At 46.5% G+C, this 64,679-nt stretch overlaps 1 protein-coding gene across 1 annotated transcript; it reads right to left on the reverse strand.

Annotated features, from left to right (window-relative positions):
* Window positions 1–614: 614 nt before the first annotated feature.
* On the reverse strand, window positions 615–42,741 carry Thbs4 (thrombospondin 4). Its single transcript, NM_017133.1, has 22 exons — window positions 42,480–42,741; window positions 38,501–38,704; window positions 24,880–25,127; window positions 24,122–24,230; window positions 23,514–23,596; window positions 23,206–23,257; window positions 22,792–22,994; window positions 21,351–21,488; window positions 18,474–18,542; window positions 15,665–15,817; window positions 11,960–12,064; window positions 11,613–11,720; window positions 11,199–11,358; window positions 10,208–10,326; window positions 9,288–9,340; window positions 6,646–6,839; window positions 4,821–4,999; window positions 3,734–3,782; window positions 3,453–3,649; window positions 2,698–2,870; window positions 1,365–1,504; window positions 615–837 (listed from the first exon to the last, which is right to left on the reverse strand). Exons 1-22 carry the CDS (start codon window positions 42,565–42,567, stop codon window positions 776–778), a joined length of 2,886 nt encoding a protein of 961 aa, NP_058829.1. The 5' UTR covers window positions 42,568–42,741; the 3' UTR covers window positions 615–775.
* Between the last annotated feature and the right edge of the window lie 21,938 nt (window positions 42,742–64,679).

Consider the following 64,679-nt stretch of genomic DNA (forward strand, 5'->3'; position numbering starts at 1 on the left):
GACTGGAAAGTATCCAGCTAGTACACAGCTGAGGGAAGCCTCTGCCCTGTACACACAGTGACTGGCACTACCTCCATTGTCACCTGACCCATCTACATCCCACTGTTCTTGTTACCTAAGAGGCAGCCACTCTTCCTCTATCGCCCAGCAAATGGTTACTGTATATTCTTCATGCCTGGTACTGTGGGATCTGAATACAATGACAAGATCCCATTTTCCTCCATTTGACTCACAGGACGCTAGAGGGAGCCAAATATGTAAGTTGTCTGTGGATGGTGGGGGGTGGGGGGAGACAGAATTGGTGAGGCGAGAGAAGGAACAAGGCAAATCTCATTCATGGGTCTCAGGTAGTCACATCCTCCCGAAGCCCCTGGGGCTGCCCTGGAGACTCCATTCCAAGAATGAGGAGGTTTTAGTGAGGCACTAAATTGGGTCAGCCCAGAAATGACCTTTTGTCCAATTGTCTGGTTCACACCTGTGCCTGGTGGCACACGCTACACACTCAGGAGAAAAAGAAGTAACAGAAATAACCCTGAGAGTCTATCAAAGATTCCTCAGGAAACAGCACACGCCATCAAAGCCCGAGCTCCCAGCAGAAACACCTGAGCATCATGGTTATTAGAAATAGTCTCTTCTTTATTTCGTATAAAAAGTTTTGAAGTATTTGGGTTGGTAAAAGAAAAGCCACGGTAATATAAAGAGAATTATAGGAAGTTTTAAACAAAAGATGTTGGTTTGGGCGTTTGAGAAGGCAGTTGTGAGATTGCTTCTTGGTTTAATTATCCAGGCGGTCAAAGGTCTGGATCTGGAACTCCTGGAAGTCCTCTGGTATGGTGTCTGCAACAAGAAGGGTGGTGGTTAGGGAGGCTCCTTCCACACTGGAATCACAGCCCACTGCAGGCCACACAGGCCTCCTGTAGGGGGCGCTGTCTGCTCGCCCAAGACTCTCACAGGCTTGCAGCCATTTTCTATTTCAGGTTGCTTTGTTGTACATTGTTGGCTTAAAGCCCAGCGGGGCTTATTCATAGGCCTAGGGAAAATTAGCAGGCAGAGTGCCTTTTCAGTCTGTGATTATGTTTGAGTCTGATGAAAAGAAAGGCTGCCTGTAAATTAAACTGACGGAATTTCTCGCCGAACCCCTAACTCTAAACCATGCAGTTAAATTCTATGGGTTTCAATTTTCAGATTTGGCATGTTAACAGGAAAGCCCGGCTCTGCCTTTCTCTTATGTTATGCAGGGAACATCAGGTTTTAGTGAGCACGTGGTGTGAGCTTCAGGCTTTGGGGAGGATGTGTGTTACAGAAATGAGATCCCGTCCTCTCCTGGCCATTCCCTGTACTGTCTAAGCGTGAAGGCTACCTACCGTTACAGCGGTACTTGAGGTTGGACCAGATGATGTTTTCCTGAGAGAAGCAGAACACGCCCAGTCGGCCTCCGCGCATGGTGGTGTCTATAGTGACCCCGGAGTCAGCCACCAACTCTGAGCCTTCATAAAACCGCACCCTACAGAGAGCACAGGTATCCACGGTGAGGACGTGAGGACGTGGCCCCACTGCTGACTACGTACTCACCTCTTTATTCAGGCGTATTGTTTTCCACTGACTCTAGCTGGTCCCTCCCCAGTGAGATTAGAAGCTCCCCAGGAGTGTCCTCGCCTCCCTAACTTGGTTTTTAATAGGCCCAGCATGGCGTCCAGTGCATAGTTCCTGGATAGGTACTTGCTGGTTCCAAGGGGGTGTTTTTGCTGTCTTCTGGTGTGGCTGTGCCCAAGCATTTCCTATTTGGTTGTAGAGCAATCGATTCTTAGTTCTCTGCACTTTTAGGTTCAGATTGACTTTTCTAAAATTATATACATAGAGAGGTCATATTTTCTGTGGTTTCATTTTGGGACAGAAAAGGTACATTGAGCTCAATCAGGTAAGAACATGGTCACCCCTGTGGGCAGAGTCAGATGACACAAGACCACGGAGAACAGAACGTGAATTAGCTCTCACCACCTTATTTTCACTAGATGCCTCAGCCCATCTGGTGCCTTCCTGCCCTGACTGGCAAACCGTAATCCATACCCCTGAACACACCACACAAGCGCTGGCAAGTCTAGGACCTGAACACTGACTGCATTTCAACAGGAGCACTTGATCAAACAAACTAACAACAGAAACAGTCCTACAGAGAAACAGAGGCCTTCACTCCAGTCGCAGGATGGACAGCTCATGCTGTACACACACTGGGGAACTCAAGCTGGGCTGTGTGATGAGCACTAGTTGAGGCCCAGACACTGAGGCTGCCCTTTTGGAACTTATGACCCAGGAGAGAAGACAGACTGCGAGGGGCTCTTCAGTCAGTGTGTTCTGCACATAAGGAGGGCTCCATGGGGCCGGGAGGAGTCTCGGGATGTCTGGGTACCATCTCTTCTCTGCTGATCCCCCCACCCCACCCCCGCCATCCCTTCCCCCATCAGCTCCTCTCTCACACTTCCCTAAGAGCACACCCAAGGCATGGCGGACTTGGCTCTGCAGCTTGGTCCTACTGTCTAGGGATCAGTTAAGCCTGGTGCCTTTGCCCCACCTGTCTTCTGGAAGTCCTGCCCCGAGGACTCTCAGAGATTGGAACTGCTCAGGGAAGGGGAGATTCTGGTTTGCAGAGTATACTGAGTGCTTCCCTCCCCACCCACAGCAGAAGGGCCCTCAGCCTACCTGATGTAGCCCACCTGGGGCCTATGCTGCAGGAACCAGCGGTAGGACACCTTGTCCTTCCAGCCCACATTCCTGGAGTCCTTCCACAGCAGCCTGACCTGGTCGCTGGTGTCCCCTGTGTGCCACAGGGAGTTTCGGAGATGTTCCCCTGGGCCAGTTTTAGACTTCACGGCCTGGACAAAGACATGAGGAAAGCGTTAGGTCAGGACATGAAGAGCCTCTGTGCTTCAGATGTCTGAGGTAAACATGGAGGTGAGTTCATGCTTACTGCAAGGCTACATAGTTTTGTGCTGGCAAAAGCATAAACCTTCAGTGTCATTTTTACTGAGCTGGCCCCAGCTCTGTGGAACTTAGCAGTGGTTGGTGGCGTTATGCTATTCACCGTACCTTTTTCCTGATATAAGTCTGTGGCTCTATTTGCCTACTGTGGGCTCCCAATAGATGTCACACAGAAGTGTGCTTTCTGTCTTAGTGGGAGTGACAGAAGTAGCTAGTCGTTCATGTACAGCCCATCTCTTTGATTGAACACGTTGGCTAGCTTTTAACATGGTCTGCCTGAGGTATGCCTTAAACCTTCTCTGCCTCTTTGAGCCCACTCAGCCTGACATTTGAAGGCAGACAGGGTTGTCGCTCTAGTCTCCCCGAGTCAAGCATCACCATGACTGTATCCATTTCAGTGACTTTTAGGAGAACTCTAAAGTTAAAGGGAGGTGAAGGGTCCAGAAGCAAGAAGGCATGGGAATCCAAACCATTACCTTGAGCTGAATACCAGGTTCTGCTACTGCACGGAATGGCGTAGCCTGCCAGTATGTCTGCTCTGTCTGTTTCCACATGACCACATAGAAGCTGGAACTGTCTTGGTAACCAAAAATAAAGCCGGCATAGTCGTCATCTGTCTGGGTGTTTACGTGGAAGGTCCCTTCAAAGTCAACTCCATTAAATGCCGTGTACCCTGCGGAGATGAGGTGCAATTAGAAAAAGCTACTCTAACAGCTGGCAGGATTTCTACACACGCAGTCAGAGGCCCAGGACGTACCGACTGCTAGGCCAGGGTCACTGTTCATGGTCTGCACAATCTCCATGCCCTGTGGAGAGAGGGGAGGGAGTTCAGGACTTGAGGGGGCTGAGAGAACGTGGGGCAGCCCAGAACCTCAGGCTCTGAGGTGACTATGTACAATCCAGTCCAGAACAAGCACTGTTCTGTTTGATATTGACTTAAAGGAGGTGCATGTGTGGCAAGAAGTTTTAAAGGAAGATGAGTGTCGTGAGGAAATACTTTTGCTAATACTGTCATATAAGCTGACTTGATAATCCTCAAACCAGGCAGGATGTGACATACATCCTGATGGACACGGTGATAACTAGCTTGTTTTGTCAGTTTAATGCAATGTAGAATCACCTGGGAAGAGACGCCCAATGACAGACTCTAGATTAGGTTGTCCCGTGTACATACCTGTGGGGTAACTGTCTTGATTATGTTAGTTGATGTGGGAAGACTCTGCCCACTGTGGGTGGCACCCTTTGCTGGGTTTGATCTAGGACTACATGAGAAGAGAAAGCAAGCCGGGTACTTGGCATGCACACATGCATTTCTCTCAGCTCATGGCTATGGGAGTGACATGAGGAGCTACTTCAAGTTCCTGCCTTGACTTCCTCCAAACAATGGACTGTAACTTGGAATTGTGAGTGGAATTAAACCCTTCCTCCTCTAAGTTTCTTTGGTCAGAATATTTTGTCACAGCAACAGCAATGAAACGAGGGCCACTGTGGTGTGCTTTGTGACTCTGGAAACTACTAGCCACTTCTGTGCCTTCTTCTTCAGTGGCTTACTTAGGGGCACGCACGGAGGCAGACTGCGGAAGGATGGGAACCATAGCTCATGGGTCACACTGTCAGAGCTCCTATTCCAGCCATCTCAGCCGCCTCCTGAATTGCCACAGAAGTTTTGGGATGAGTCAATTTCAACATCTATGAAGAGTGTAATACCTCAGGGCCACGAGGTGGAGCATATGCCAAGAGAGTAGAGCCATGTGTGAGTCGATGACCTCCATATGGAGCCCACCATTCCCAGGAGGTCCTAGGCAGAGGGCTGAGTAGAACTGATGCCAACATCGAATGCGTACCTGGTTCAGGACCACCCAGTTGGGGTCGATCTGGGCATCCCCTTCAGGGTCCAGGACCACAGTCTGATAGGCCCTGAAGTCAGTCAGGGTGATCTCCGCATTCTCAGGACACACATCAATGCGATCAATGACCTTGTCCTGGTCGAAGTCAGCTTCACAGATATCTCCTACTCCATCATCTAAGGGTGAAGGGAGGAGGCAGGGGTGCTGAGGCTCAGTCCTCAGTAGGGAAGGGGACTGGGCAGGGACCACACTCCCGCCTTCAGGCCAGGGATTTTACAGTTAGGAGAGGAATGTTGGGTTTGTTGAGTTATCTGGGCCACATTCTGGAGCCCTTGTGACAGTCAATCAGGCCACTCAGAAACCACCTGGAGTTTCTTGCAACATCAGTGGAAAAGTTTGCCCCTTATGCTTAAGTTTGGCCTAATGCTACTTGTATTCTAATGCTAATTTGGGGCGCCTAAGACTGGTTACCCCAGAGAGAGTCTGCAGGACACTGATTGACCTAATCCCCAATTAATTGTGATTGGTAAACAAAGATGCCAACAGCTGATAGCTGGGCAGAAGAGACATAGGTGGGGTTGAGATTTCATGGGCTCGAGAAGAGAGGACCATGAGGAGGAGGCACAGGAGGAGGAGGAGGAAGAGGAGGTGGAGGAGGAGGAGGAGGAGGAGGAAGAGGGAGAGGCACAGGAAGAGGAGGAGGAGGAGGGGGAGGCACAGGAGGAGGAGGAGGAGGGGGAGGCACAGGAGGAGGCACAGGAGGAGGAGGAGGAGGGGGAGGCACAGGAGGAGGCACAGGAGGAGGAGGAGGAGGAAGAAGAGGAGGAGGAAGAGGAGGAAGAGGAGAAGCAGCAGCCACAAACAAATAAAAGAAAAACATGCAGGAGGAGAAGAAAGGAGAGTGGCCATGGGATAAGAGACAGGACAATGTGGTCCTGATGCTGTCCAATTGGAGCTACAAGCAGTCCAGATGAAACGCAGTAAGCAGTAACTCAGGGTGTAATCGTTAGAAAAGTAGATTCTAACAGCATGGAGGGTAGGCAGCTGCACAGCTCTAGTGATGCTTAGCTTATATTGTAATTATAAAGGCTGTGAGTGTGTCTTTCTGCTGGGAACTCAACAACCAAAGACAGGGAGAAGCCCCGGGCTGGGATTTCTAATATTGTTTTTACTACAGCCCCCCACTCTTTCCCAGACAGTTCTTACACACAGTTAGGCTTACCACCTGGTAGACCTTAAGCCTGAAACAAATGTCTAACACGTGCACAAAATCAGAATTATCGTCACCAGAATATCACTACGACTAACTTTGGTGTCCCCTACAGATGCCTCCAGGTACATTCTGCTGGGCTCAGATGACACCTGAGAGACACTGCAGTTGCTTTGCTAGCATGAGCCCTCTCTACCCGTGTCAGTTCGTATCTGACTGGATGCAAGCGTCTTTACCCGCCTAGCCCCCACACAGGTGGGAGAGTTTGTGCATCTCTTTCTGATGGTTCCTTTCCCCATTCCCAGTGGCAGGAGCAAAGAAGACCAGAGCTGTGCTGAGGGCCTCTGGGGATCCAGCTCTAGCATGCGACTGGGTCACATTCTATGTGATCTCATCCCAGGCCAGCTCAGGAAGCAGCCAGGCGAATCAGGTCCAGGGCAGTGGCAGACTGCTGTCTACGGATGTCTACTGTCTATGCAAGCTGGATTTGAAGCAGAGGCAGGCGGGGAGCAGGAAAGTGAAGGTTCCCCTAGGGAAGTATGCATCCCTTCATGTGGCTACAGGGAGTCTAAGGCTGTGTGTCTCAGGCAGCCCTGGGCCAAGCATGCTCACTGTTGCTATCTTCCTGGGCTGGGTTGGGAACAAGCCTGCAGTTGTCTGGGCCAGGGGGAACCAGGTCTGGGATGCCGTCATTATCGTCATCGTCATCGCATTCATCGCCAATCCCGTCCTTGTCGGTGTCCAGCTGGGCGCTGTTAATGACGGTGGGGCAGTTGTCTGTGCTGTCCTGGTGGCCATCCCCATCACTGCAGAGCAAAGATTAGTTTAGTAGGAGACTGAAGCGTCTGCTCCCAGGCAGGAGCCTGGGTGGGCTGTCAGCAGGCTGGGTTTCAGCAAAGCCTATCAGGCCTTTCTCTGATAAAGCAGCTTCAGAAACGACTCCCTCGCTTCCTCTGCGTCCTGAAAGCAGCCAGTCGGTTCCGGGTTGGGAAGATAAGAGTCTATTTCTATAGTCTGTGACTCTCTAAGGACTGCCAGATGACACCTTGCTCCAAGGAAGTGTGAATGTGTAAGGTAAGGGGTGTGGAGATGTGTGGGTCCTGGCTCAGGCACCCGGTGAGCTGTGGCCTCAGGCACGATGCTGGGCCAGGGAGGTACACATTCCTCATCTCTTAGATAGCAACACAAACGCAGCCCACCTCAAAGGGCAGCTTGGAGACTGAGTCAACTCTGACACCCGTAAAAAGCATCTTCTAAGCGCCTGGCTCTAATGGTTAAGTCCTCTGATGCTTCCTGTTACATTGCTTTTCACCGTTGCCATCTCATGACCCCATGAGGACTCTGACCTGAAGAGTCTTTCCCCAAAAATGGGTACCCTAGAGCTAATCCAAGAAACCTCTCAGGAAGCTCTCTGCTCTGCCTCTCGGAGGACCATCTCTGTCTTCAGGGACCTTCTATGGCTACAAGGGATCAGAGGATTCTCTTCTCACTCTGCCTCACTCAAGACCTTGCTGGCCTAGAGACTGTGTATATCCTCTAGGGAGGTCACAGAGGAAATCCCTCCTTTTCATACAGGAGGCAGAAGGGCCCCAGAGACAGTGAGTTCGACATGGACACTGGAATACTGCAGAAGCTGAATTTCTGCACTTCTCCTAACACAAGAGTGAGCTCATTGGATCAGCACCATTTGCAGAACCCTGTCACCTATGTGGAGAAGCAAGCAGTTCCCAGCCCCCCTCCTGGTAAGGCTCAAGTTCATGGGAATTAAAATGTGGCAGAATGAGTCATTTGTTTTAGGCAACTATCTAGAGGCTGGTGGGATAGGCTATTTTAGACATTTCTATAGCTGGTAATCAGAGTACACGCTGGCTGGGGACTGGGGATGTTTCTGATGCACACCACACATTGTTAGGGTAGTTGTGAGAGCACCAGTCCTACCTTATGCTCTGAGGGACAGACAAGCAACATCAGACTGCATCACTGACAGGCTCTCCTGTGCTATGGTACCAACAGCCACCATTTCCCCAAAGTTGCCCAAAGGATGGCCATACTGTGAGTTTTCATGTAACCTAGGAGGTGTGGTAATTGTCTCTGCTGTTCTGATGAAGCAATGAGCTTCGAAGGGATGGAGGAACTATTCGAGTTCCCTTGACGAGGATGCACACAGCAGTAAGGACAGAGCACAGAGAAGATGGGACCTCGAGGGAGCCGCCCTGAGCAATGCTGGGTGAACTGACTCTGCTACGGTTACTAGAAGTTGAACAGTGCTGTCCTGCTTTGCTTTGGGGGATCCTTACCCTTTCAGGCCGGTCCTGACCACCTTTCTGAGAAGCACCCAAGGAGGAATGGGAATGAGTAGAGGGTAAGAGTGCAGACGCCTGGTGCCGAGGGCATGTAGCTACACTTTACTCCTTCAGCGCCAGCTCCACTCTGCATCCTGTTCTGTTTCCTTCCTTATGGTGCTGCCCATTGCACTCCTGACCCAGCAGTGCTCGGTAAAGCATTAATGTCGAGCTGGGTCCCCAGCCCTCCCTGGTCCTCACGGAGGACTCTACATGGGGCTTGGAAGATCTTCGGAATGTTCTCGCATAGAATACCCTCTCACAAGACAGAAAAAGCATCAAGGACAAGGAAAGACCGGTGTCCCCCAGCACGCCCCTCTGTTAGGGGGTGATGGACTTTTCCTGATATGATAGCAAAGGGGTTAACATCTAATGAGAGCTAGCTATGTAACAGAAACCACCAAAGGCACGCTTCCTGGGCTAACTCAGTTTTATAACAGCCCACGAGCTATATATCTACATCCACTCCCATTTTACAGGTAAGGAAACTGAGGTACAGAGAGATTAGGTTATGAATGACACCTGGATGTTTCACTCCAAAGCCCTTCTGCAGGGTTCCATGATCTGATTTCTCTGAAAATGGTGTAAGTGCTGGGTGGGGCTGACATCGCTCCTCCTTTTTTTTTTTTTTTTTTTTTTTTTGGTTCTTTTTTTTCGGAGCTGGGGACCGAACCCAGGGCCTTGCGCTTCCTAGGCAAGCGCTCTACCACTGAGCTAAATTCCCAGCGACATCGCTCCTCCTTATGTAGCACTTTCAGGGAGATACAGGGGCCTGGAGCAAAGGTGGACTGACTACCTCCCTGGAACCCGATCCATCCACAGATCCTGGGCACATTGCCAGCAAAAAGTTCTGATAATTCCCACAGTCCCCAGATTCTACCTGTTTCCCCACAGTTGGGATGCATGCCATACCTGTCTTGGTTGGTGTCACAGGAGTCCCCAACCAGATCGTTATCCACATCCGACTGCAAAGAGAGCAGAACACATTATTTACCACTGGGCCTGCATGTATGGACTGTTCCCAAGAAGGCAAGCCTGCCTTATTGTCACTGGGTTTCAGGAATTGTTTCTCGGGAACTAGGCTGGCATAAAGCTGCAAAAGGACAACACCATATTGGTGTAGGCACAGTGCTGAATTTTCAAAAAAGCCCTTTAAAATATCGAGCTTCACGGAGGGGCTGCCCACACACCAGCTGAGCTGATCGGGAAGGGCTCTGGGTGGCGCACTGGCAGGCAGAGCCTGGGTGCTCTGGCTGGGTCAGGAGGGAGCCAGGCATAGGCATGGCTCAAAGCACATCGACCCTATGTTGCTTCTGCCCTTCGGAGTTGAGACAGGACAGGGAGTAGGCACAGTAGGCAGTGGGGACTCCCATCTGTTTCAGGCATTCAGAAACAGACTGCACACCGCACCCAGGGATCCCAGCAGCAGGTATACGGGAAGAGGAACAACCTACCATTGACTGAACTTAATCTGCAGTGCCCACACGTAGACTGAGGAACTGAAGGGCCATGTGACTAGGCTCATACCCATGTTTCTGTTTTCTTTGACAGCAGAAACTTGTTTGTGGATTATTAAGCTCATGCACCAAATGCCATCAGTGTTGGGTGCACGTGCACTCCCAAGGGTCTTGGGAGTCCCCATCCTGACACATCAGTGTGGTTGTCAATAACTATCTCAACTGGATCAGTTTAGTCCCATCCTTCTAGGCCCTAATGCATGCCGTTTCTCCACCTGAGCCTTGACACAATAGCAAGGAACTGGTCAACAGCAGGGCTGGGTTTCTCTGGATGCTGAGGAGTTCGGTCTGCAGTGTGACCCCTGTCTTACCAACCTGGTTAGGGTTACTGACATCAGGACAGCTGTCACAGGCGTCTCCGACACCATCGCCATCCCGATCCTGTTGGTCGCGGTTGGGAACTCGGGGACAGTTGTCCAAAATGTTTTTTATTCCTGTAAGAATGCTACTTCGGGTCAGGAGACAGTCATAGGACAGGGTGGAAAAGAGAGACTTGAAGAGCTGAGAGGTCAGGCTGTGGCGCCTTACTATGGCTGCACCAGCTGTATCGTGTCTTTAGTAGAGCCTGGAGGGGATTTCAAAACAGGGATTCTGGGAGCCTCAAGCATGTGCAACTCTCTAAGGCACCTATCCGATGAACTCACTCTTAGTTTAGCTTACCCAAGGTAAGCCTGCTTTAGGGGAGATGTGTATATCATGGAGGAGTGATCATGTACATTTGAAGGGATAGCATTTTTAAAAGGAGTTTCTTCTGGTGGTATGGTATGTTTTCAGAAACTCGGATTCTAGGCTGCCTTTTTATTCTATAGTTGTCATATGTTATGGACACGGTATTGAATAAAATGTCCTGCCTCAAGCTCCACGAGACTTTCATAGCTGCTCCTGGCATGGACCTCCCAGAAAGCCCCTGTGGTAGAGTCCCAGAGAAGGGCAGTATATCCACCATGACATCCCAACCCTTCCCAGAGCAGGCAGGGGCTGGCCACATCTTCCTGGCCTGGTGTAGTGTTTGACCCTATGGAAAACTCAGTTCTCTGTTCCCATGATGAGGGGTGGGGGTGCGGGAGGAGCCAGGAAGGCAGACGCCCTATAGAAACAGCTCTGGCAAGACACTAGTGAAAAGCACGCTCACAGTGTTCCTGCTGGTGATCTAAAGCACCAGAGACCTCCAGGGTTACTGGACCACCAGACATAGTCCGAGTGAACGATGGGGTGGGGGGTTCTGAATCGGCGTGTCTATTCCTGCATGTGGGGAGGGCAGAGGACAAAGGAATTCCAAATAAAAGACTGAGCGAAACAATCCTACCGTCTCCATCCATGTCGTCATCACAGGCGTCTCCTTTCCCATCCCCGTCAGTGTCCTTCTGGTCATTATTCAGGACGCCCCGGCAGTTGTCACAGGCATCCCCAAAGATATCTTTATCAGTGTTCCTCTGGTCCACATTGTGAGTCAGGACACAGTTGTCCTAAATGACGAGAAGATGGGATACTTGCTCAGACTTACTGACGCCTGTCCCACTGTTGTGGTTGGCCGGGTCCGCCTGTCTCATATTTTTAAACACTCATGACAGGCGTGTTTAGGAGAGGACAGGACATAGCTGCAATGGTGTGGGGACAGACGGAGGTCTGGGGTGATTAGCATCAGCGACTGGCCTCAAAGGCTTGCTTCCACCGTCCACGGTGTGTTTCAGTGCACGTGCTGTCCTGACAGAGCTGGTACCTGCTCATTCAAGATCCCGTCTCCATCCGCATCCTCATCACAGGCGTCTCCAATGCCATCTCTGTCTGCGTCTTCTTGGCCGGAGTTTGGCACATACTTGCAGTTATCCTGACGGGGGAAACAGTTCGGAGTCATGTCCCATCCATCTGCCTCCTGTCGAAAAGTACTTCTGCCCTCCAGACTGGGTAAGGCTGCCTGGCTTGGCTACTGGCTCTCTCATTTGCTTCACGTGTGAGGCGGCTACTTCAAACATTTTGAATAGAGTAAGAACAACCTTCCCAAAGCCGTCTAAGACATGGCTTTGGAGGTCCACAGGGATCTCTTCCTGGAGATCCTGCCTTCCTTACCTTCTTGCAGTTCCTGGCTGAGCACGGCAGTTCTTCATCGGGGTAACTGTCGATGTCCACATCCTTTCCACAGACATAGCCGTCGCCGGCCCAACCAACACCGCACTGCGAAGGAAGAGCCCGTTAGAGCCCTGAACAAAACACTCCCTAAGGAGGCAGAGACCGATTCCGTCTCTGTTCCCCTGTGAGGGTCCGCAGGGGAGGTCCAGGAGCCTCACATCCTGCTTAGATGGGATTTAACAACTCAGGTGTGCTGAGTATGGTGGACCACGCCTGTAATAACTATCAGGAGATGTAAGAGGTACAGGTACAATCTGCTCAAGGTCATCCTTAGCTACACAGTGAGGTGAAAGCCAGCCTGGGCTCCATGAGGTCCTGTTCTGCCCAGAACAAGGGCTGGAAAAGATGCTTCAGTCTTTTAAAGAAGATTTATTTATTTATTTTATGTATATGAACACACTATCGATGACTCACCAGAAGAGGGCATCAGATATCATTACAGATGGTTGCTGGGATTTGAACTCAGGACCTCTGGAAGAGCAGTCAGTGCTCTAACCACTGAGCCATCTCTCCAGCCCCAGATGCTTCTGTCTTAATAAAGTGCTAGCTTCACAAGCCTGAGGCCCTGCTTCGGTCCCCAGTCCCCACGGAAAAGGATAGGCAGAGCGGCTCATGTCCATATTTCCAATGATGTAGGGCTGGTGACTGAAGCCTCCTCAGGGCCTGCTGGCCAGATAGCAGACAGTCACTGAGCTCCACATTCAGTAGGAACTCTGCGAGCCCCCTACACCTCAAAACAAACTAACAAACAAAGCAAGGAAAACCCAAAACAATACAGAGTTACATGGGAACGGATTAGATTCTGAAGTCCAAAGGCTCGCAGGGAAATGGGCCCTCTGGCTCCTGTTCCATGGCTCAGCCAGGCACTGGATGTGCCTTGATGGACTCGAGGGGCTTTCCACTGGGATGTTGGGCTCCTCATGGCTTTGTTATGGCTGGCAACGTTGCCTCAAGTCATTTCCGTGCATTTGTCCCGAGTGAGTACTCGGTTAGCTCACGGGATACTGGCTTCGTAGGTTGATTTATTGGTTTAACCTGTGTGGATGTGTGCCAAGAGCATGCATGTGGACCATGCATGTGCATGTGCCTTAGAGGCTGAAGGAGACATTAGATCCTATGGAACTGTAACTAGAGGGACCTGTGATCCACACAAGATTGGTGAAATTTTAACTCAGGTCTTCTGCAAGAGCAGCAAGTGCCCTTAATTGCTGGGCCATCTTTCCAGCTCCAACAATATTTTGGGGGGCCGATTTCCTCCCAAAGAGGGAAACTCCAAGGTGTGTTATCTCTATTCTAACCCTTTCGGTTGAACAGAGGTGGCTCCCACTGGTGCTGTCAGTGCCGGGCCTCTGGCCCTCCACCCACCCCGTCACCCCTAATATGTCCCCTGAGCATCCTGCTTCCCAGAAAATCAACAATCACTGCCAACAGGTCAAGTGGGAAGTACGATTTTGTTTCGGTTTTTAAGAAAACATTCACAGTATTACATGAAAGGGCAGAAGGTGAAAAGTGTGTGTGTGTGTGTGTGTGTGTGTGTGTGTGTGTGTGTGTGAAGTTAGTGGTTGGTACTTTTACCTGCTGAGTCATTTTTCTGGTCTATCTGCCAATGGTTTTTCTAAAGTGGATTTTCCTAGTTTTCTTCAGTCCTTAAGAAGACGCTGCAAGGTCACTGCTGTCCCGTTTATGCGAGAGTCACATGACTCTCGCTGTGCGCCTGGGTCAGCACCTTGCTCAGGCTCTCAGAATTGGGAGCACTAACCTCATCTGTCCTCTTCCGACTTTTACCCCTCGCATTCAGCTAATGTGCACTTCTGTGTTCTCCCTTGTGTAAAACTCAGATCCGAAGGTGCCCGTCAGCCAGGACGTCTGATTCACCAAGGAAAGAGGAAGCCCTTCCTAAAAGCTGTTGGGTGTGAGGTGGGTCTTGAGAAGCAACTCAGGTGCAAGGAATGAGGGCCGGGGAATAGGGGTGGGGAGGTGGGAACATGGTTGTGGAGGTTGGGAGGGAAAGACAGAAAGAGAAAGAGAGGAGATGCAGACCACACGGAAAGCCAGGGGGTGCACCGATTGCAGGAGAGGGAAATCAGACTTGATTTTCGACTAGAACTGAAAGGAGAGAAGAGGGAGGAAGCTGAGGAGACCAGCAGCAGAGGACCCCCCTGGTGCTCCCCACCTACCCTTCCCTCCCGGACAGCCTGAGTCCTTCCCACTGTGCCTCAGGCCAGAGGCTCCTCCCCGAGTCCCACTCCGCAGCTTCCACAGCTCGCCTTCGAAAGGCCTGGAAAGTTCAGCTGTGGGTCCGATTCGCTACTCATTTTAATGAGGAGAAAATTTCCTTTAGGAACAAATACATTTTTAATGAGCCATTTTCTGGCAGATTAAATTATTTTAGTAGTCACACCGAGTTTACTAATCCTTTACCATCTGTCGTCGTGCCTTATTACAAATTCAAAAACATATTAAGAGCCCCATCGCCCACCATCCCGGAGGAGCCATAGATTTGTTCACAGAAAATGAGAATTTAAGCATAGATATATACTTGCTTTTCAATGACAATATATATATATATATATATATATATATATATATATATATATATATATATATGTAATAACATGCCCAATCATCAGGTTTGGGGAAAGAGAGGTTTTTTCTTTTCCTCTGTACTGCCGTGGAGAGCTGGCATATATATATATATATATATATATATATATATATATATATATATATATATATTTCAGTCTTATTTTCCAATTTGATAAGGATGATGGGGGAAAAATTTCCAGCCAGAAAGATAAAGAAATATAAGTTTGAGGTGGATGAAATGCGGAAGAAGAGGAGTTGTTTTTTTTTTTTAAAGCAGGGTCTCCCTGTGCTCTGGACGGCCTAGAAGTAACTCTAAACACAACAGGCTGACCTTAAACTCACAGGGATGGGATTACAGATGTGTGCCACCACACCTTGCTCAGAAGAGGGGAGACTTACTTTTATGTTGCTCAGAGGGACGCACCACGGTCATGGGAGCATAGGCTGAGGCTCTCCTACTGTGCACCCGGCGCCCATAACATAACGAAGCAAGCGACTGAAGCCAGCTGAGATGTTAATGCGTAAGAACCCTGAGGACTGGGATCCTGGGGTTTGGGAACGGGTCACGTGGGAAGAAGGCTTCTTTATAAAGGGCTCAGCTAGGAGCCAAGGCACCGGGGATGGGAATGGGTAGGAAGACTGACCATTCATTGAGCTGTGCCTAGGTTAGGGTCAACTTAAAAGTTCCAACTAAGACAGGCACAGAATATGGCTCGGTTAGGTTTCTGAGCGACAATCCGAGGCCCAGCTGACCCTGCTCTCCCCTTTCTCATCTCTTGGCTGAGGAGTAATCAGCCACTTTGGCACCTAAATGATGGAGCCCTTATGGGGCACCAACTCCTTATGACCTTCTGTGGAAATTTTGCCTAAAACGCCAGCAGTGGAGATGTCCTGCTTCTATACTCTCTGGCACAACTATTGTTATTCATAACTGTCCCCACCTTCTAGATGCCCAGTGTTAATCTGACCCGAGGGTAGAGGCGGTCTATACTTTGAAGCTAGAAGAAACTGGGGAGGGTTGTGCTTAGAAAGAAGAGGGAGAGCAAACCAGGCACTTACCACACACGTCACATCCCCTTGCCGTTCCTCAATGCACTGCGCATGCACACTGCACGGGTTCTGCTCTGGGTTCCGGCAGCTCCTTTCGGTCCTGCATCCCCTCGTCTGGTCACCAGTGTACCCTGGCTTGCAAGGCCCACAGCGGTAAGAGCCCTACCGAGACAAAGATAGGATGATAAGGCGGAATCGAGCAAAGATCATTGATCTTCGCTCGGTGGTACGACTGAGCATAATGACCAATAGCTCTCTGCGATCGGGCGTGCCTCTTAACCTCCTTCCTGGGCATGTTGATGAACCTACCACCAGGCCGGAAGGGCCAATTGGCTACACAGACTGAAGGTGGAAGGCTACATAGTAACCAGCAGTGTTCTGACTTACCAGCTCTACCCTGGAGGGGAAGCTGGGAAAAGCCGAAGTTTACACTGGGCATAGAGAAATAGCTTGATTAAAAAGTTAATTTAAAAATAACAGTTCCTCCAATTTTTATACACACAGAGATGTGGTGATGGCTCACGCTGGCCCGTCCTGATGAGGTGCATTACCAGGGAGGAGGCAAAGAGGTTGCTGGCTCCACAGAGCTCTTCACAGGCTGGGGTGGGGGGGGGCTCTAATTGTCTTCAAAGTTAAAATATATCAATACAGATAGTTTTTAGACTTGTTTTTAGTATTCATTTATTTATTTCATCCATACGAATATTCTGCCGGCATCTTTGTGTGTGTAGTGCTCCGACTTACCAGCATGCCTAGTGCCTCCAGAGGCCAGAAGAGGGTGCCAGAAACTCTGAAACTGGAGTTCCAGATTGTTCTGAGGCCCCATGTGGAGGTAGAAACAGAACCCTGGTCCTGTGCAGGAGCAGCAAGTACTCTTAACCTCTGAGCCCTTATCAGCATCTCAGAGAGCTTTTACACATCATTTCTGCTTTATTGGGATTCAATTAGCAAATAAAATCATATATTAAATATAACATATCCAATCATATTATATATGAATGAAGAGCTATAAGGTGGTCACAGGTGCCATGGAGTGTGTGTGGAGGTCCGAGGACAGCTTGTGAGAGTCAGTTCTCTCCTTTCACCAGGCAGGTCCTAGGAACTGAACACAGAATGTTGTTGGCAGCAAGCACCTTTACCTGCTAAGACCTCTCTGTGGCCCAGAAACTCTACACACTTAAACTATTCAGTGTGATGGTCTGATATGTGTCTGCCTTGTGAAGGAGTTTCCACATTTAATTTACATAGCACAGCTATCGCCTGACTGTAATGACTGTAATTGCTTGTTTTGTCTTTAGATAAAGTGTCACTTTATAGTCTAGACTATACAGATTTATGCCTAGGTAGCACAAACTAGTCTTGAACTTAGGGCGATCTTGCTGCCTCCGCCTCCTGGGTGCTGGTGTTATAGATGTGACTTTCCCTCTTTCGGCTCAAATGTTTGTTTTACATATATAGTGCAGCACTGTAAAATATGTCACACTTTCATGACAGAACGTCAGAATGTATTCATCCACAAAGCTTAAGTGATTGAATCATTTACATTGGATAACTGTCACCAGCTACAACTGGATGACTTTGGACCTTTCCACTGGCAAGGCCAAGTTTTGTTTGCCAGTATTTTAGAAATAATCTCTCAGCTCTATCGGAGATGCTGTCAACTCCCAGGGAAGAGGCTAAGAGTGTAAGTACCATCGTGTTCCAAAGCAGGAATAGCATCAGGGGGATGTCTCAGGTTCTGCAGCAAGACTGGAAACCCAAGGAGCTGTGTGGCCTCAGAGTAATTGTACAGCATCCCGGTGCTGTAGTCTTTTAGTGCACAGACTGGGCACCACATACTGCTGGGAATTCAAGGGTATCAGGAGACCTACGAAGACTTTCACTTGTAAGGACATGGGGAAGTTAGGAACTAAACGGCTTTCCCAGAGAACTGTGGTGAGTTAGAAACAAGACTTTTTGTGCAAGTTATAATGATTGAGGCGAATCGGAGCTTCTTTTGTTGGTATTCAGTTCTATTCCATCCCCTATCTTCACAAAGTTAATACAAGTGTCCAGAAAGAAAGCCTAGACCAGAATATTTAAATCACAGAATCCCCTAAGCGCTAAACATTCAAATTTAATGCAAATGTGGTTCGAAAAGTTTTTTCTTTAAAAGCATGAAGACGACTGTTTGATGACCTGTTGTCATCAGTGAAATACGGAGCCGTTTTTCTAACCTGATAGGCTCCTCTGCTGAGGACGATGCTGATCTTCACTGCCAATTTGGAATCCCCTAAGAGAGCCAGCCCTTGGTGTACCATAGTGTGAGGCATTTTCAAAAAATATTTAACTAAGGAAGGAATACCCAGTGTATGCTTCTGTGACTTCATCCACTAGGCTGCAAGAGGGGAGCTTCCTGAGGGCCAGCGTTCATCTGTCCTTGCTTGCTGCCTGTGAGCACCTAGCGACCAGCCTCTCCACATTCACCGCCCCTCTTTACAGGCTGGCTGTGTGACCTCTGAGCCAGAGGGAGCTTTTCCTCCTTAAGCTGGTTTTGACCCGTAACTCTTTTCACAATGATGGGATGGCAACATAATGATCAAAATTCAGACAATTCTGACAAAGGATAAAGAACCTGACTTTTAATATAAAAATTAATTATAAAATAGTGACTGTAATCGGAAACACGCTTTCAGCATAGCTTCTGCCCTCGCCCTTTCTGACAATCAAAAGGTACGCATGCGCGTATCGTCTGTGTGTTTGGAGTTACGATCCGCACGCACCCACCTGCTCCTGAGCCTGACCCCGCTTTGATAAAGAGGCTGTGAGAACTACTTACCAGAGTGTTAATGCAGATGGAGTTCAGAACACACGCTCCGTTCCGACACTCGTCAACATCAGTGCACACCTAGGCATAAAAGTTCAGAGGCGTCTCAGACCCGCCGCTTCAACAGAGGGCAAATGTCCTATCGTGACACTTTTTGGGAAAGACACAGAGTTTCAGGTAGAATGGTGGGTGCATGAGGATTGTCTCAGCTCTCTGGGCATTGGTCCCTTTAATCTAATCGCAGATGCTTACTGTCTTCACACAGGTTAAAGGGGTTCAGAGAAGATGTGTATAACTTACCTGTTAGTAACCTTTAGTCAGGAGAGCCTTTTCCTTACCTTCCCACTTGGTGCCTAATGCACCTCTGAGGATTCCTCTCCCACCTCTGAGTTTTCCTCTCTCACCTCAGGTTTCCTGTCTTTTTTCAGTTCTAGAAAATTCTCAGCTTCTCCCCACTTTTGTTATTTCTAGTCCTTCTTTGGATCCACCGTCAGATAAATCTTGAATATTTTCACAATAGTTTCTTTCGATCCCTGCCCTCTTGCTTGTTTTGTTGTCTTCGCTAAATTCCAAGAGGCGGTCTCCAACTCCCTTCTCAGCTGGTGAATCTGCAGTTAACTGTGTCTAATCTGTTTCACCCATTGACTGTGTTTTAAAAAATGATTTTTTTTACCATATATTACACATAATGATGAGATCCATTGCAACATTCTCATACTGAGTTATTAAATCCAGTGCTCAGACTTGTAATTGACAATACTTTCCCTTTCTTTAAAAGAAGGATTTTATCAAGCTTTTTGTTTACTTTTAAGCATTTTAAATTTAAATAGAACTACACCACTTCACCTCCCCTTCCCACCCTTTAGCCCCTCTAAAGTCTGCTCCCTTGAGCCCTCCCCATGCTCCACTGCTCTCAAGTTATTAGCCTCTTTTTCTTGGATGATATTTGTTACATGCGTGTATATGTATGTATGTGCACAAGTATACATAGATGACCCCTGCATGTATGGCTCAGGGAACATTCGAGAAGAGGGGGTGGAAATATTATAAGAATACTAAGAAGTCTTCTGTGGAAACAGTCACTCCTAGAAATGGCCGCATAAGTAAGGCCAGAACAACAGCAATATCGATGGATATATTAAAGTGGAAGGGGGAAAATTTCCTGGTGTCCCACCCCTGGACAAAGAGCTGTAGGCCTCCGTTGACTCCTAGGAGAAGGGGACTTAGGTTCTCCCAAGTTTGAGTCCATTGTTGGTTTGTCCAGAGCAAAGTGGTCAGCCTTGAAACCATCCACACATAGGGATCACAGTTTTATTTAGATCCTTTTCACACTTGTCCTATTTCCTAACGGTATCCTTTACCTTAAGCACAGCACTGATCCTTTTGTAGGCAGTTGATGTTTATCAAGTTTCCTTATCAGTTTCTTTACAGCAGCCCTGATTTTGCCTGTGGGCACTGAGGGGCCTGGTTGTGGGCATCTGCACACACTGGACTATCTGATTGGCTGTGGCTCTGTGATGTAACTCCGTCTGAAAGGTTTTATGCAAATAGGTGTGTTTTACTGATAACACAGACTTGGAGTTTATAACTAAACCGGGTAAACTTGGTGCTAGGCTGAGCAGTAGATGGTTTTCATGCCTCGTAGCCAGTTAAACTCTCTTGCTCCTTTGAGCTACTAATGTGTTTTCTATCTTTGTGTCATGGAGAAGGAAGTTCTCTGAGGATCCTGGCTTTACACAGGATAAATACATACATCCTAAAAGGTCCCCTAATGCCCATGGCCACTGTTCTCATGTACACATTGAAAGTCCTCGCTCCTGATGCCCAGGAGCTGGCATGGCACTGATGCCCTTCATAGCCCTAGAAACAACTCTTTCTTTGATTCATTAAACTTTATCATAAAGTTTTAGCAAAGTGACTCCTTCATACACACATATGTATGCACAATCAGGATTCAGAATTCATATATATTCATATATATGTGTGTGTATGTAACAGATATGGATTCATATGTCCATTAGGAAGTGTCCCATACAAGCTTATATTAAGCATTTTATGTGGCATTTTGTCTCTTTTCCTTGGTTTAGTCTGAAAGAGTTTGTCCTTACAAGAGAAGAAAAACTTGGCTCATTATCCTAGCAGCTCCTTGTCAGTCCTGCATCCAGTTTGCTTTCTTTTTCTAGCCTGAAAATGATTCCCTCCAGAATCCTTTGATAAGCAGCAAGGAAACTACGACCCCCTTGCCCTTCTTCAAAGCTAATCATCTCCCCAAGGTAGTAAAATATATTTATAGACCAACCATTTTTTAAGGGCCAAAACCATCAAAAAGCATTTCACAGCCAGTCAGTTCAATAATGACCAGATACCGTCCAGCATTTGGAGATAAATGGAGACCATCATGCTGTACCGAGATGCTTTCTGGCAATTTATTGCTTATCTAAGGGAAAAGGTCGGCTTCCTCGGGGGATCATCTCGCCTCCTCAAACCCTCTCTTCTTGAAGCGGATTCTGATTGGCAATGATGGCACCATAAAGTGATCTAATTTCCCCAAGCTTTTATTTGCCTCTCAGATTCTCAATTTATTCTGCAGGACAAGATGTCCAAAGGCTATCAACCAAGCAGGCCTGAAATCATTCTGCCACCCTCTATTCTGCATTTACTGCTTTCCCAGGAATACTCCATCACCCCAACTTCAACAACTTCTTCTTTCTAGACTTTATGGACATATGCCCTCAGAAAAGAGTCACAAAACAAAACAAAACAACCCTTTAGTATTCCACAAGGCACCAGCAGCTCACTGTGGTGGAGGGTTATGCTGAGAAGCTGGGGAATTATCTGATAATGAAAAAGGAATAAAAAAAAAAAAAACCAACTACCATTTCTGCTCACCTGCTTGTTTGTTTTGGCAAAGTTGATCCCCACGCCCTGCACCATGGGCCCCGTGAAGCCTACTGGACAGGCATCACATCTGAAACCCGGAGCCAAATTTGTGCAGCGCACACCAGGGTAGCAGGGATGGTATTTACACTGGGGAGAGAAAGTGTTCCATCGTTAGCTCTTTGGGGAAAGTAAGTTGGAGCTTTCCATAGTCTACTTGTACACCTTACTTATTCCTTTATATACGTGGTAAAACTGACAAAAGGAAATTAAAATGTCCCATTTCATCATTGCCTGTTGAGCCCCTTAGCCAACCACTCTGGTTAGTTGTTCACTATGTTACAGATGATGCCGTGTCAACATTAAATTCATCTTTCACATAAACCCGTCTCCATCCGGGTATGGCAAGCTCCCCAGCATTCCAACTTTCCCCGGGAAAGGCCTGTGTCACTGCAACCGTTCTCCTGAGGACACCCAGAGCATCTGTGAGCCGTCATGGAAATGGAGGCAGGGCAGGAGTTTCTACAGTTAGACAGGTCCTTCATGGAGAACCTGCCTCTCCGCCAGACAGTCCATGACTATTCCAAGGCCTCCTAAAAAAAAAAAGCCTACAAGATGGTTCTGTTATCTATTAAAAAAAAAACAACTTTAACTAATGTAAAAAACATGAGCATTTCCTGCCATTTCAAAAAGGAAGAAAATTCCAGCCCACAGATAAAAACCAGAGACAGTTCTGTGGAACGTGTGCAGGATCTGTTCTCTGACCGAGAGATTCCTAGAGACCAGCCTAACTTCGCATTAGCAGGAGTTGGGGCCTGTGGGGGTGTTGAGGGATCAGCTGAGCAGACATTAGCCTTCAGGGCCCTGTGAGAGGCATGATGTCTCTTCTCCTTCCAGCTGCCTTCTTGCCGGGATAGGAAAAGGCACATTTTGGGGGCAGCTTTGCTACCAGCCATGGGCACCGTTGCATGACCAGGCTTGGACCAGACGATGGCCCTGCTGGTTTCCTTCTGAAGTTCTGCCTGCTGGCTGTATATGGTCACGGGCTCTATCCTTGGGTGCTTCAGCTGCCCTCAGGCCTCCCTAACAGACCTGCTTGGTGTAAGATTCCCTCTGCTCCTTACTTTCCACATGTGTAGGTTTCTAATATATGTTGCTTCAGGGAAATAATCAACACGGATGTTGGAGTGGAAAGCAGAAACTATAACAACGTAGCGACATAGTCAGGTAAAAAGCTGGGAGCACAGAAAAGTGACAGTCCTGGCTGCGGCCGTGTGCTCGGCCCTCCTGCTGCCACTCGGGATGTCTCAGCGACTCTACACATCATGAAGGAAGCAGTTCTCTGGAGCCTGGAGGACAGCTCAGGGGGCCCCTGATACACAGTAGGGCTTCTTGGTCCACAGTGGCATGGAAGAGACCTGGAGAGCTCCCATTCTGTGCAGCTGAGCGTTACCTCATCCACGTCAGAACAGGTGATCCCGTTCCCCGTGTAGCCATCTGGGCAGGGTCCACATTGGAAGCCGTCCCTGGTGTCCGTGCATCGGACACCTCGGAAACAAGGGCTGGAGTCACAGCGACGTGTTGGTCGGGTTGGGGGTGCTGGAGGAGCTATGGGCACCAGCGTGTTTGGGGTTGGGGACTGGAAGCTGAGAGGGCCTAGGAAACAAGACCAGTTAATCCATGGGTTTACTGACTCATGTGGAATACGTAGGATGCAAAGTGAAATGTGGCTTCCCCATGAATCTCCCCCACTTCCCATCAACTATTGTACAGAACTGCCAGATGCAGTCACGTGGCCTCACTTCAGACCCTCAGTTAGCCTGCACCGCCCCGATCAGGAGGAGCCGGTCACCACAGAAGCACTTACCACAAGCCTGGCACTCAGCAATAGTGTTTCGCAAAAATGATGTTTCCTTGACCTTTAGAAACAGAAGGAAGACACTGCAAAGGAATACTTGGTACAGCCCAGAAGGAAAGTATCCCTGTGAGGCCGCCCAAGAAAGGTTTCTGCAGTATTAAAAAAGCCTGTGATGGCTCCTACTACCTCAGCCATGGAGGCTCAGGGCTAAGTCCTACTTCCTTGCCTGTGTGGGTCAGCCACTCCACCCACCAGCACAGAAAGCTGCTATCACAATGCTCTGGTTTGCCTCAGGATAGATAGCCTCTGTTCCTCACCTGCTGCCTCAGAAGATCTTTCACCTCTCCAAGGAGCTGGTTTAATTGTGTCATTTGACCCAAAAACTGTCGATTAAAGTCTCCTGTAGGAATAACCAAAGGTAAGGAATGGTCAGCCAGTGTCACTTGGCAGGATTGGGATGGAGGGCCTTGTGCAAAATTCTCTTCCATTAAGTCACATCCCTAGCCTGTGGGCTTTTCTGAGACAGGGTCTTAGTATATAGTCCAAGCTGGTATCAAACTGGCACTCCTCCTGCCTCAGCCTCCTGCGTCGTAGGAATAGCAGCATGCATGTTCTTGTCTGGTTGATGACAGTCAATTATAAGTGATTATCTGAATTCAATTTAGGTAATTTATTTAATTCATCTAACAAATAATGCCACTGATGCTGTTGGTCAATTGATCCATATTTGTGAGCTACAAGAATAAAAGGGCAGTGAAAAGATTATGTGGCTGGACTTTGTCCAAGAGCCTGATTTGTACAGACGCATTCTCAGGGGCTGCTGTGCTCCCAGGACATGTCTGGGTTAGAGGACCCAGCCCTTTAGGAGCCTTGACAAGTGTCCATGTCGATGAGAGGTACACACTGTACTCCCAGGAGCACACACCTGTGCCTGTGGCAGCCAGCGGCTCACTCTGCTGCAGGAAACAGTCTTGTAGGCTGGCCACCTGGAACAGAGAGCCCCTCACCACCAGCTTCAGCTCTTCCAAGAAGTCCTGAAAGGAAAAAAAATGCATGCATAGATTGCTGATAGGACAATTAAAATTCTCACTAACATGGCGTGAAACAGAAGACAAGAGTTGATGGGATTTTTTTTCCCCTTTTTTTGAGGCTGCATTGAACAGAGCTATTATTAAGCTCATCTTTGCTAATGAATGGTTTGCCAATATCTGTGAAGAAAGATATTGTTACTTGTGCTTCTCCGCCAATGGCAGTTCTCTATTCTTTGACATTCTTGTTATTTGCATGGAAAGAATAACTAAATAACACGATTAAAGGAGAGAGCGTACATGATCCTGTCAGAGATAATTTTCCTAACTTTAGCTACGCCTTTTAAATGGAGCAACTATTGGAAAAGTCACCTCCAAAGAGTTTACTTATTTCATCTGAAACAGAAGTCCTTGATTTTGACTTCATATTAAGTGTGAATTTTTAAAAAAGATGCCAAGGCATCAGACCCCAAGACTCCGATTCAATTTGTCTTGAGGGGAGCTGTGCAGCACATATTGTGCGATTCTCCAAGTGACTCTAACACGCAGCCCAGGACCAACAGGGACGAGCTGACACTTTCCTCAGCACAGACCTTTGTACTTTGGACCAGCACAGCCCATTTTCCACCCTGCAGAATTGTTCATGGGTTCCTACCTGGGGCTTCCTCTGGAATGTTCTCAATTCAATGGCCTGTGGGTTCTGGGTGAGACCAGAGAAGGCTCTGGGGAGGTTGTTCACTGAATCAACCTGGACACAGTCCAAGTAGAGTTCTACGGAGCCGGCCCCTCTCTGCAAATTGCTGAGTCTCAGGAGAATCCGGTGGCGCCTCCCATCCGCCAGCTGCAGGTTGTTGAAAACCACCAGATGAATCTTCCCATCATCCTTTAGGTAACGGAGGATGGCTGTGGCCAAATGCAGAGCAAAGACATGGTGAGAGGAAGGTGGTCCTGGGCTAAGTGACTGTCTACTCACAGGGCTGGGACGCTGGATCTCAAACATTGATTTACCAATTTTTGTGTGCCAGGTCCTTGGCACGGTGCAGCGCTATCGGGTGACCTACCTTTCTCCTGAGGACATTTTGTGAGCATGAAAAAAACACAGAAAGCTAGCGAATCCAAAAATAAACACTAAACTTTAACGAATAAAGAGAGTCTTCCCCCGTCGGAGAGTAGGATAAAGTTCATGCACATGCTAACGGCATATATTCATTAACTCACCAAGCACAAGTACCCCCAGGACTTCAGGGCAGTGAGTGCTGTTCTCAGTTGCTTTAGTTTTATGGAACTAGAGTAAGCAAGTGAGGCTTAGGCAGGAGCTTGCTCAGGTCACCATGAGGCTGGGACTAAAATCAGAGCCCCAGTGTGCTGTGTTCCAGGGCACGGCCTGGTCTTTGTAAGCGTATTTCACATCATGTTTTAAGATGTAGTGTTGTTCTTCAGCAATCCACCCCCAACAGTCTAGCAAACAGACTCTGAGCAGGACCTTATCGTCTGTTCCCAAATGCAAAGCACTCTTTCTTATTCTGTGCACTAACTAGAGACTCATGGGACAGCCTTGCTTTTTCACCCCATCACTGCCTTAAACGTATCAGGACCTGAGTTGGAACCTGGTCCCGAAAGACTACATTTTGTAGGTGGAACCCTTTGGCTGAGTTTTGCCAGAAAGACTAAAATGATTTGTTTCCAAGGTTTTGATGAACCTGCCAAGACACTTCATGAAGAGAGGGGGTGGGGAGAAGACAGGGAGACAGAGACAGACAGAGAGACAGAGTGGATGGTTTCTATATGCTTGGCCTGGGGAGTGGTACTACATGAGGAGGTGTGGCCTTGTTGGGGTAAGTGTGTCACTGTGGATGTGGGCGTTAAGACTCTCATGCTAGCTCCCTTGGAGGCCAGTCTTCTCCTGGCTGCCTTCAGAACAAGAGGTGGAACTCTCAGCTCCTCCAGCCCCACATCTGCCTGGATGCTGCCATGCTCCCACCTTGATGATAAGGGACTGAACCTCTGAACCTGTAAGCCAGCCCCAATTAAATGTTGTCCTTAAAAGAGTTGCCCTTGGTCATGGCGTCTTTTCACAGCAGTAACCACCTAAGACAGAGAGACAGAAAGACAGACAGACAGCAAGACAGACAGACAGCAAGACAGACAGACAGCAAGACAGACAGACAGAGACAAAGACACAGAGAGACACAGAGAGAGCTGAAATTAAAGTAAAACTTTTTTAAAAGCTAAGAATGCTCATTTCAGGGCCATAGAGTGGTTCACTGGATATACATTCTTTTTTTATTAATTTTTATTATTTATTTATTATTTATTTTTTATTATTAATGTATTCTCTCATGTATTGTATCTCTTCCAGTCCTTCCCCCCTCACCTCCCCACCCCCAACTACCCCTCTTCCATTTCCCTTCAGAAAAGAGCAGGCCTCCCGATGATTTCAACCAAGCATGGCACATCAAGTTGCAACAAGACTGGTCACATCCCTTCACATTAAGGCTGGCTGAGGCCACCCAGTAGGAGAAAAAGGGTCTCCAAAACAGACGAAAGCATCAGAAACAGCTCCTGCCCCCACTGTTAGGGCTCCCACAAACCCACCAAGCTACACAACCATAACACAGGCTGTTATTCCTATACTAATGACCCACGTGGTCAAAGACGGGAACCAACTGTTGAGATGACTTTCTAGTTCAGATAAGACAGCTGATCTGCGTGCAATGGCAAATCATGGAGTGTAGTAAAAATGGTTTGAAAATGTTCATTTAAAGATGTTCTTTGTTAGTAAACACTCTGCACAGCGCGTATGTCTAGAAAAAGTTGGGCTCTTTAAATAAAAGTACAATCATAAAGCAAGTCCTCGTGGAATAGATCCGGGGATAGACAGGTGGCCCCGCAGTTAGGAGCATCCAGATTTGGTTCCCCTCACCCACAGGACAACTCACAACTCTCTGTAACTCTGGTTCAGGCAATCGATGCCCTTTTCTTGACTTTGTGGTCACCAGGCATGAATAATGCACTCATACATGCAGGTAAACACTCGCCCACACAAAATAAATCTTTTAAAAAATACAATATTTCATATAAAAAGAATAGAAAAAAAATTCTTGGCATTCAATGAAAACTGAAAGGTGTAACCATTTCTTCATTCAGAAAACTTGTACATGTATATGTGTGCATGCATATATGCACGTGTATGTGTGTAAATACATATACGCACACACGCGCACACACACATACACACACATATGCATGGTAGAGAAAATTGTCAAAGCTAGTTGGGTAATTTCTGAGTGTTTGTTGAGTGTATTTTCCCTTTTGCTCATCTTGAGTGCCTAAGCTTCCTCCATGAAACGTCCATTACTTACACATAAGAAAATAGAATGGAGCCACCAGGACAGTTCAGCTGGTAACAGCACACATTGTCGAGCCTGACAACCTGAGTTCAGTTCACAGAGGCACATGCACACGCATAAGCACACACACACACACACACACCCATGCATACACACAAACTCACACACACGCACACGCACGTACGCACACACACAGATCCAACACATTTATATTAGAAACTAGGAAGTGGAAGCTAGAATACGTATTTAAGTCTCCAGTGCCGTTGATCTGTGCAATTTGTAGCAAGCCACTCGAAGTGCCTTCCCTTCGGCCTCTTCAGCCAACTGCAAGCGCCAAACCAGAGCTGCCACAGAGGGCAGCTAGGCAACAAACTAGTATGTGGCAGTGTGGCCAAAGAAAATGATACATTTTAAAGCTTTGCCCAAATCACACTTTCTAGGTTCGTTTTCCTACCTCCTCTCACATGTTCTAGCTTTGCTTTTCTATTTGGCAATCGTGAGTGGAGATGGACAGAACCGGCACTGTGTTCTGTGACATACGCATGCCAGGAGGGGGTCTGACAGAACTTTCCTTATGTCTATGAGGTCACTACTCTGTGCTTCTTGCCCAAAGAGAACTTGTAAGATGTGGATCTTCTATGGGAGCTCAGTGCTTCCGTAGACGTAATACTAAACACGGCAGGAAAAGACAGAAGATGGCCGCAGAATACGCACAAGGAGAAACTCCCTCTGTGCTCTCTACCTCTGCTCTCTTTCCTCCTGAGTTTGGGGGATTAGAGATGTTGAGTCACTTCCTCTGAGAAGAAAATGAAGATTTATTTCTAGTCTCGGATGCAGCAGGATCTTTATCCTTTTATTTACTACTGACTGAATCGGGAATTAATTTAAAATAGTGGCTTCAGGGCTTGGAAGCGGAGACATACAGTAACTAAGAGAAGGAGAAATTAAAAGCAAACCCAAGTGCCACTTCACTTTCTGAAATGTCAACTGCTTCACTACTCAGAGCAGTTCCCAAATACCTGGTGTTTTACGAGCCAATAAAAACACCACTTGTCTATTAAACTTGAATTGGGTCATGCACGCTTTTCGCCAATACGCCATCATTCTAGTGAGGGCCATGATTTCCCCTTCCTGGATCAACAGTTGAAGAAAATAGACGTGCATTTAAGACACGTAATTAAAACACATACTCTAGATTTTCCTCCCCCAAACTAAGTTTTCCGTGGACTTTAAAGGAAACATCCTTTAGGCGCAATGCCACTTTTAACAGATCTTTGCAGAACCCGTGGGTCATGGTTTATTTTCATGACTGAAGAGCTGAGATGAGTTTTATAAACAGTACGCAGTGAAGCAGACGCTGCGAGTACGAACTCTCAAAGTACTAAATGAGCGCATTTAAAACTTTCCACATGAATCAAAGCCGACAGAGCAGCGTGTCTCCGTCCGAGGCCAGCAACAGACCCTGCCCGTGTGCCGGAACTCCGGAAGGACAGCTGTATTTCTGCCTTGTGTCTTTTGTGCAGATGCAGCAAAGTCTCCCAAAAGACATATTCCCGCAAGTGCCTAGGACTTGTGACAAGGGGGGGATCAGGGAGGATCATGGAAACTTTCACGGTGTCTGTTAGAAAAATTACCAAGTGCTCTGACATTTACCGTTCTTCACTCTTGATCAGTGGTTTTCCTTTTTCATTTTTCCTCTTTTATGGCAAATCCCACACTCCACTGTCTCCATACTTCTATATTACATCCTCCAAGCCCTAAGGCCACCCCAGAAGGCAGCCTCGGAAGCCAACTTGTCCTCATCAGTCACAGAGACCCTCGAGCAGCCATGAATACTGTCGCTGGAGACCATGTAGCCTGCTGAGTGGGTGCCTCCTGACCTCCCAGAAGCAGGGAACACACAAGCTCTCTTCTCAGAGCTCCTGGGATCTGGAACCCAGCCCCTGACCCCGGAACACCACGCCTCTGCCAGATCAGCACTCTGGGGGAAGTTCCCTGGGTACCGTTCTGTTTCTCCAGCTGCAGCATTCTCAGTTCCCAAGTCAGTTGGCGGTCCACTAATCCTGCCGGCTCATGCCTACAGATGCCTCTGCTTCCGTCTGCTGCCTCTCTGGGTTCCTCTGACTGACCCCTGGCTCCCCCTCCCATGGTTGATCCTTTTTGTACAGTTTTGAGACTGGAGGTTTTGAGACTGGAGGACTGAGTGTCCTAGAGGATTGTTCTGATCCAAATCTTGCCTGTTTATTTACTTGTACTTGAGTTTACTTATAGTTGTGTAAGTGTTTTGTACCGATATATGCTACGTGTGATACATTTGCACTTGGTGCAGGCGGAGGTCTGAGGAGGGCATCCTCCAACTTGAGGTAAAGACAGTCGCCAGTTGGGAATTGTTTCTAGGACCTCTGTAAACCGAGTGCTCTTAACCTCTGAGCCATCTCTCCAGCCCAGTTCTTGCCTTTTTAAAGCAAGCACATTAATAAGCACATGGATTTGTCCACTAGATCCCTAGTGGCTTCTGACTAATTCTAAACTCCTTATGCCAGCACAGGCCCAACCCCAGTGTCACCTCAGTTTCTTTCCATACTGCTAAGTCTACTTCCTCTGCCTTTTCTGGTGTCTGAAAGGGACTGAACAGCTGTTTGATGTTGTCACATGCAATCACACCGTTTAAAAAAAATGTGGAGGATTTTTCTCTCTAAGCTTAGCCTGTTTGTGTCCTTAACAGTCTTTGGCCCAATCTGAATGGCCCAGAGCTACGTCTGCTCACCTGAGTACCAGGTGACACAGGACCCAAACTGCTGAACCCATTAGATGCCATCTTTGTGGTTAATAAGAAAACAAAGCCACTGAACCAAACCCTAGCCAGGAGGATTTGAAGTTCTGCTATATTGGGAAGGAATTTTCAAAAAAAGTGCTTTCGAAGAAATGGACCTTGGAGTAAGAATGTTATAGAATGCTGACTTTTAAAGCAATGAGGCAGGGTGCCAGCTTTCAAAACCTGGAAATGACAGCACTTTGTCTGCTCGGGAAGTGGAGTCGAGAGTGCTGGCCTGCAGGCAAGCGACTTTACTTTAGTCTTGGTACTTAAAAGTCTCTGATGAAAACCATCACTGTGGACTTGGGTCATCCTTTTAAGGTCATTATACATTTGTAAAATGGCTTCTTGCTATCAGCGTCCTCTGTGGCAGACTCTGGTTTGTCTTCACTGATTCATTTTTATGGGCTATGTACCGGGTCATGGTAACTTCTATACTGTGGAGCACCACACAAAAGTAAATCACCAAATAGCTTTTCACTAATAATCCTCTGGGTGACCGTGGTAAGCCTAGCCTGTTTCAAAATGTCCTTCTAACAGTTTTCACATAAGTAAGGTTTTCAGAGGCTGGGTGGAGGGAGAAGACAGAGAAAGTTAGTAGAAGGGAGGCATGTTGGCTATACACAGCATCTGAGGAGGGGGTTATTTTAAATGATTCTGAGAGTCGTCATAGTACAAAACGTGTTGTCAGTGACAAAGCTGTGAGGGGTGCAAAATCCAAAGGTCGTGTTCTAAGGACAGTCACAAAGCCATTTCCGCAGCACCCTGGCCATTCCTAGCTTTTACACAATCTCAGAATATTAGCAGGACAAATCATTAGCTTAATATCGCTCTTCACAAATCCCTTCAATAAAAGGCAGCTGCCACCAGCTCGGTCTGGCCACAGGGAACTCATTAACTCCCGGAGAAATGTGTGCAGCTCTGTGATGCCTTGCCCGGTTTTCCTAGTACAGGGTGAGTATCTGTGTCCTCTGAGTCCCACCGATCGGTTCCAATCTTACTTCTCAGAGCTGAACAGATCTAGCCCAATCCTGATGTCAAACAATTCCCTTCAAACACTCTCACATCCTTTCTTACATCGCTCCTGTCTTTTGCCTGGCTCCTTCACTGCAGTAGTGTGGATGTGGCTTGGACACTGAGGAGGACAGTGGGACTGTGAATTCAAGTAGCCCTACCACAAATGTCTCTTCATGGTCCTAAAGATGCAAAGACCTTTTAAAAAGAGTTAGAGGGCTCAGAGCAATGGCCCCTTCCAGAGACCTGGTTCGAGTCCCGGCACCCATGTGGCAGGTCACAAACATCTGTAAGTCTAGTTTCGAAAAATGCATCTCCTTCTCCTGGCCTCCATGGGTACCAGGTATGCACGTTGTACATAAACCATACATGATGCATAAAGATGCATGCAAGCAAAACACCCATATGCATAAAATAATGAAGAAAATTAAAAGCAGATCTTTCATTCAGCAAATAATTTTGTATCTCTACTACACATCTAGCATGGTGCTCAACACTGATTGGCTCTCGGTGCTATTAACAAGGGCTCCTTGATTAGCTCTCCCATATCCTACACTGGCAATCCACTTTTCTCTCCGGAGAACAGATTTACATTTGTACTTATTCGTTTTAATGATCGACTGTGCGCTGTGCCGCCTTGCAAACGCTGACGACATTTCCCTTCCACATGCTCCATTCCGCTCTCTTGCTTTGTGCTACCTGTAAACACAACAGTACCGTCCCCTACGGCACCACATTGATTTCTGGCTTATTTAACCCTAGTTGTCTTCTGGCATATTCATGTTTATATCATTTAGAAAGGCAAATGAGATACTTTATGAAATTTTTCTGAAGTCAAGGTATGTTATTCTTACAGCACCGACTTGAGCTTCCGCCTTGGAAATTATTGTAAACAGAGAAAGCACGCCGTGCCTTATTCCTATTGGCCCTGTTTTTGTGTTCAGAAATCCCAGATTTCTTTTCCAGGCGATCCTAAAATATGTTAATAATGATAATGATAATAACTTTATGGGTTTGATCCAAAGTCATCACTCCGAGGCTTTCGGGATCTACTTCTCTCCTCTGTAGAAAGACCATGTACACTCTGTTCCCTGTGACTTCCAAATGTTGCCAACAGTGGCTATGCTCTCACTTTCTCTACCGAATCCCTGTCTATCATCTACCTGGGCAGGGACAACTAGGTCCATTCAGGGAAGCGTTGCTCTGGTTTGGACTAAGCACACACATATTTGTGCCCCCTCTTCTCATCTCTATCCGCACCCCTCACACTCCAGTCTCTATTTCAGAGTCATGAATGTTGGTTCTGGTTTTTGACTCATTTAGTTTAAGCAGGGCTAATCTGTGTGACCATCAGATTAGAACTATGTATTGGATACTGGTGGGGTCCTCGGGGGTAGATAACTAAAGCAATGCCCCCGCCATTTCCTTGACACTTTTGTTGATTGGTTGGTGGTGCTGGGGACTGAGCCCAGGCTGTTGAAGAACAGTCTGGGAAAGCATCCCACCTCTGAGCTCCATCTCCAGCCCTCTTTTCACTTTTTTATTTTGAGACAGAGTTTCACTAAGGTGCCCAGACTAGCCTTGGGCTCACTCTGTCTCAGCTTACAGAACATCTGGTATTGCTGGTATGAACCAGCATGTCCAGTTTGATGTTACTGTTGTGTATTTTTTGTTTGCTTTTAAGCCTCCTTGACAGTTTGAAGAACATTTGGGGGTTTGGGGGTACTGGGTAAGACAGAAGCACGAGTCAACTTCAGCTAACCTTAGACCTCTGGTAATCTCGCATTACGTGTTCCTGACAGTGGGCTTATTTATTCCTTCTCCTTCTTTATTCCAAACACAGTCCAAATATTCTCTTTATTATCGAGTGTGCAAATCAATAACATCAACTCAATTTGACCTTAGCCTTTTCTATTTTAATTTTTATAGTTTTAGAAAGGTTTTTTTTTTTAAATCTTTCGCCTTTTGCATGTGACCATGCTAAAACTGAGCTCAGGCATGTTTTGAAATATGAAAGGGAAAGTGAGTGTTAGGCCTTTCCCACTCGGCATACTGTGACGAACCTTCTGCATTAGAGTCTGAGTCTTCCCACTTCCCCCTACTCACTCTAGACCCCTACTGGGTCTAGAACTCACTTAAAGCTCCTCCTCTGTGATGGTTTGTGTATGCTCGGCCCAGGGAGTAACACTATTAGAAGCTAGGGTCTTGTTGGGAGTACATGTGTCCCTGTGGATGTGGGCTTAGCACCGTCATCCTAGCTGCCTGGAAGCCAGCATTCTGCTAGCAGCCTTCAGACGAAGATGTAGACCTCTCAGCTCCTCCTGCACCATGCCTGCCTGGATGCTGCCATGGTCCTGCCCTGATGATAATAGACTGAACCTCTGAAACTGTAAGCCAGATCCAATTAAATGTCGTTCTTATAAGAGTTGCCTTGATCATGGTGTCTGTTGACAGCAGTAAAACCCTAACCAAGACATCCTCCCTCAAGCTATACTGGTCTTTAGCCTGTCAGATTCAGAACTGCTACCCCAATCCACTGTACACTTCTGATCCTTAGACTGAAGAGTATTTCTGACTCTAGTCATGGTAGCAATTTCCTGGGGTGTCCTTCCTTTCAACACCACTAAGTTGGACTTGGTCACAACCAAATGAAGACTAAGGGGACAATTCTTTCTCACAGGCAAAACTGCCATCAAAACAGTTGGGTGAATAACAGGCATCTGTCCTGTCCACCCATCCATCCTATACTATTTAAAAACCTGAGGTTTTTGTTTGAACACCATAGGCTAATGGGGTTCAGTATACACTTTCGTTCTTGGGGTCACTCTGAGATGACTATAATCACCTTCACTGTAACTGGGAACTGTGCTGTCAGAGTCACAGATGTACTCATGGTGACTAGTCCTCAGGACTTTTAACTGGGACTCAAATCTGGGATGCTAACAGGAAAGTTGTCTCCATGCCAGACACTAGCATAACTTCAAACATATCAACCACACAGTTTCTGCAAAATATTCATTTGCGTGAAGATCGTACCACCTGTGTTACTAAGAATTTGACAGGTCATTTTTACCAGAAACATTACCTATATCTTCCTGTTTGCAGACGTTCTCCAACATGGATTCATTAAAAAAAAAGAAAGAAAGAAAGAAAGAAAGAAAGAAAGAAAGAAACCTCTTTTCAAACAATTTACACTATAATTCCATAATTTCCACAAAATGTTGTGTCACTGTTTATGTTATTCAACTTGCACATATGGAATCTGTTTTCTTTGGGGCCTTGCTGTAGTCCCTACAAAGTGTTGTGGTCGTAAGGGTGTCTTGTCTCTGCTGAGAAAGAGCTCATAGCATATTAGAGGGACTTGTAAGCAATTAAAGCACTAAGCACAGCACAATTAGTCCTTTCTTGGCTAGGAAGCATAAAGTCAATAAAGGAAACCGAGATGGTGACTGGATGGCTCTTCTGTGTGCAGGATTTTGGTATTTGGAGATGGTGCAGGGCATGTAATGGTTAGAACAGAGGACAGGTACAAAGGGACAGAGACAGAAAGACGGCGTGAGTGGGCCCGATACTCTTTCTAGCAGAAGCACAGACTGCAGACAAGGCCACCATGAGGTATGATTTGGGAAGCACAGTTGAGGGTTATGTGGTAGAACCTGAAGGGGTGAGGCAAAGGCACCTCATACATTTTGGAATGGGGACACTGCAGGTCTCTGGCTGGATGTACCTTGAGTGAGTCTGTTTTGTCAGCAGTAATGACATGGCAGGGGTGGGGTGACTTAGAGGTGGGGAGAATGGAAGCAGAGAGCTCGTTGCAGGCTCTTCTGAGGTCGTCATGAGTCACACTTGAGTTTATTCCAGGAGTTCCTCTAGGACCAGAGGGCCTGATTCTGTTCTCTAATACCATCTCTACCGTTATCTTCCGGTCCCCATCTAATGATCAGTCAGGCCTGTTAACGGGAGAGGTGGGCTTTACTTCCTCTCAGGTTCGTTTAGTCGGCAGAAATGCATTTGGCTTGCTTCTGAGTGTGGTATTGTTTTTTCTGCAAACTAACTGAAGGGAGACCAGCTAAGCCTTGGTCAGTTGAGGGATGCCTGGAAACTACTGTGCAGGGAGACAACTCTCTCAAGGCTCTGCGAACTAAGTCAGTAAGACTGCCATTAAATGCTTCAACAAAAAGTCATAACCACATGCCACCTCTTCTTGGACCCAGAAACTCGCTGACTCTCCTTCACTGTGCAGTTCATCATGGATGCCGCTCCTTTCTACTGCTTTGGATTCAGCAGTGGTGGCAAATGTGTGTCTTTTCCCTGCTTTTCTAGAGAAACAACTCAACGTGAAAATTTCAACTCCCCAAGCTTTAATAGCCATATAACTTCTCTTTACTCTCTGAGAACCCTCATTTCCAGATCCTCCCAGGACTCTTCCTGCTGGTCACATTTTTCTAAGAATCACATCGTTTCCAACAGGCTATGACAAAATGCCTGGGACCAACAACTTAAAGGAAGGAAGTTTATTTTGGCTCACATTTGCAGAGGTGCATGGGCAGAGCGCCGTGATATGGAATATGAGGAGGAGTGGAGTGCAAATTGGTCACTTTATGGCAGAGAGAGAGAGAGAGAGAGAGAGAGAGAGAGAGAGAGAGAGAGAGAGAGAGAGAAGGGGGAAGGGGAGGGGAAGAGGGAGAGAAGCAGAAATCCGGAGTGCCCATGTCCCTTCAAGGGTACGGCCCCAGTGACCCAACTGCCTTAGCCCCATGTAATACTCTTCCAGTGGCACAAAACCTTAGCACATGGGCTTTAAGGAACATTTAAGATTTGAACCAGAAGAGGAGGGTTGGGGATGGAACTTATTGGTGCAGTGCTTGCCATAATGAAACCTCAGGTTCTATCTCCAGCACGGGGAAACAAATGAGTGAAGGTTTCAATCTTTTCTCTCCTCTAAAAGGTTGACCATCTAGAACTTACAGCCACATGACATTGCCAGCTTCTCTTGGGCGGAAACAGTAGCAAGCCCTCCGCGCATTTCTAGACACTCCGTGAGTCTAGTGTTACTTTGGCTTTGAGAGTAAATGGGAAGCATCAGTTCTGGAGAGATTGCTTCCACACAGAATGGCTGCCAGTGAGTAACAACAGTTAGGAGCAGCTTTTCATTCTCACTGTTACGCTGAATTGAGCAGGAACAAAGTCTTCCAATGCATCTGAAATAGCCGAAACCTTATCAACTAATTCGAGACATGTCAGGAAAATGGAGCTGCTGTCTCATGGGAGGTGGGGGTGGGGGGTAAGTTACCCTTCATGGAAGCATGGAAGGGAACCAGGGAAAAGAGCAGAAGGGCTGACCTATCTGCTCAGTGTGCCCCATTATGTGAAGCACACCCAGGGACAGACCGTAGGAGAAAGCCCGTAGGAGACGAGTAAGAGCCAGGAAGAGGGGATAGGAAAGGGTTACAGTCCACCCTTCTCTGGTTTTAAACTCTACTGTTCTGATCAAACAAAGGCTTTCCTCTCTCAGCCTGCAGATCTAAGGGGTCAAGTACAAGTAGGTCTAAGAGGAACGCAGAAACACTAGGAAGGGCCTACTTTATAAAGCCAGTTGAAATAGATATAAAACCCGGGCAGAAGCACTGGCTCTCCTGTTTTAGAAATTCATGAGGCAGAAAAATATGTATCTGTGACATTCCTTAATAAACAGGAACAGGTGCTGTCCCCAGAGAATGGGAGGGAGGGGAGAGGGTGAAAACCCATGACCTTTTCCTCTGGGAGCCATTTCTCAGCGCAGATAGTTACTCCCTTTGACAGGAAAACAGACGGCAGATAACAGAGTCCATTTGCTCAAGGTGAATGAGCTGAGGGCTGTTCATTTTGCCCTGCTGCTTGTGGTGTTGTCTTCTGAAAGCCTTCAGAGCACTCGCCAAGCTGTGAGTTCCATCAGCTCAGCCATGGCATCTGAGGGAACTCGGGAAGAGGGAAGTGGTCTCACACTCATCCACTGAATCCCCAGTGTGATAGCATCAGGAGGCGAGACTTTGAGAGCTAGCTAGCCGAGCCTGGGTCCTGAGGGTGGAGCCTTCTTTATAGGATTCATGCAGTTACAAGAAGAGACATGAGAGCATACACTGCCCACACATTCTAGAGACCCAGTGAGAAGATGGATGTGTGAGAAAAGCACCACGCCTGCCAGGAACTTAAACATGGTCTAAGACAGTCTCGCCAGTCTCTAGAACGATGAGAAATAAACGTCTGTTGTTCAAACTACATAACCTACACACTGATTATAGCCAAGGGTGTTAAAGCAGCAGGTAATCATCCTGCCCTCGTCCTTTCGGAACTGGCTTCAGAATTCAGAATAACCTGAGGATAGAACCATGCCAGAAGACATCTTGTGGTGAGAGAGGGGACAGGAGAGTCAAAGGAAGGGATGGAGCGTTATGGAATGCTACCGTATCACTGCAGTTTTGCACTCCCGGTACCTGTGATTACGAGACTAAGGTCTGTACAAGACTGGGCCCGCCAATATTCTGCCATAGGTTGGAAAGGATCCAATGCTTCCCGTGGATCTATGCATGCTCAGTTCTAATGGTGGCTGGAGGGTGCGGGATAGAGGGCGGCTTCTTCAGTGGCGTAGCCGCCAGCAGTCACATGGTATTCCTCTAAATGATCCCATGACCTGTGCTGCTGTGACCGATTCCAATGAAACGCACTGGCTTACAACAAACAAACAAACAAACTCCTCGAGACATGGACGCAGAGGACTGGGTGGGACAAGAACGGGAACCAGTGTGACAAGAGCAGGCAGTGTTTCGGTGAAAACACATTCCATGCATCTATGTTAATGCCATAGTGAAGCCTACTGTTCATGTAATATAGTAACAAAAGACATATTGGCCATAGCAAGTCTTCACCTATCTCTCTCTCTCTCTCTCTCTCTCTCTCTCTCTCTCTCTCTCTCCCTCTCCCTCCCTCCCTCCCCTCTCCCCGCCCCCCCCCCCACTTCATACAGGGAAGTGTCCAGCGAGAACATGGCACCCAAAGGGAAGCTCAGTGGAAAGCAGACCAGGAGGAGCCCTCCATGGAAATTCTGCGAGCCGGCTCACCTTTGTTCAGGCGTCCCATCACAGTGAATTCAAAGTATTTGCTGTTGTCACTCGAGGAGTAGAGGCCAAAGATGGTGGCTGAGCTCTTACTCTGCAGCTTGAAGGTGGAGATGACATAGAGCTCGTGCAGGGTGGGGTCTGTCAGGACTGGCTGCAGGGCGGCCGGGTTCAGCCTCTGGCTGGAGGATGGCAGAAGGTCAAAGACTAGAGAGACGAGAAGGAAGTGTGTAGTCACTGAGGACTAACCTAGGGCAGGTGCTCTTCCTTTCGTTGTTCATTGGCGGGGGCGCACTTGACAATAAGCTCCGAAACAGCGTGAGCTCATCTTGCAGCTCCCTCTCCCCCTCCCTACCTCCCCCACCCTCCCCCTAGCCACCCCTACACTGACAAATTCACAGGTTCTTCCTGTCTTTAATGGCAGCTGGACATTTGAAGCAGAAGGAACACAGCACAATAGTTTTGACTTGCTATAGCCCTAAAGAGAAATCTAGATTTGCAAACACAGAACTGGATTTGGCTGAACAAGTGACTCTGAAAATGTCCACTAGGAAAAGAACTGAAAGCTTAAAGCACAGGGTGGGACGGAATGAGAGCAGCCAGCTAGGTGTTCCTCTCGTGTCCTCAAGCAGCACACTGCACTAATGAGGTCCTTTAGGTGCCTGCTGGGCCACAGCCAATTGCATCTTCAGTTCCATGACTTGACAGGGAGGAGGCAGAGCCCATGCCTGTGGTGGCGGACAGAGTATAGCAAAAGGACTAGCCACTTCTGTGAGGGCCTGTATGATTTTCCAATATTTCTGTTAAAAAAATCCCACCGAGGAAACAAAACAAAATGACGTGTGGTTTATTTGACTCAAATGTATCCAGAGGGACGGAGCTGGTTACAAGAGGTAAGTTCTGCGTTTGTATACTGTGGACTGTTTTTCGTCATGGAGGCAGAACTTTCTGAGCACCACTGATGTGGGAAGGGAATGTCCAGAGCCACTGAATTCTCCCTGTCAAAGCTGACGGGGACAACTTACAAAGAGTGCTTACTGAGACACACAGATATCGCTTGAACACTTCCCTGACTGGCTTGGAACTTCATCACCTACAGCTGTCTCTTGTCTACAGTAATCTGATTGTTAAAAGGGTGACGCTGATGGCCGACGGAGAGCTCTTACCCACCAGCAAGATGATAAGCATCCTCACAGAAAAATAGGCAATGCTTGTATGCCCGTTTAGTTAGTAATGACACAATTGCTAACTTAAACAACAGTATTTTTGCTCTCAAATTGGGAAAAGTTAAAAATACAGTAATACCTGGCACTGTAGGTGGGAGTTCAAGGTGTTCTCACATGTTCTGTTCAGTGAGACTTAAATTAGTAAAAATTCTCTTTTTCCGGTAGTGGGGATTGAACCCAGGGCCTCATGCACATAGACAGCTTCTCTATCACTGTGTCATGTCTTCAGGTCAAATCAGAAACATTCGGAAGGTAGTTTAAATAACAGTATCAGAGACTCTGAAACACGATGCCTCTTGACCCAACAAATCTACTTTAAAAATGTATTGGAAGGGGATATAGATAACAGACTTAGGCACAATATACTGACACTGTGATCTATAGATTCCTTACAGGTGTGTAAGGGACTGGGTGAAACTAGAAACTGGGAATATGGAAGCCCTCTGGGCTGAGTACTTTGCTGTGAAAATGTCAAGAGAAGGACTTTACAGTCAAAGCAATGGCTGGTGTCAGTCCAAGCCGTCAGTTGTCCAATAAGATGCTAAGTATTGATATCAAAACACCAGTGACAAATTTGGTGTCCTACACTACAAAACAGACTAAATTAATTTTGGCCCAGGATTTTTGAAATGCAGTTAATTCATACGGAAATAGGAAAATGTTCGTGGTAAGTTTTAAAAGTTACAAAATTATATAGATGTAGAACATGCTATCTTTAGTGATTTATCTGTTTGGACAAATATTTAAAACAAAAGTTAATTCGATAACATCTTCACATTAACTGTAGCTACTTGTAGGTTGTATAAGGCTTTTTTGTTTATTTTCTGGCAATTGTAGTTAATTTCTTTTGACAATGAACAAGCATTGCTTTCTACTAAAATATTAATAAAATTTTAAGGCAAACAGGAAAAACCGTAGTTACTCGAGAATGTCCATTTTTTTTTTTAAACAGATAATTTATTTCCAAGCTGGATCTCTGCCGTTTCTTTCTCCTAGAAGCCCTCACATAATAGTGATTTTAATACTAAACAGGTTGAAAAGCAAAGTATTTCATGTATCCTAGTATCCCACATCCTCAAGCTACAAAAATAGGTTTTTAATTTCTAGAGAATCGAAAATTTATCATTCCCACCAATGGGGGATAAGGTTGAACAAAAGCGATGTACTTGAAAACTCCGTTCTAGATAAGAAACGGATGTAAAGGGGTTGGGGATTTAGCTCAGTGGTAGAGCGCTTGCCTAGCAAGCGCAAGGCCCTGGGTTCGGGCCCCAGCTCCGGGAAAAAAAAAAAAAAAGACGTAAATTCAGAGTTTGAGAACTGTCTTCAGAGCTGGACTCCTGATGCTTCCTGCTGTTCCAGCTCGGTCAGGCCTGTGATCTAGCTGGCTCTACGTGAGAACTTCAGTCTGCCTGGCTCCTAGTCTGATTCATTTGTTGCTCTCTAGAGGCTGAGCTGGGCTTAGTGAGCAATGACTTCAGAGAGCATTTTGAGGAGGAAATAAGACACTACCGTTTCCTATTAATGCTAGAACAGTTCAGTAAAAGTACCGGGATCCAAGCAATGAGCCTTTAGTGTTAGAGGTGAGATTACTGCTACTGATGAGCATGGAAATTGAATACCTGCTAATTTAGGTGTAGCAGCTTGCCTCAGAGGGAAAGGAGATAAGTGAATTAAATCAGTTGAGCTGCTGATTGCCGACTTGATAACTCTATAAAAGAATCTACCAGAAACCTGACTTAATCAGATTGTCTACAGCAACTAAGTTAACGGGGTAAGTTAAGTTATATCACTTGCACTCAAGTCTCCACAGAACTGTCAGGTCTAAGAAGCAGAATCCAAACCTAACCTACACCACAAAGTCGTGTGCTCCAATGTCAAGAATTTATGTAACAGAAAAATATTATATAATAGAAAATAACCCCTGGACTTCAGTGCAGTGAGTGGTGGCCACTGTGGTGGCATAAAGGGAACACAGGCTGCCTGCCCTGGCATGCTTTGCTCAGCCTCGGAAAGGAAACATTTTACTCCTCCGGTGTTTCTTCTAGCTTTCTCCATTCTCAGTCCATAGTAAAACAACCCGGGCGCACAACCGGCGCCCAACCCGCGTCAAGAGGAAAGGCAATGTGCACAGTCAGAGCCCTGAGATCCTTCCTGGCTGTAGCAATTGCTTCCTTGTGATCTTTACAAGAAATTTTGCTTAAACTTAAGTGCTTTCTACCTGAAAATTATTCCAACTCCCTGTCAAATATTGATTTTTTTTAACTTTTCAAGTCCTGGGGGCGGGTTTTGCGGGGGGGGGGTTGTTAAATTAGCCTTTGAGTATAAGGAGAAGCGCAGGAAGGCGGGTAGAGTAAAGCAGTGTTGCTCTGAATTGTCACTTAGTGCCAGAGCTTCCGGGAGAGAAGGGACTGGAGGGGACAGACACTGGTCTGCAGCCAACTAGGATTCCATCCCCTGCCAGAGGACCAAGGACCCTGTGGCACATTCTGCAGTGAATGATGAAATAAGTTTGCACACCCTTCAAACTATAGTTCAAGGAATTGGTCCTGTGGTTGGGTAGTGGAATTGGAGAAAATTCTAGACTTTCATCATCACTTTCAATAATGTTGTACTTCCTTCCATTCTGGTCCCAGAGGAACAGAGAGGTGCATGGTGAGGACCCAGGAACCCAGGCAGAGCAGCGAGTGGCCCCTCTAGGTGATCTCGGGACAGCGACAGCGGGCTGGGTGCAGAAGGGACCAGGGGAGGCCACTTACCCTGGGGTGTGGCCTGGGCGCCCGCCCGCTGCCACGGCTGCAGGACCAGGTGCAGTAGGAGGAAGGCGGCCGCGCGTGGGGCTAGCATGGTCACTCTTCTGCTCCCCGAAGGCTGTACAGGCGACAGCGACAGCCTCTGTGTGGCTCTGCCGGGGTAGGGCGCTGTCAGCTGGCCTCGGGCAGTGAGCGGAGCAGGTGGCGAGCAGGGCAGCGCGCAGCCGTCGGAGGGGCGCTGGCTGCTGGGTTCCGCGGCCGCAGCCCGCGCTTTATGGTCCAGCCACCCGGAGCGGGGGGGGGGGGAGGGGTGCGGGGGAGGACCGAGTCGGGGCGGCCCCCTTGGCCAGGATCCCCCATTTGCCAGGAAGAGCAGGGGCGGCGGGAACCGGGAGCGGGGGGCCACCGAGGGAAACGCCGGTGCGGAGACCAGACAGAATGGAATGAGGTGGACAGTGGGAAGGGGTGGGTGAGGAAGGGAGGGATTTGAAAGGAAGAATAGGGAGCAGAGGATGGCAGAGAGGACCACAACGGAGGAGGCCAGTCCCCAGCCTTGAGCTCCTCTATTTTTTTTTCCTCTTAACTTTTTATCTTTTCTACAGAAACACCACTTGAACATGTCTCTAAAGTCTCCGATTGCTTTCCCGACTGGTCTCGACTGCTGAATCCCCCATAATTCTGCTTCCTGTGGTCCAGAGGGCAGTAGGATTTGTGTATTTCCACAAGCTTTTCTTGAAATTTTGAAATGATGACTTTTTTTTTCACCAAGTTTTGAGACACAAAGAACGACAAGCGGAAAGGGTTTTTATTTGTTTGTTTGTTTTGTTCTGTTTGTTTGTTTTTTTTTTAGGAGGGAGGGGTGGAAATAAAAACATCTCAAGGTATCCAGGCAGACAGTCAGGGATAGAGATGCCAAGCCTCGTGGATGATTTACTTCAGGCAACTTTGCAAAAGTACCCACCTTGGGCAGCTCAACGTCTCTAAGGTTCCGTTTGAAGTATGGAGGTAGGAAGACACAGCAGGGGCACCCGGTGGCCCTTCTTCCTCCAGGCGTCCTCAGAGGATGGCATGGATTAACTGAAGGGAAAAGCATTTGCAAAGCCGCAGTAAACATATTCCCTGTGTAACACTCCCCACCAGTGCAGAGGGCCCTTCAGGGTATTTCTAGACCTATCTCATTCGTCTCAAAGAATTCCATTTGTAGACTATCTACCACCAGCTGGGTGGCTAACCCACCATTCTCTCTCCACGTTTGCCAGAGTAATCCCTCTCCGGTTCTGATTGTGTTTAGAGCTAATAAGCCGGGGGCCTGAGCTGTCCTCCCAGATATCTTCTCTTCCGGGTCTGGTAACGCCTCCTCTGGGCTTTCTTTAATGTTGTTTCATCTAGCACATTAGACAGAATGGGTCACCATATGCCTACCAGTTAGAAATGAAAGCACACAAAAGGGGCAGGCATGCGTTCCTATGCACTACGACTGTAAATATGAGATGGGCCAGACTGTGGAATATCTTTTCAGGTTTCCAAACCGCATCTCGAGGTTAGAGGGGGTGGAGGGCTCCGGCCTATGCTATAAACAAAACAGCTCTGCCTTTCAGTGTTCTGTACGATTCACGCAGAGTAAGTTTTCCTTGAAGCGAGTGTATGAATATTTACATGTTTGAAAGCCAACATTCAGCTGGATGAATGCATTAAAATCTTTCGGGAGGTTTACACACACAGACACACACAGACACACAGACACACACACACACACACACACAGACACACACACAAAATTAGGTGACTACAGGGCACCAAAACCACAAGTAACAAAGCTTATAATGGTACATGGACATAATCCAAGGACTCAGAGCTTCAGAGAGGCAGGAGAATTATGAGTTTTAAGCCATTCTGGGCTACAAAGTGAATTCGAGGCTAGCATGTATTATATAGTGATACACCTTCCCCTCCCCCCAAAATAAAGCCAAGGGAACAATTGCTGTACTGCCTAACACCACAGCTTTCTCTGACACAGGATGGGACCACTCCCTAAGTGAGTCAATGAGCAAGGATCTCACTGTCCTGGGTGGTTTTGTTCAGTGTGTCAGATGTTGCTGTCCCCTCTCACATCAAATGCCATTCCTCCACACGCTGGCCAAGAGTCCGGATAAAGTGAGAAACGAGAGAGCACTGAGAAGGTAGACAAGAGTATTTCCATATCTCTGATCTGATGACTGTACCTTCAGTGTGATCCTGTAGTTCAGATCCACCATAGACCGAGCTCGTATCCTAGGGCTGTTTTCTCTCCAGCCACTGCCCCATGGCTCTCTGTTTGAAATCTCCACTCCTCATTTATTAAGCATTTTCTGACACTGAGTTTTTCCTACTTGAAATATCTTGAGCACTTTCTGCTTTTCTCACACGAGGAAGACTAAACTGTAAGATTTGGTACTGAAGGTTGGTACTGTTTGGTCTCGCTTGTTTTTTAAAGTGACCGTGTAGCTGTCTTAGAAACCTGTTCCTAGCAGGTTCCTAGGAAATCAGCTTGCACATGTAAGCACACAATGCATTTTGATTGAACTTGACTCTTAGGGATAATGGAGACATGAGAGAATGAAAGGACTTCCTGCTGGCTTAACAAAGTTATCTAGGGTTGCTTTCGGGGAACATTCACTTTCAGAAAGCTAAGCACTGAGGGGTCTTGGGAAGTTTCTCTTCACGTTGTCATAATCAAAAGGAAATGTGATTATAACAAAATGTATTAAATTAAAAAGCTATGGTGGAGGCATGCCTGCTACTACGCTGTGGCTGGCAGGCAGGTGGGCGCCAACGGTGAGCAAGTCCGTGTTGAAGAAGTGGGAGAGAAGGAAGCAGAACAGTTTGTGCACTGTGAAGAGAGTAGGGACTGGAAACATGAGGTGGGTGAGGACCGGCTTGGTGTGAGTAGCCTACTAGGCCACCTGAGGCCATGGTGACCCAAGGCCATAGTGACGTTCCTGGTCTGGGCTGCTGTCTAGGGCCATGTTGATGTCCAAGGGCAGCATAGAGCTGGTCTTGCCCCTCTCCTGGGTAGCATGGGAGATTTAGCTCTGGTGGCATGGGTGCAGGAGAGCTGGTCCTGCCCTTTGCCACCTGCTGCCGGCCAATGGATGGAACGGTCCCTTGCCTGAGCAAAGCAGGAGAACTGTCCCTGGTTGTGTGGGCAGAGGAGAACTGGTGGGCTCAAGAGAAGAATGTGGGCCCAAGCTACCACCCAGACCCGGATCCAGGGCTTTGAATTGGCCCACCCTACCCCATCTACGATCTGCTAGAGTGAGTAAAAGGGCAGGTTCTGCAGATCCAAAGCTGCAGGATCTCCATGACACAGGACAACAGGATATCCAAGAGGAGTCCCTGTGAGGATCCAGTGTGGAGAGTGTAGCAGAAGCCCGAGATCTGGAACCAGACCAATGACTCATTGCAATGAACATGTGTAAGTAAGGCTAAACAGCAAAGAGGTGTGCTGGCACCCTGTGACTCTCAGCTGCTGTGCTGAGGTGTTTTATTTACTTTATGTTTTCTTTGGGAGGGGGGAGGTTGCAAGGGCAGAGGATTGATATGGAGGGACAGGGAGATGAGTGGGACTGGGTTGGATGATGTGAAATTCCGAAAGAATCGATAAAAAGTTTTTAAAAAGTGGCGAAGAAGGCAAAAAAGAGTCAATCAGTTTCATGCCCGTGTTTCTTTGTTAAGATATTCACGGTTCCAAAGTAGATCGGAGACCTCAGTGTAAGACTGGAAACTGCCAGAGAACATTAGTATGAGTTTTTCAAGATACGGGCAGAGGCGGGGATTCTGTGAAAAAGACTCCACAGCATTTGTTAGAATCCAAACGCCACTGCACAGCAAAGGAGACAACCACCGGAGCGAAGAGACAGGTTCAAAAGTGAGGAGAAATGTTTGCCAACCACACATCATCAGGGGGTTAATAGCTAGGATATAAAGAGAACTCCAATAAATAAACAAATTCTCTCCCTCCCCTGTCTCTCTCCCTCCTCACATAAACACCATCATCACCACCACCACCACCACCAACATCAACATCATCATCATCATTATCATCATCACCACTACCACCACCACCATCATCATCCAATCAGTAAATGGGCCAGTGAATTGAACAGACAACTTGAAAGAAGAAACACATTTGACCAACAGATAATGAAAAAACATTTAATAGTCTTACTCATCACAGAAATAAAAATTAAAACATCTTTAGACTCCATCTCACCCTAGTCAGAATGACTGTCATAAAGAAAGCTTGATAACGAATGCTTCTGAGGATGAGGGAAGGGGAACCCTCTGCCCCGTTTGCTGCCACATGTTCACATAGCCAGAATGGATCCTGACTAGACATCCACCAACAGCTAAAGAGATAGAAGAGCTGGGCTGCATATATACAATGGAATACTCCACTACGAAGAAAAGTGAAACAATGAAATTCAGGAAAATGCATTTAACTGGAAACCATTATGTTAAAAGAAAAAAAGAAGCCAAGCTCAGAAAGAAAAATAGAATGTTTTGTCTTACACGCAATACCTGGATTTAAAATTTCTCTCTGAGTGTGTGCGCGTCTGTGTGTGTGTAAATCTGTGGTTGCACTTACACTGAGTTTTATCTCGTTATTTTAATAGCATCTGAATTTATTTGTTTAATTTTCCCAGCATCAGGCTCTGAGCCTCTGGGGATCATCTGATTACTTTCGAAAGCACCAGTGCAGTGTCCCATACTCAGTGATGATAGATCCTGGCTTCGATGTCTTTTTCTGAGCACTGTAACTGTGGATAGCAGCTATGGTGACACTAGTAGTCTGTGAAAATACGCAGTTGTTTAGAGACGTGGCTGGCCTGCTCAATGGGCTTTTAGCCGAAGTTCTGCAGAGTTCTCAACAGCACTGTCACGATCGTGTTTGCTTGCACCAACACCTTGCTAGCCTTGAAGAGGAGGCGTGTACAAAGTGACATGACCTGAGGCTAAGCTAACCTCGATCTACGGAGCGCTGACTCAGACAGAATAGCCAACCCCACGTGTGAGTTGCAGACCTTCATCACCCATTGATGGCAGGTAGTTCATTAGGCAGAGTCGTCATGGCAATGGATTACTAGTGTACACTGTTTTTCCTTCCCCACAGTATGCCATAATGAACAGCACGACTCAGTTTTTGATGTTTGCTGACAACTTTCAACTCTGTAACTTCTCTTTCATTTCACCCAACATCTAGGTAAATATGTTAAAAATGGGATCCACCCTTCGTTGTGTGCCTAGCCCCAGGTATGGGAACCAACCTCTCCCTACATCAGCAAGAGAACCCCACAGCTGTTCTCCTCTCCACTCTCTCTTGGGTCACATCTTGACCAGTGAGGGATCCCATGTCACTCTTTCTGAAGGAAGGCCTTATCAGGCAATCAATAAATATTTCCATGGCATCCTGCACAGCACATGTGCCTGGGATGGGGGACAGGGACTGGGATTGTGTGGGCCGTGCTCAATCTACTGTAGGGTGCCTACTGTGGGACAGTTGGGAACCTTAGCACATTTATTGTGCACACACACAGGAGGAAGAGTTATCTGATGTCAATAGGAGCTCTTGGGAGGAGCATAATCTCAGGCTGTAAGCATCTCTGAGGAGGAAGATGGAGTTAATGTTTCTGTACATGATGTCAGCATTTGCATGTGGACCAGAGCAAATTTTTATCAACTCCCATGGGTCTGAGGCACTGGGGTCCTTGACAGTAACATATATGGCTCAGGACTGACTTCCTCCGCCCTTCACACATCTCAGCCAAGCTGTGTGGCATCAGCATTGACCACAACATCCACACTTGGGATAAAAGCATCCAGGCTCCTCCCATAGGACAGCTATAACACTTCTTCATTAGTGGGAAAATGCACCTCTATTTGATACAGCTAAGTGGATGCTTTATACATTTTTGTTTACTGATGTATGTTACTCTCACTTATGCCAGATTTCTACTTGAATTCTAGAATGGATTATAAATGGGAATTTTTAACACAAAATGAAAAAGCTAATATGGTTTACATTCCCCTATGCGATGACATTTATACCAGAGCACTGGCTGTATGTGGATGCCGAACTCTTCTTTAGTTGAATGTTAATAATAAAGGAAAGGAGACTTGATGAAGTGACGGGAAAATAGCTTTCCTAGAAACTATTTAGCCCAAATAATGGTCCAGGAAATGGAGAAGGGGGTTTTTGATTAGTACACAATTAAACAGAGATTTTTTTTTTACTCCAAAATTTAGCAAATGCTTTGTTATAGCAATTAAGCATGGAGGATTAGGGAAACATGGAAAGAAGAGTGTAAAAATCACTCATTTTCATCCTCACCGGGGGTCTCGGTGGACTCTGCACAAAAGCTTGTCATTAAGCTTCTTTAATATGCGTTACTAAATTGTGTGTAAAATGCCTTAGAGAAAGAGCCCGAGATGCCGCTGTGAGCACATCTATTCGGCTAATAAATATGCTCACTGAACTCTCGAAGCCCAGAGAGTTTTGACAACCGGCATTTCTTAAATTAGCTCTCTCTTTCATTAGCCCACCGTCAATCCATCCACATGTGAATTCTGCAGTGGGGATGATAACAATAACAATGGTGTAGGAAAACCAAGTCCCGTGCCAGGTTTCCGAATGCTTTTGTTAAGAAACATGGCAGGGATGGGGTTGGGGATTTAGCTCAGTGGTAGAGCGCTTGCCTAGCAAGCACAAGGCCCTGGGTTCGGTCCCCAGCTCCAAAAAAAAAAAAAAAAAAAAGAAAGAAAGAAAGAAAGAAAGAAAGAAAGAAAGAAACATGGCAGGGCGTGTCTGTAGGGCATACATGAGAGCTGCCTCCAAGTTTTGAAACTGCATCGTGTAGCTGAGGATGGTCTTGAGGTTGCTAGGTAGCTGAGAATGGTTCTAAACCGCAGACCCTCTTGCCTCCGTCTCTTCTGTTGGGATGACAGGTTTGCATTCCCACACTCAGCTCAAATACGCGTGAATCCAAGGAAAGGAGTCCAGGAGTTGGGATCATTTCTTTTGATCTGTGTTGAGGTTCAACAGCAGAAGTTGTAAGCAAACGAAACAGTACTGCGTGAGCTCTTAAGCATATATATTTAACCTAACTAAAGTCCTAGCACCCAAGAGATATTATTAGTCAGCACGAAGATTGCCTCTCTCTGTAGCTCTAAAGGACTTAACTAGTTTCCAACTCTCCATTCGAAAGTTATGAATTTTGCTACCCACTAATTGACAAAAGTATTACATTCAAATGAAAGTTTGCCAGTTGAGCATAGAACGCTAGTTTATTTCTATTAATATTAACACAGTAGATTACCCAGCAAATTAATTGCTATGCGTCTATCCACTCAACTTCTATTGACATTCTTCAAGAATGTACCCAGTGCTGTTAGGCAACAGACACACAATGAACGGAGTACAAATTCCGCTTCCAGGCCACAGCCCTGGTCAGGCAAACAGGCAATAGAAAGAATACACAGGCTTCAGGGGAGGCATGCCATAGGAAACAAGGAGGGAATCCAGGAGAAGGCACATGATAGCTGGAGAGAGTTGGGAAGGCCTCCCCAAAAGAGGTGATTTTTTTTCTTTGAAGGATGCATCCTCCAGGTGACAAAGTAGGGGAGACCGTTGTGAGCAAAAGGATTGCTTGTCACATAAAGACCATGGAGGGAGATGTACAAAACCCTTCTGGGTTTCTGACCTTGGGTGCCATTCCCTGAGTCAGGGTGTAGCTTGAGCTTTGCCGTGTTGAGTTTAGGGTTCTCTTTTGATGCTCGTGAGGACTGGTCTGTGGGGTGTTCAGCGGCTTGAGTCTGTGTCTAAGTGGGGAGAATATGAGTCTGGGCATCAGTAATTTACTGATAGCAATTAAAACTATAAATATAGATGGGACAACTTAGAATCGGTGTGTAAGCCAAGAACGGGTAATGGGGGATGCTAAGGATCCCCTGACATTGCGAGAGCAAGAAAAGAAGCAGCAAATGTAACAAAACTGCAGGAACAAAATCTGGAAAGCGGTGTCAGGGAAGCGCCGTAAAGTAGTTGGGCAGGGTATGCAGTAAACACTTCTGGATGCGCCTGGGGTAAAGCTGGGCTGCAGAGTGCATGGTCAGCACCCATGAGGGCCTGGCTTCCATCCCTGGCACCAAACAACAAATAAAAATTAAAATCTACCGTGCATTAAACGATACAGAGGTTATTGTTGGCCGCACCGAAGGAAGCGGTTTGATGGAGCACTGGGGTGGGGGGCAGAGATCCGCCATGACAGTGAGGGTGAAGACTTGGGAGTAGGGACAGCAGAACCCCTGACTGTCGAGAGGCATGCCTTTGGGGTGGAAGAAGGAGGTAGGGCAGTGGCTGTGGCTGATAGATGATGCCAATTGGAGTGAAGTAGACCCTCTGGGCAGGGGAAGTTCACACGTGATGCCGGTTCATCAACCACACTAAAAGAATAACCAGCAGGGTTTGGTGGCCTATGAAATTTGATACTTTATTTGTTTTTCTGTATAGTTAAAAATTTTCATGGTGGCTGTTATCTCTCTACCAACACAGACTTCACATGGATGAGGGTGGTCTGTAACAGACTGTAACAATCCCCACCGGGAGTTCATGACTTCCTTTCTCATGAAGTCCACAGGAAGACTCAGACAAGCTTCAGCCAGTTAACAGTGTTGTAATTCAGGTTCAGCTACTGAACTTTCCTCACAGCTGCAAGATTGGGGCTGAGGCTCCCCCCTCCCTCTCCCTCTCTCCCTCTCTCCCTCCCTCTCTCCTCTCTCCCTCCCTCCCTCTCTCCCTCTCTCTCTCTCCCTCTCTCTCCCTCTCTCCCTCTCTCTCCTCAGAACTATCCGCTATTCCACCGGACTCCAAAGGTCTTATTGTCTAGCACTGAGTCATCGTCACATTCATACTTTTTCTGCCACAAAAGGAGAAGGTGACGCCTCTGCGTTTATATTCTCTGTTATGTGAGGTGGATTCCATCAGGAAGGGAGAAGAGAACAGACTGTCAGCTCCATGTCCTCCATGACCACTGTGCTCACTGGGTAATTCCTGGCGGGTCTCTGGTGAATGGTTTTTATTTTCCTGGGAGGTTTATAGTGCCATAAAACAGATGTGAGGTTTGAGAGGAAAAAAATGTTCTGGTCAATCAGGTACAAGTGAGAGTACGGGGAAGAAATAAGACAAGGGAAAATAGAGGTCAGAAAGAGAGAAGATGGATTCAATTTCTGCCATTTAATTAAAGAGGATTTAATGTGGCTCATAGGCCAAATATAGTCATCGCCTCTCTTACTAGGGCCAGGAGCCAAGAATGGCTTTAAATGGTTGGCGGAAGAGTAATATTTCTGACACGTGAAAAGTATGTGAATCCCAATAAAGGTTGATTAGACCCAGTTATGCAGCTCTGTCCATAGCTGTTTGAGTGACCCAGTGACAAAGAGGAACCGTTGTAGAGAGTCTCAGGCCTGCAAGAAGCCAACAGAATTCCTCTGTTCTCCTCTTCGCCAGGAAAAGTTGCTGGCCACAGCAATCCCTGTCTATCAATGAGACACTGGATGGCTAAGCAGAATACCTGGGAAGGAAGGGGAACCAGAAGCCAGTGGGCCTCTGTGGTTGGTATTCTGCCAGCTCCCTTCCTAAGTTCTCCTCAGGCCTCGGGCATGGGGCTGACGTCACCATCTGACTTCCTGGTTCCGCAATTCTTCACTCCTCTCTCTCTAGCTACTATATTAAATATTAAAATGGGCCAGCTTCATATCAACAGAGGAGAAGTGGGAGAAGCTGATCTTCTGATCTATCGAACGGGAGAACAGACTTCATCGTTTCAGTTGAATTTATGACTCTTTGAGATCATTTTGTCATGTATGTTAGTTAAAAAGGAGTTTTTTATTTGAGAGATAGAAGAGGAGAGGAAAGAGAGAAGAGAGAAGAGGGGAAAGAGAAAGAGAGAGAGAGAGGGAGAGAGAGAGAGAGAGAGAGAGAGAGAGAGAGAGAGAGAGAGAGAGAATAGTTTTCCATGGTGGGTATCACGAGGAGTCATGGTGATTATTCTAGCTGACACCTTTAAAAGCTGGCTGGCGGGGAAGAAAACACATGTGGCAAATCTAATGAGATGAGTTTTAGCAGAAAAAAGCATGGTCATTCATTCATTCATTGTTCATTCATTCATTCATTCATTCATTCATTCATTCATTCCTTTCTCATACAATACATCCCTACCACAGCCTTCCTTCCCTCCACTCCTTTTATTTCCCACCTTGCCACACCAACCCCAGTAGACTCTGTGTGACAAGTTCCGCAGACTGAGGTGAAAACTTCAAAAGAAGGAGGCCTCTTGGAACCAGTTGTGGAACTCTTGGCTGGAGCAGAATATCGAACCGTAGTTCTCATGGCAATTTGTCTGTTCTATCTTTACCCTTTTCTCGCTCTTAATCATGACATGTTCCTGATAGCCTAGACTGGGACTTTTATGACCTTATCTATGGGGAAGGAGGTGTTTTACTTCACAAATCATTTACAAAAATCACATAACGGTGGTAAGACAGACAAAAACTTTCCCGACAATAAATGGTCTTGTATGGCTATGCGTGTGTTGTCGGAGGTGGGCTTTGGCATATTGGTAAAGAAAGCCTTATTTTAAGAGAAGAATTAAAAATATTTTAAATTAAACCTTGAAGATTTGTAAAGAGCAGGAACTAGATGTAAGATTATGATTGCCCATAAAGATGTATTAACTTGTTTAGGAATTAGATGTTACCTGTTACGTCCGTGATTGCTTTATTGGACACACTTTTTAGAAGTTGAATGCTCAAATGATTTTGTATCTTCTTGTACCAAATGATGATGATATTTGTTCTATTGGACTGCTTTACTGAACATCCTTTCAGAATTGTAAAACCTGTTTCCCTATGCATAAAAACCCTTGCTTGAGAGATGCAAAATACACTCAGATTCAAACTGCCTCTGTGCTTGTTTCTGTTTGTCGCCATCGGATCCTTACCCACCTAGTCTTCAAGGACCCTCGTCCCGGGGACCCCCACACCCGGCTGGGGTGGTCCGTGGGGTCCCGTGGCACCACCTCCCACCTTTGCTCTCCCCCAGATCTACTGCTCCTCCATTTCCCTTCAGAGAAGAGCAGGCCTCCCAGGGATATCGCTGAACTTGAACTGCATAACAATATGCAATAAAACTAGCCACAGACTCTCACACCCAGGCTGGGCGAGCTGACCCAGCAGGAGGAAAAGGGTCCCACGAGCAGGCAAAGGATTCAGAGACACATCCACTCCCACGAAAACTCCAAGCTAAACAACCACAACAGACATGCAGAGGACCCAGGGCAGGCACTGACCTGTGAGTATGGAAGAATATATCATTAGGAATAATTTTACAGACTTTTTTTTGAAACCAGTCATGCTGGTCTCCAGAAGGACAGATTTCCTTCAACTGTCTTTCTGAAAGTGTCTCCCATTCCCACTTATACCTCATACCCAGAGGTGGTCAGACTAATTTCCTGGGTCCCCTGGATGGAAGGGGCCGTTCCTCCTAGCAACAGCTTCCGGAGTTCACTTACAGCTTTGGACCGGCTTCCCTGAGGGCTAAGACTCATTCCTTGGCCATAGCAGAACATTTCAACGGTGTGATCCTCTGAGGTATCAGCAGTCTGCAGACATGCTCTATGCTCTCCGGCACGACAAAATTGCTATCATATTGAAATCACTGTAGCTCCCTACAAGTTTGGACTTGTTGACATTCCCCATGGAAGGAGTGCTTTGGAGGTGCATATGGTATTGGACCCCCATCTGTGACTTCAGTCACTCCCTCCTGGCCTCGCCCCACTCCCAGGTGCATGTAATCCTGCCCCAGATAGTTCCCGAGGTGCTGGTGTTTCTAGGAGGTGGAGTGTAGGTTAAAGAAAGGGTTTTGTCTATGCCACTCTGGGGATGTTGTCATGCAGGCTGGGGTGGAACTTCTCAGTAAGACAGCTACGTTGGAGTCACCTCTGTGTCTGTAAGGGACCTGGACATTGGTTCACCATTGCTGGGCTTGAATGGAACTGCTTCTTTATCTGGAGCTGGTACCTAATGCAGGGTGAGTAGATATTTGTTTATTTCTTCCCAAGAAAAGCCTTGCAGGGGTCTGGGATTGCAAGTGCACTTTTCATATTTATATGTTCTTGTGTTCACACTTACACGTGCATTGTGTAAACACCCACCTCTCTCTCTCTCTCTCTCTCTCTCTCTCTCTCTCTCTCTCTCTCTCTCTCTCTCTCTCTTCCGTAGAAGAATGCTATAAGGTTTTACCTCTGAGTAACCCACATCATGATCACAGCCAACTTTAACTCATTCAGATCTGGAGCCCCGTCTTATACCTGGTTTCACTTAGCCTTTAGAACAACGAGGCTAAATATATAGAAGCTTTAACTTCCACCAGGCAGACAAGAAAACTCAGAAGTTGTGGAGGTTGAACCATCTTTCCCCCAAATGCCAGAGTCTGATTCAAATTTAGGCCTTCAGTCCCCAGGTCAGGCACCCTTCTACACTGCTCTCTACCTTTTGTGAGGTTCATGAATAAACCTGGGTTTTGGCTTGACCTAAGCTGAGGGCATAAGAATGAGTTTCTTGTAATTAACATAACTTATTTCTTCTAACTTAAGTGAAACCCCACATTCTATTTTTGACATTTTCTATGCTTTAAACAAATCTCAATTTAAAAAAAAATCATGAACCAAGGAACCTATTGAACCTACCATGAAAGCTATTTCTTTCTCTCTTTTTTTTGTTAGATTTTTTTTTAAATGAAGGCTATTTCTATTATGATTCCAATATATGATAGCCTCACCCTGGCCCGGGAAGGACCTCTCATGTGACCAGTTGCTTGGAGAAGCAGTCCTAAGAGAGACTCCTGGTGTAAAAAGCCCAGCCCCAGCCCTCACCAGGGGTGTAGCCTTAGGGAGTTGCTTCACTTTCCTGTGGGGAAGGAGTATCAGTATCTGTTTCTTCATTGGAAAAAGAGCAAAATCTACATTGGAGTTAAGTCACTGCGGTGGTTTGAATAAGGTCGGCCCCCATAGACTCATATGTTTGAATGCTTAGCCATCATCAGAGTGGCCCTATTTGAAACAATTAGAAGGATTAAAAAGTGTGGCTTTTTTGGAGGAAGTGTGTCATTGGGGTTGGGCTTTGAGGTTTCAAAAGCCCAAGTCAGACCCAATGTCCTCTCTCCCTCCCTCCTTCCTTCCCTCCACCTTCCCTCCCTTCTTTCCCAATCTCTTCTTCTCCCTGCCTGCACACTGGAATGCAGCTCTTGGCTATTTTTCTAGCACCACATGTGCCAGCTTCTGTCTCAGCTGCCATGCTCCCACCATGATGATAATGGACTAAACCTCTGAAACTGTAAGTAATCCCCATTCAAATATGTTCTTTATAAGAGTTGCAGACAGTACTGTCACATTGTTCTCCCAATTAAGTGATGATTTGTTCCTACATTGGCTTTCTCTGAAATCAGGCACCTGCAGCCATTTCCTGATATGTAGAATTCTGAAATACTTCTGAGGACACCCAGGTAAGCAACTAATAATGTCCTCATTAGGATTGCCTATGGCTCATTACTGCATGGCCTTGGGGAACCTTTAAAGGCTTGTCTCCCAGGGGTTGGGGATTTAGCTCAGTGGTTGAGCACTTGCCTAGCAAGCGCAAGGCCCTGGGTTTGGTCCCCAGCTCTGAAAAAAAGAATAAAAAAACCCAAAAAAACCAAAAAGGCTTGTCTCCCTAGCCTGCTGCATCCTTCTGGTGCTGGTACTACCCATGAATGTTGTGAGTGGAGATGTTGGTCAAAGATTGAGTAAAAATATGCAAGCCTAGTATTAAAAAATCACCATTGTTGGTTAACTTGGTAGAGTACAATGTTTTGCTTGCATTCAAATTTACTAATCTAGCATACATCATATTTGCCTAGCACTGTTCCTCTAAAGTGGGAGGAAATGGAGAGGTATGGGCTCCTGTGTCAACCTTCAAACTTATGAAGATATTCTCTAAGGGAAGAGGCACCCAACCCTCTTGTAAAACATAGGGACTTGGGCAATCTTTGACCTCATAGAAATTGTTCTCTTAGGGAAGGGACACCCAACCCTCTTGTAAAAAGTAGGGAAGGACGTGGTCTTAGAGTGACTGTTACTGCTCTGATCACAATGTGTACAGCACCTTCAGCTACCGTTGCAGACTAGACCCTGAAAACCTGAGCTTCACACTCAGCAGAGGCTGTTACTACAGATAGGAACTCGCCAGTCTCACTCCAGGGCTCCTGTGGCACATGTACAGCCAGGTGTATCATCTGATCCTCAGAGGAGCAGCACAGACACGAGGTGTTGGTTTAGGTCATGGCCAGTTACAGCTTGTAATAGACATTCTAGGATAATTTGTCTGTGAGGATCCAGCTGCAGGACTTCATGGACAGTTATGATTCCGACGTTTGGTGGTTTTGAATAGATAGCTTCCTTTTCTATTTATTTCTTTCTCTTTGCGGTACTGAAGATGGGTTCCAGAGCCTTGCCCATGCTAGGTAAGCACTGCACTGCTGAGTCTATTCACCACACACTCCTGCTTGTCAATGGGGTGTAATAGTATAGCTGAGGAAGGGAAGTGCACATCCTTCTGGAGAGCCGAAACATCCAAGCGTATGACAATTAAAAACACCATAAGAATTATGGGCTTCAGTAATCTGTCCTGTAATGTAAGCCCTAAAGAGAAGGAATGTGCTGTGTTTCTCAGAGCTGTTGTCCCTGGGTCTTGTGAAAGGTGTTTACAATGTGTGCAGAGACCATATTCTGTGACCCAGAATCGTTATAGATTTCTGCTAGGGAATGTTGAATTATAAATATATAATAATCTGAATAACTAAGCTTAGTAAGATTGGTATGCTGGGATATTTTTTAATGGTGAGACAATTGTATTTGAAGGCATTTTAGGTAAATACATGGAATTTCTGCTATAAGGCCAATGGCTTCTTTCAAGTCATGTGGAAATGAATATTTCCCCTAACATTGCTTCTTGTTGTAACTAGCTAGTTTAATCTCTGCGAGAACTGGAAGAAAAATAATTGTAATTTAATTTCCATTTAAAATGCTGTTGCTTGGGCTTGTGAGATGGCTCAGCTGGTGAGAATGTCTACTGCCTAGTCCAAAGGCCCCAGTTCGATCCCCAGAACCAACAGTAGAAGGTAAGAAATCACTGCCACAAGTGATCCTCTGACCTCCACTTGCACACCATAGAACACGCACGCACGCACACGCACATCCTTATGCACTCTCACACACGCTCTATAAAGATACCATGAGTGGTCTTTAAAAGCAATGACATGTCTAGGGTAGAAAATACTCTTGGAATTCAATGAACTATTGAGACAGTGATAAAGCAGGGGATTTATAGAGGCCAAGGAAAAATTAAAGTGCGAACTTGAGATGAGTGAGCGCTCAACTGGGTCTTACCTTGAAGGTGCCAGGAAAACTCTGGGCCTTCTGCTTCTGCAGCCCAGGGATGATGGGATTCCTACAAAGCCCAGGGTTTCCTTCAGGTGAAGAGTCTAGTAGCAGAGATTGTCCAGAACTGGAGCCTTAGGGAGCCTCACTTTGGATATAAGGTAGACAAGAGAGTGCCTCTCGCCTCAGAAGGCCAGCAAGTGGGGACTCTGCTTGTTGTCATCTTGGTTGTGCTGAGGAGGAGGGAATTTCTCTGGGATCTGAAACTAGGATTCTCCATGGTGTTGGCTTTGTGTATCTGCCTTTATGCCCCCACCCAGCTTTATAATTTGAATGTTTTCAAACCTATAAAATGGTGGAAGGAAAAGAGTCATCGATTTTCCGCCTCCCTTCCCAGCCCCATCTCAGTACATTTCTAGGACTTTTGTTGTTCTTTTTGCTTAGAGGAAGATTCTAAACACAGGATGTTTAACTCTTAAGTACTCCAGTAGGTATCTCCTAGAGTAAAGCAATCTATATAATGAAATATCATTATCTCACTTGCAATAAATAATTCTGTAATGATGTTTAATGCAGCCCACATTCTAAATTCCCAATTGTCCCCCAGAACAATCTTAACCCAATAAAGCATATTATAGGCATTTGATTGCTTGTTCTGTCTTTTTATTTCTTAGCTTCTTTTAACTTAAAACCCTATCTTGCACTGTGTGTGTATGTACATGTGTGTGTATATATGTGTGTGTATGTGTGTATGTGTGTATATGTGTGCATGTACGTGTGTATGTATGTGTGTATTCATATGTGTGTATGTATGTGTGTGCATGTGTGTGTGTACTTGTTTTTGTTTGTGCACATCTGTATTCAGGTGCTTAAACATATGTGTGCCCTGTGTGGCTGGGCCGGAGGTTGACTTTTGGCACCTTCCCCTTCACCTTATTCTTCGAAACAGGGTCTCTTTGCACCCGGAGGGGATCAAGGAAGTTGGTCAGAGTTACCAAGGAGTCCATCTGAGGTCAGCCTCTGGCCTCCCCACACAGGCACACTCACAAACACCCACCACACCCACCTCTTCAGATATTTGTGCATGGATAGCACATTGCCAAGTTTCAGAGATAGTGGCTTTTATTTCTCTGAATTTTCCTCAGATAAAGATGTAAGAGATTTCTGTCAAATTTAAGTGTAAAGTTTCTTTTTAAAGCCCCACTGTTTATTTGTGGATGCTTTCTTTATGGGTAATCTGGCCTTTGCTTTTGCCACCAAGATGTCAAGCCTACACACCAATCTTTGCATTAACATCCTGGTTCCTGGGGTCAGTCCATTGGCTTGGATTTAGACAGATGTCCTACTGATTTCTGTGACTATAACCACACTTCTGTCATGTATATATAATGTTCTTGTGTTAATCAGTGCTCTCAGCACCAAGGATCATAAAATAAAAATACTGATTGACTCTGACCGTCCTGTACTATCAAATATTCATCTGAGATTTAGTTTTTGTGTGAAAATCAGCACAAGCATCCCATTACTTTTTATAAAATTATATGTAGATCAAAGAGCTATTTTTTAAATCACTGTATGGTTTTCAAAAATCAACAAATGCTTGACTTGTATACCAATTTAAAAACACATGAATACCAGAATACACAGAGTGTATTGGGTGAAATGGGGTCCCAAGCGGGAAAAGACTGTTCTGTACCAACTGTCTTTTCTAAAGTTCATCCAGGTTGGAGTGACAACCAGCTTGTGTGAGCATGGGGATTTCAGTGGCTGTGAACTGAAAACCTTTAACAAGATGGTATTAATATCTTACCAGACCACCTTTCTGCACCAATAATATACACATATTCTTCATCTTTTATGATGAACACACTTCTGCCTCTCTGATAAAGAACTGATAAAGAACCTGCCCTTCTCTGATATAATGAATATAATAAGATCTCATCTCACTTGATTCAATTTATTCTAAAAATAATACCTCTTCTCAGAGCAATCCCACTCAAAAACCCAGCTGAGACATTCAAAAGAACATAGAGAATAACCGTGAGGAGAAAGAACCCAGAACGAGCACTTTGAGGTTCCCGAGTAGGTGTTGACTGTGGGAAGGGAACACTGGAGTAGCCCCAGAACACGAGGCTATGGGAGGAAATGGCCTTTGTCTGTGGAGCACACATTGTGAATTAACACAGCATGGAGTCCTACCTTTTCAAGCACGGTACTTCTATCTCACATGCATAGATTAAAATATCAACATGTTCCAGGAAAGACCATTACTAAAATTTGGCGATCTGTGGTTTAGGTCCAGGAGGCAAAGCTCATTGATGATTGTTTGGTCGGTCCAGGGAAGTGTTGTTTCCTGACCCTAAACACAGGTCTTCTGGGTTGAGAGGCAGTCACGATTACACGGTGAGGTTGGGTGAACCAGTAGATTACAGGACCACCCTGGGAAGCATCTTCACTTGCTGTTCACCAAGCAGGGTTCTGTTAGATTGATGTCCTTGTCATTTGTCTGAGAATGAACTCGCTGGCTTGGTGCTGATGTCCACCTTGCAATAGATGCCTTACAATTCATTTTCAATTCAGTTTCAATTCATTGTCATTTCAGTGTCAGATTGGCTACCAGTTTACCTCCTGGCTCCGTCAGACACTGATAGGAAAGCCGGCTTTCAATTTCTCCAAGGCAGATGCTCTGACCTTAGTCTGTAGCACGTTCACATTGGAACAAAGCACTGTGTACTAGAAGCCATCCTGCCAGTCTTTCTGTGACAACTGACCTCCCCTTGGGACCTTCTCCATGAGAGCTGACAGCCAGCAATCATTTTACTAATGATGAGGATTCTGTGTTTCAGAGAAACACGTTATCAAGATGTCCTTTATTGAGGGGTGGGGAATATTCCAGAAGGTGTAGAGGGGACTCCAAACCATGGATTCTCCTCTCCTCTGACATTTCACATTTCCTCTTCACTGTAACAGGTCGAGCAGCCTTCAGTACCTGAGACTGTGGCTTCTTATCTCCCCAACTACCCATAAGCCTTTAGAAAGGGTTTTCTGTGACCAACTGTACAGATCACAAGTCAGCAGGGCTTGCCTTAGCTGGCAAATCCCTGTCTGAGATGACCAACTCCTACTTAGCTCCTGCTTCTACCAGCTCTGTACCAAAGAACCCAAAAATGTCCTCTTCCTCCTGCTGGCTCTTTGTTTTAATGCCCCAAAGAGAAGTACAACAGGGTAACACCTTCTTACACTGTCTCTTATCTAAATTTGGATAGTGTTCTAGGCTGAGAACTGAATGTTAATTATTTTAGAAGATGCAGACTTCCCATTAAAAGATTACTTACGGGAACGGTAAGCTTCAAGCTTGGAGAATGATTGTGTCTCAGTGGGGAAGGAATGTTAAGGAGACCTAGCCTAGCTGAATCTGGAGGCGATGAAAAGCATGCAGCACAGAAGGAGCACTGCTTCAGCCTGCACACTCCCTCCTGTGCATGGGAAGGACGAAGCTCAAAGAAGTTGTTACCCAATTAGCTTGGATCCAATTCGACAGGCTCCAGGTCCATGTTCTCACTTCCTCATTGAGATGTAGGCTAAAGAGGAGGCACCTAGCTTCACTCTTACAATCCCTGATGACCAACCAGAACTCCAGCACTTGTGGCTAGATGCTAGGGCTGCGGCATACAGACATTTTTCTCCTTTTCCCCAAAGGTTGAGGCAGTCCTACCTTCTTTGGCTGGAGGACAACTCCTTTTGGAACTCAGAGATCCTCAAACATCCTAAAAAATTTGTGAACCTAGGACTGTGGATGCTTCTAAGGGTCCTGCTGTAGTCATAGAACATCAAACGGCTTCTGGAGATGATGTCATAGCTATGATGGTCCACTATGATCCCTGCTGGAAATTCTCGGTCCTTTCGTTAGAAGCCAAACCACTACCCAAGACTACATGGACTGACTCTGGGCTCCAACTGTGTAGGTAGCAGTGAATAGCCTTGTTGGGGCACCAGTGGAAGGGGAAGCCCTTGGTCCTGCCAAGGTTGGACACCCAGTGTAGGGGATTGTTGGGGGAAGGGGTAATGGGGGGAGGATGGGGAGGGAAACACCCATATAGAAGGGGAGAAGAAGGGGTTAGGGGGCTGATGGACAGTAATCCAGGAAAGGGAATAACATTTGAAATGCAAATATGAAATATCCAAGTTAATAAACATGGAGGAAAAAAATAAAATAAAATAAAATAAAGTGGAGAAAAAATGAAACAAACAAACAAAAAAAGAAGTCATATATGTGAGTAGATATCATAGTCATATTAGCTAGAGATCCCAGCCATGTCTGCTGGGGACCATGTCTGATACCTTGGCTCCTGTAAGAGTCCAAAGCTGGGCTGCATTTTGCCACGAGGTTGGAGAGGTTGCTTCCCTCCCCGGCAGGTACAACAGACCTGCTGTGGGAGGCTACAGGCCCACCTTGTAGCTCCCAGCCACCAGCAGTTCTTAGCAAAACATTTCTTTTTATAATTTATTAACATTCCCATCATCCTCTAGGGCCGAGTAGTGAGTTAGTGGAAAGCCGGTCTCTGAGCTGTGTCTGGAATATTTCCTGAGGTTTTACTTCTGGATCAAGTCGACTTCTTTCTCCTTACATGAGGCTAAATTTCCTCTGAGGAGGCTTATTTATGGGCCAGCTACTGTAACATCTGCCATTTGTCAGTGCATATGACATTCAAGAGCCTGTGCCAAGAGTTAATATTACATCGGTTAATTCTCACGACAGCCCCGTGGAGCAGATACTACTGTTATGTCCTTATTTTACAAATGAGGAGGTAAAAGCTTGGTGAGGATTAAGGACTCTTCCACAGCTACAGAGTTAATAAAGGGAGCAGAGATCTGGCCCCAGACCTGTGGGAATGGGTGCCTGGTCTCCTATCCCATGCCATGCTGCTTGGTGTGAATGTCCTTGGGCCAAGCTGGCACTACCAGCTATCACCTATGCTGGTTACTGCTAAATCCCAGACATTGGTTCACTTAGACCTCAAAGAAGGGCCCTTCACGGTGATACCACTTTCCTCTTAAAATATGAAAACGCAGAGCTCTCAAGACTCTTCTGAGATTTAAGAAGTGAAACATGAGAAGGGCAAAGAGAACTTGCCCCCTTTTGAGCACCTTTAGGGCTATGTCTGTGTACACCAAGAAGTCTTCGTATTCTATTATTTGTATGTAGGAAAGGATGAGGATGAGGGCAGAGGATGAGGGTGAAGGGTAGAGGGAGAGAAGAGAAGTGCTCTCCGGCAGAAGAATGTGAGGCATGAGAGACCCTGCATTAACATGCCTGCTCCGCTGGGGTGGAGAGACTTTCCAAAGATGCTTTAATCTGAGGAAAGTAATACCAATACCCAAGGAGAAAAATGTCTGGGCCATGAATCTGGATAACAAAGCTCGACCATACTTTGTGGAAGGGAAGTATGAGGTTCCCTTGGTTACTTTTCTACTGCAGCGATAAGACAGCATAACTGAAATAGCTTGCAGGAGAGTTTATTGTGGGGCTTCTGATTTCAGAGGGCGAGCCCATGATGACCATGGTGGGGAGTGCTGCAGCACTGGAGCACTGGCTGACAGATCACATCTGAAGACACGATCGTGGGTTAGAGAGAGCTGACTTGGGGTGTCATGGGCCTTTTGAAACCTTAACGCTGGTGACACACCTCCTCCAATGAAGACAGCTCCCTGTATCCTTCCCAAACGCTTCCACCAAATAGAACCAAATAATCAAATACCTGAACTTATTATAGGGGCAATTATCATCCAAAGTGCCACAGAGGCTCTCTCAGTAAGTTTGTTTACCACTAGTTATGGGATGAGTTTGCCTCAAGTGGTGGATGCTGGAGTAAAGGTGAGATCAGTCAGTCAGTGTCTTGAGGGAACCACCTATATGGCACAAAGCTCTAAGACTTGATAACCTTTCCAGCTTCAAGTTCTTATTTATCTCTGGAGAAGAGACCAAAGTGCTTCCATTGGCGCTCCAGAAGCCTGGTCCCAGAATTCTGCTGTTAGGATTTCTATAGCTTCACCCTTTTCCCCATTGCTTATCGACTTTTAAAATCTTTTATTCAACCTATAACTTAAAACTTACTAAATCTTTCCTCACTGAGACAGAAATACCTGGCATGAATGACTTACAAAGAAGAAAAATTTGTCAGGGCTCATAGATCCAGAGATTTCCATCCGTAAGTGGCTGGCTCTATTGCTATGGACTTGTGCAGAGAGAATCATGGTGGAAGGACACAGAGAGGATTGCTTTCCTCTTAGCAACCAAAATTCAAAGGTGAGCAGGGGCTGGTGACAATACATACCTTTTGAAGCCATGCCTAGAGTAACTTACTTCTTGCAAATAGGCCCTACATACCCACAGTCCATTCAGCAATGAACAAATGAATCCACTTATGAAGTCCAATCAATTCTCAGTTGTATCCTTAGTTTGGGATCGTGTCTTCAATACATGAACCTTTTGTGGGGGCCACTTCGAAGTCACCATACTGACCAGGGTCATGTGGTTGGTCAGTGCCACACTGTGTATGAATACCACCATCTAGTCAGAGCCTGACTATCAAGCTCTCTGTAGACTGCCGATCTCTTCATGATTACCCTAGAAGTGGGGAATTTTTCAACGCCTGTGAAAGTCAGTGCAGCAACTGGCCTTGCTCGTCTGTTTAGG

Source organism: Rattus norvegicus, chromosome 2, assembly GCF_036323735.1.
Source record: "Rattus norvegicus strain BN/NHsdMcwi chromosome 2, GRCr8, whole genome shotgun sequence".
NCBI lineage: Eukaryota > Metazoa > Chordata > Mammalia > Rodentia > Muridae > Rattus > Rattus norvegicus.

Coding starts and splice junctions, on each gene's coding strand:
- Thbs4 (NM_017133.1), bottom strand. CDS start 42,567: ATGCTAGCCCCACGCGCGGCCGCCTTCCTCCTACTGCACCTGGTCCTG. Junction 25,128..38,500: donor GATGGGACGCCTGAACAAAG/GTGAGCCGGCTC, acceptor ATTTGGCCACAG/CCATCCTCCGTTACCTAAAG. Junction 11,721..11,959: donor CAGCCAGGAACTGCAAGAAG/GTAAGGAAGGCA, acceptor TTCCCCCGTCAG/GATAACTGCAAGTATGTGCC.